The following is a 72,089-nucleotide window of genomic DNA, read 5'->3' on the forward strand; positions in this document are numbered from 1 at the left end:
GAACTATTTCCTCGTTATGCTTTTGTCCCGTTGACCCGAAAAAGAACACGTGGCTTTTAGTTAATTTTCTGGTGACAATCATATATCGAACATAGTTTGTTAGCGCAGTGTCCGTCAATAGCTTAAACTCGCCCCACAAATATCTACAAGTACTGAACTGCAACACTTTAACAAGAAAAGGACGCATGCAAGGCGCTGCTGATGTGCCAAATGGAGCATCAAATGATCAAATCAGCTCGTTAATACACCATGCCATGCATGTGCTCAGTGGCTGAGCCAGAATTTTAGTAAGCCCCAGGCCAAAAATCGAGCGCAAGGAAAACTACTCTGTCCGATCCATAATAAGTGTCGAAAACTTAGTTCGATAGAGGGAGTACTCATTTTGAAAAAGTATGAAAGAAGATAACAGTTGTAATAGCACAATTTTTTTTTGGTACGGTTGCAAAAAGAAACATATAGATTCAACTCTATTGTTAACGATAGAATTAGTATCGTGGGGATACATAGTATGATTTGCATTTGATTTGTTTGATGTTGAAATTGGCAGCTAACACATCACGGTCAGTATCTATTGATCTCCAATATTTCATGAAACTGAGACTACATAAATGGATCGAGTTAAAAGCCAGATTTAGCGTCGTGACGGACGACAACTGACGGAAGCAACAAGATCTCCAACACAGGGAAGCTATACTAGCTAGCAGTGTGGCTAATTGGCGAACAAGGTTGGTGCCATTAGATGTTGCTTTCGATCCCATAATGTCTTTGTCTAGGAACATCTACAACTACGAGCGGCACGGTAACCTGTATGGCCTATGGGCGACGGGCTGTGATAAATTTGCTGGCCTCTTTCGCATGATTTTCAAAATGTAGAAATAGGGGAAACACATGATTGAGAGATGTCATATATTCCAAATTGGAATTTAAAACATGGAAATTTTTATAATGGGCATTTTAAGATGATGCGCAGGAAATACACACATGAATTTTAAATGATTGATGAGAGAGAAGTAGAGAGAGAAAGAGTGTAAGCACATTGGACTTCTCGAATAAAAAGAAAACGAGATTTAAGGTCATATTGAGATTCATATAGAATGGAGAGGGTAGGATTAGATTCGATTGCATATCAATTAGATGGACTCAATTCTTGATCCAGGCATTACGTAGGAAAAAATTCTGTGGGTAGGAATATTCCAAAATTCCTATGAAATTCCTCCAATCCATATAGTTGTTCGTTTCGGTTTTTTATCAAGCCAGCCTAGTTGACCAGCGGCCCCGAATGCTCTATGCTACATTGTTATTTTGGAAGAGGTTTCAGGTACTTGTAGAATTGGTATGCAAGTGTTTTCGGGGATCTTTAGATTGAAGGATTTGCATAGCAATTTTGCATAGGCAATTTTTTTTTTCAAACGAAGCCCTTTGGATTAAAGGTATGACACTTCCATAATTCTATGGATCCTACACTTCAATCCCATCGGAAATTTACATCAATTTAACCTCTTTTTTACACTCATTTGAGTAAGATCAAGACACTTTTCTGTAGTTTCCCTATATTTTATACTGATGACTATTTATGTAGTTTCCATCTGCTTTGTAATTCTCTATTTGTATTGTCAAATTCCTATTTTTTGCATTGTTATGATCCAAACAAGCGACTTCTAAGAAAGATGTCGAGAAGACTTTTGAGATTTTGCAAGCCCTATTTTGTATCCGCGGTCCGACTCACACGAAAGCAGATTATCACTTTTAATGACTGATGAAATGCATCGGACAGATCAAGATAACTTAACACTACAAAGTATGTTTTTCGCGAGAGATATAGTCTGATTTATTTTGTGGGCGTTTTTCCATGCACTGCTGGTATGGAGAAGAGAGATGGGGGTAGGAAGCAACGAGAAAGGAGAGATGGATCTGGGAAACCGACACTTCCCTAGTCCCCAAAAAGGCACTGCTTTCGGCCACTCAGAAAGGTGATAGATAGAACAGCTGGCAACCTCGCCTCGATCAGATGTGCTGCGCAATGTACGTACTCCGTAGTCCGTACTTACCCATGCAGCGACCGTATCCTCCTTAGACTAGTCACAATGCATAGTATCATATAGAAGTATCATGCATATGATACTACTACATGTTACTATCTCCACAATGTATGGTATCATATACTAGTATCATAGTCTTCATATATTAATTATTTTGTAGAATCTCAATGCAAATAGATGTACAAGATTTACTTGACATTAATTTTTCTAGTAGTATGTGCTATGATACCGTATCTACCTATGATACTAGTATCCTCTCTCTCCTCCTTAATAAAGATCGCCACATCAAGATTTTGTTTACTTAACGATGCATGATACTACCTATGATACCCCCATTGTGGGTAGTCTTAGGTCACGCTATCTCTCTCCCTGTGTAAACAGCCTTTGGCCCGATCAGGCAGCCAGACGCTCCCAGGGTGCTCTCTGGGCGGCCGCGTCATTGCCGGTCGAAAACAAGCACAAACAAGGAAGCATGCATGGATATGTTGGCCGACCCAAGCAGCACCCATGCATGCATGCAACTATAGTACTTCCACCGACTGCATCCTAACATACATAAACGTATGATTCAGGTAATACACATGCATGAAAGCTAGACCGACGCAAGTACAATCAATCGCCAACACACATCAGTTAACAAGAGATGAGGACCTTAAAGACCTACAGTGCTCGCTGCTCACCACTCACCGAAGAAAGAAGAGGTAAGGACTTGTACTAGTATATGAAAACATGACAATTCACAACACAATCACTATGTAACATATGTGGGGACAATATATATAGTCATGGAAGTGTGATTTGCATGTGCGTGCGAGCAAACTCTAACCCCGTTACATCAAGTACAAAATTGGTAGCCAGACACCTTTTGGGACCAGAAGACCCGCAAAGCCTGTGCCGGCTACCTAGTTCCGTAACAGGGGAGAGTTGCAAGCAAGCAAAGCTAATTCTCTATCTCCTCTCAAGTCTCTTCAAAGCACCTGCGCTAAGATAGCCCTAGGAGCAACGGCCATCTCTCTCCTCTGATCACCAACCAAGAACACCCTTCTCACTCTCTCTCTACACGGCTAATCATAGGATTAAGGTACTCTACAGTAGCACTAGTAATTAACAACATACTAGACATAGACTGATAGACACATATATAGGGGGGCAGTTCGATCTGTACTGAACGGTCCGTGACGCCAGATCAGGCGAACGGTGATCGATGGGGCGCGCCCTTCCTCCTGTTGTTGAGGGAGAGCACGATCTGCGGGAAGAACCCGCCGGACTTCTTCTTCCTCGGGACGTCGCTGGCAGCACCGGCTGCTTGGTCGGTTCCCACGCTAGCGCGCCGAGCATGGCGGCCGCCGTTGCTGGAGCCGCCACTGACGCCGCTGCTCTCGTGATAGCGACGCGTGGGGTCCTCGAGGATGGAGTTTGGGGTGACCTGTGCGGCGTCGTAGTCGAGGAGGTCCGCGGAGGAGCTGCCGACGTGGAGGTTCTCGAAGCGCGGGAAGCAGGCCAGGTCGGGCTCGCCGGACATGTAGAGGATGTTGGACAGGTCGCCGCCCTGCATCATCACATGATCCACCTGCATGCACGCAGTCGCGGATGTGTTACTCATCAGATTGCTCTAGCATGTAGACATGAAGTGGTTGTAGTGGAGGAGAGTGTTGCACCTTGCAGGAGAGGCAGCAGAAGTGGAATGGCTCCTGGAGGATCCTGTCGCAGGTGAGGCAGATGTTGCCGGAGCCCTTGAAGGGCCTGGACTGCGGCCGCGGCTTGAGGAAGATCACCTTGGCGCTGTTGATCGTGTAGGGCTGCATGCATGCAAGATTAGGCGACGGACAACTCCCAAACATGCGGGGCTCATGATCTAGATGAATTTGTGAATGATTCACCTGAACGAAGGAGCAGTCGATGAGCTTGTCAAGGTCGCCCAGGCGCACCACGTCGTTGTAGACGTACCTCCGTACCTACACAAAATGATGTATTAGCTTTTTTACATACGTACATACTGACATATAATATATTCCCTCTGATGCTAAATTGCTAATAGTATATGTTTAGAGGCATCTGTATCTAGATGAATTTGTGCAGATTTTCAGGGATGGACGGAGTAAGTAAAAAAAAATTAAGCGGTACAGATTACGTAGTTAGTTCAAGGTGACTGTTGGGTAAAAGGTACTACCTCCGTTTCAAGGAATAAGGCGTCCTCGTTATACGTGCTTTTTGTTTGACCAAGAATTACTTTAAATAGATAAAGATTATTTGTATGAAATTAGTATCATTAAAAAGTGCTTTTTAATACGAATCCAACGATACTAATTACATATAATATAATTTAGATTTTATTGCTCAATTTTTATGGTCAAAGTTCGTCTTGAAATACGCGTGCGCCTTATTTCTTGAAACGGAGGTGATAAAAGGTAGATTCAGCCGCTCTCTCCTCCGTCGAATAGGATACGCTAGGTAAAGGCTGCTGAGTCAGCAGTAATAACTGCTGAACGTTTGACCGTCGGCTCGTCGTGATCCTAATCGTGGGAGACCGACGGCGTTACGTGCGTGCGCCCCCATCGTGCACGCAGCTATGAGCTATCTTCCTGCATGCAAATGGCAAAGGCCAAATGACCAAGGTGCCCCTGACCAGAACCCCAAGGTCGACGCAAGAACCAGAGGCAGGAAGGTGAAAGCATACGTAATTCCAAGGCCACTGTGGGCTGAACCGAGTGAACAGCGACGTCGTGAAGGGCTGAACCATGCGGTTGGACGGTAGCGCAGGATCGGCGTGTGTACAAGAGCGCAAGGACACAAAGGCGGGGAACAGTATCGAGGCCTTGTTTGGCAACAGGGCAGGCGCTTTTACCATGCACACATATGGTATGGTAAAACTGTTGTTGGCCGCGGCTACTGCTAGCTTCCTTCTACTACACCGTCCTGTCACTGCGCCGAGCTGCGATGCATGCCACCACAACACATCCACACAGATGGTTGAGTGGATGGCTCATGGCCATTGATCCATTTATTCACCAACCGGGCAGGGCTGGATCAGTGGCGGAAGCTGTGCTTTGCTTCGCTATGCATGGCAACACAATCCGGATAACACACCCCATTTGTAGCTAGGGCGATCTGGACTAACCCAAGTGACGCGACCGGAGCCACTATTACCACCGTTAAAATGCAGGACACGCACTCTGCATAGTGCGCGCGCTATACAGGGAAATTTAGGGGAACGGCCAGGCGGAGGCAGCCTTGCCTACTGACTACTGAGAAGAGATAGGGAGAGGTGGGATTGCAGTAACTTTTGCAGGTGGCTGGCGAGAGGGAAGAGGGCAGCCACAGGACAGGAATGGGTGGCGCGGCTCCTCATGCAATGCATTGCAGTGCCCGTGGTTGGTTGGAATTTACAGCCTTAAATTATGTAAGACTATGCTTCTTTCGGGGATGCTGCCAAGCCGCGCGCGATGAAAAGAAAACACCTCAGATTACCTTTCTACATTGCCTTTTCTTTTCCTTTGTCACCACTGTTGTTAATTTTTTGTCCTTCTACAATAATCTGGTGGAGCAAGAGTTACAAACCTGCTCTCTCTATTTTAATGAATAAGGCGTTGCGTTTTCATGTTTTTTCTTTGATCAGGATTTATTATACATATATAAACATTGTAGGCATAAAATTACCATCATTTTAAAGTGTTTTTCAACACAAATATAATTATATTAAATACATACAATATAATCAAGATCTGCTTGCTAATTTTTTTTATGTCAAAGTTCGTCTTATAACATGTGTCCATCTTATTCATCGAAACAAAGGTATTAAATGGGGTTTAGCAGAGGGCAATTGGGTTAGGGTTTACAGTAAACAAAACCATGCAGGGAGACATGGCACAAAGCACAACGAACCAGGGCCTGCAGAAACGACAAGATGAAGCCAGCCGAAAGAGGCGCACAAGGTTCGAACACCACACTTGGGAACTCGAACACGCCGCAACTCAGCCCAACCAAATCAGGTGATTAAGTAAAGATAATTACACATCACTACGGGTAAGCACGGCCGGTCTATCTCTCCCTCTCTCTAGCTGATAGCAGTGGTGATGCAGAAAAGGGTTACTACTCCGACAGATAGCTCTAAATTGATACGCTCGCTTGAGGAAACTAAACAGTCCAAAAGGCTAGTAGAGTAGGCATCATCTAATTAGACCAAATACGTACAAGCCTGCCCTCCCCTGTGTGGGGTGCCACTGAATTACCATATTCTAGCTAGCAACACACGGCCGCTTCAGATAGAACTTGTATCAGGCTAGCACTTAACAAGTTCACATGGAAAGAACACAAAACCGGCTAGAATTAACTGCGATTCTGAACCAAAGACGCGGACCAAGAACAGGAAAGAAAGCATGCAGGCGACAATTGATTGTCTACTCCATCAGAGAAGAACTGGTTACTGGTTCTTGGAAACGAACAAAAAGTTAGCCGGGGCCGGAGAAGTAAGAAAGGAAGAATCGCTGTCGCTCTTGCGCCAATTCAGGCTCCTGCATGTCGATTTGAGAGGAGGAGAAGGAAGAAGATGGCGAGAGGCTAACTGGTCGTTACCTGGAGCAGCGGGTGGTGTCGGTGCGCGGCGTTGGCGCAGTGCGGGCAGATGCTGGTGCAGCAGGCGAGGCAGAAGATGTTCTTCTCGTTCTTCTTCCTGCTCTCGTGCGCCTCGCACGCCACGAAGAAGCTCTCCTCCACCAGCCCGCCCAGCCACCCAGGTCTCATCCCCATCTCCCCTTCGCCAATTCTCCCTCACCACACTCTCCCTTCGCCACAGAACCACAATTCTCCTAGCTAGGCTCTCCTTTGATTAGCTCTAGTCAAGCCGTATGTACGTATGTAGATCAGGGAGAAGGATGTTTAATGGAGGAGTGAGCAGTCGACGGGCGTCTATATATAGAGCGGGAGTGAGGGGGCTCGCTCGATCGATCGATCTCGTGTGTGTGCCTGTGTGGCTAATGGCGTCAAGGGGACATACGGGTTCGGGGCGGTCAAAGGAACACCTGGGCGTCACGGTCCGAGTGTCGGGGACCTCAACTGCAATTCAGGCACCACTCCGGGGTGCTATCCGACATTTGGCGCCTCGTCGGCTTGCAGAGTGTACTACGAGTGGTGTGGATAGGGCTGTTCCTGCAAAGCGCTATAGCTACTGGGATTACCAGTAATTCGGTGCCTGACAGATTAGTGATGTACACTAGTAGTGCTGCACTAATATGGGATGGTAACGTGATGTCAAAATCAGATGATCAGAGCACGTGGTGCTGGTAAATCAGGCAGCGGTAGTTGCCTGATTTAGCTTGGTTTTGAGGTGACCAAGTGATGGCGCTCGTCTATAGCTCCGAGGAAAAAGGAGGGAGCGACCAACTACGCGCCGAGTGAGATTGAATGACAATTGCCCGCCTTATCCGAACTTTAAGTTTCCCCTTCCTGAAATTCGCCTATCCTAGTCCGTATAGCTGACGAGACTTTGCCTCGATTCAGAATTAAATCACTCGCTGTTGATCGATCGGGGAATTCAGCATGCGGTGTTTCCAACTCTGGCATCCTACATGCACAGAAATCACCAACTCGAGCGTAGAGATTATCAGTCTCGCCCCAGCCCCATGTGACCGGACTGCTAAGAATGATGAAACCGATGCAAGATTTTACTACCTCAAGGTACCAATCTCCATCGTTCTCTATGTGTTTTCAGCTTAATTTCACAGTTGATCACTGCCAGTAATTTTGAGCTTCATTACTGTACTTTGCAAGAATGCGATTGACCGATCCTTCGTCGTCTGGTGGTCGATCGCTCGCGTGAAGGTGGTAGTTGCAGTACTGCCGTATCTGCCTTTTCAGTTACTGCTTTTCCTGTTCTTGTTTTTATCTGACCGTTTTCTTGCTTCGTCCCGCCAAGTTTCGTGGACTGTAGCGGTGTACCCATCTCGCCTACACCCTAGGGACGTGCGTGCTACCCTCTAGATAGCCAAGCACGAACGACCATACCGTGGTGTAACTTTGTTTTACAGCTGTGCTCCATTCGGCCATGAAAGGGAGCATTGCAATGGACAAAATTCTCTGTAAACTTTGAAAAAAGTACAGTTTGAAGTTTTAGGACACCTTCAATTCATAGATAGGAAAATCATAGAAATAAGAAAAGTATAAAATGGTGTTGTCACTTTGCATGAAATAGTACATGAGATGCATTGGAAAAAATTGAATCGGGTTATTCTCAAGATCGACTTTGAGAAAGCTTATGATAAATTTATATGATTTTTTTCTTCAACAATCAATCAGGATGAAAGGTTTATCAGATGAGTGACACGCTCTTATAAATAACATTATTTTCCATGGAAATGTGGCTATTAAGGTCAATGACGATATTGGTCGATACTTCCAGACGAAAAAAAGTTTGAGGCAAGGGGATCCCCTTTCTTCAATGTTATTTAACATTGTGGTGGATATGCTTGCTATTATAATTGAGCGTGCGAAGGTTGATGGTCAGATTGAAGGGGTAGTGTCTCATCTTGTGGATGGGGATTATCTATTTTTCAGTATCCCGGTGATACAATTCTTTTTATGGAACACGACTTGAAAAAAGTTCGAAATCTGAAGTTAATACTAACGGCATTCGAGCAATTGTCTGGTCTCAAAATTAATTTTCATAAAAGTCTGTTATTTTTCGGCGAGGCCAATAACGATGTCAACCTATACGCCGACTTGTTCGGATGTGGTCTTGGCTCCTTTCCGATCAACTATCTAGGTATTCCAATTCATTATCGGAGATCGACGTTGGCGGAGTAGAAACTTGTCGAGGAAAGACTTCAGAAACGGTTAAGTAGTTGAAAAGGTAAACTGCTGTCCCTTGGGGGAGCTTAGTTCACATAAATGCAGTACTTACGAATATGGTATTGTATATGATATCTTGCTTCCATCTGCCTAAAGGAATCTTACATAGATTAGACTATCTACGTTCAAGATTCTTTTGGCAATGGAATACTGAGAAGAAAACATATCGGTTAACAAAATGGAGTGTTGTATGCCGTCCAAAAGATCAAGGTGGATTTGGTGTTCATGATCTTGAAGTTAAGAACAGGACTTTGCTAGAAAAATGGCTGGCCAGATTATTAACTGAGGATGGTATATGGCAACAACTATTAAGGAAAACGTATGTGGGTTCAAAAGCGTTATCTCGGGTCTTTTGGAAACCCGAAGATTCTCATTTTTGGGCCGCCATTATGGCAACTAAGTAGCACTTTATCCCATTTGGTTCGTTGTCCATAAGGAATGGAGGGAGATTAGGTTCTGGGAAGATAGATGGTTGGGAACAACTACTCTTCGAGAACAATATTCAACTTTGTACAATATTGTTCGTTAAAAGGGAGATACCTTGCAGAAGGTTATGGAAACTTCTCCTCCCTCCATGATGTTCAGGCTGAAGGAGATATGCCCTAGAGGCAATAATAAAGTGGTTATTATTTATATCTTTATGTTTATGATAAATGTTTATATATCATGCTATAATTGTATTAACCGAAACATTAGTACATGTGTGATATGTAGACAAACAAGAAGTCCCTAGTATGCCTCTTAAACTAGCTTGTTGATTAATGGATGATTAGTTTCATAATCATGAACATTGGATGTTATTAATAACAATGTTATATCATTATATGAATGATGTAATGGACACACCCAATTAAGCGTAGCATAAGATATCGTCATTAAGTTATTTGCTATAAGCTTTCGATACATAGTTACCTAGTCCTTATGACCATGAGATCATGTAAATCACTTATACCGGAAAGGTACTTTGATTACACCAAACGCCACTGCGTAAATGGGTGGTTATAAAGGTGGGATTAAGTATCCGGAAAGTATGAGTTGAGGCATATGGATCAACAGTGGGATTTGTCCATCCCGATGACGGATAGATATACTCTGGGCCCTCTCGGTGGAATGTCGTCTAATGTCTTGCAAGCATATGAATGAGTTCATAAGAGACCACATACCACGGTACGAGTAAAGAGTACTTGTCAGGAGACGAGGTTGAACAAGGTATAGAGTGATACCGAAGATCAAACCTCGGACAAGTAAAATATCGCGTGACAAAGGGAATTGGTATCGTATGTGAATGGTTCATTCGATCACTAAAGTCATCGTTGAATATGTGGGAGCATTATGGATCTCCAGATCCCGCTATTGGTTATTGGTCGGAGTGAGTACTCAACCATGTCCGCATAGTTCACGAACCGTAGGGTGACACACTTAAAGTTGGATGTTGAAATGGTAGAACTTGAATATGGAATGGAGTTCGAATATTTGTTCGGAGTCCCGGATGAGATCCCGGACATCACGAGGAGTTCCGGAATGGTCCGGAGAATAAGATTCATATATAGGATGTCATTTTATGTGAATTAAAATGACGCGGAAGGTTCTATGGAAGGTTCTAGAAGGTTCTAGAAAAGTCCGGAAGAAACCACCAAGGAAGGTGGAGTCCACATGGGACTCCACCTCCATGGCCGGCCAACCCTAGTGGGGGTGGAGGCCCAAGGGGACTCCCTTAGGGGGCCGGCCACCCCCCATATGGGAGGTGGAACTCCCACCTCTAGTGGGAGTCCTAGCTTGGGTAGGTTTCCCCACCATATGGAAGGTTTTTGGTTCGGGTCTTATTCGAAGACTTGGAGACCAACACTTGGGGTTCCACCTATATAATGAGGGGCCAAGGGGAGGGGGCCGGCCACCCAAGAACCACAAGGTGGCCGCACTCCTATAGTGGCCGGCGCCCCCTCTCCCCAAACCCTAGCGGCCTCTCTCCTCCACCACGTCCCGCACGCTTAGCGAAGCTCCGCCGGACTTCTCCACCACCACCGACACCACGCCATCGTGCTGTCGGATTCAAGAGGAGCTACTACTTCCGCTGCCCGCTGGAACGGGGAGGTGGACGTCGTCTTCATCAACAACCGAACGTGTGACCGAGTGCGGAGGTGCTGCCCGTTCGTGGCGCCGGAAGCGATCGTGATCAAGATCTTCTACGCGCTTTTGCAAGCGGCAAGTGAACGTCTACCGCAGCAACAAGAGCCTCATCTTGTAGGCTTTGGAATCTCTTCAAGGGTGAGACTCGATACCCCCTCGTTGCTACCGTCTTCTAGATTGCATCTTGGCTTGGATTGCGTGTTCGCGGTAGGAAATTTTTTGTTTTCTATGCAACGTTATCCTACAGTGGTATCAGAGCCGTGTCTATGCATAGATGGTTGCACGAGTAGAACACAATGGTTTGTGGGCGTTGATGCTCTTGTTATCTTTAGTTTGAGTACTTTGCATCTTCGTGGCATAGTGGGATGAAGCGGCTCGGACTAACTTTACATGACTGCGTTCATGAGACTTGTTCCTCATTCGACATGCAACTTGTATTGCATAAGAGGCTTTGCGGGTGTCTGTCTCTCCTACTATAGTGAAGATTCAATTTACTCTTCTATTGAAAACATTAGTATCAACGTTGTGGTTCATGTTCGTAGGTAGATTAGATCTCTCTCGAAAACCCTAAACCACGTAAAATATGCAAACCAAATTAGAGACGTCTAACTTGTTTTTGCAGGGTTTGGTGATGTGATATGGCCATAATGTGATGATGAATATGTATGAGATGATCATTATTGTATTGTGGCAACCGGCACGAGCCTTATGGTTGTCTTTAAATTTCATGTTGAGTAGTATTTCAAAATAGTTGTAATAGTTGCTACATGGAGGACAATCATGAAAACGGCGCCATTGACCTTGACGCTACGCCGACGATGATGGAGATCATGCCCGAAGATGATGGAGATCATGTCCGTGCTTTGGAGATGAAGATCAAAGGCGCAAAGACAAAAGGGCCATATCATATCACATATGAACTGCATGTGATGTTAATCCTTTTATGCATCTTATTTTGCTTAGATCGCGACGGTAGCATTATAAGATGATCCCTCACTAAAATCTCAAGATAATAAAGTGTTCATCCTTAGTAGCACCGTTACCAAGTCTTGTCGGTTCGAAGCATCTCGTGATGATCGGGTGTGATAGAATCAACAAGTACATACAACGGGTGCAAGACAGTTTTGCACATGCGGATACTAAGGTGGCCTTGACGAGCCTAGCATGTACAGACATGGTCTCGGAACACGTGATACCGAAAGGTAGAGCATGAATCATATGGTTGATATGATGAACACTTTGAGTGTTCGCCATTGAAATCACACCTTGTCTCGTGATGATCGGGCTTAGGTGCGGTGGATTTGGTTCGTGTGATCACTAAGACAATGCGAGGGATATTGTTTTGAGTGGGAGTTCACCTAGATTTTTAATTATGTTGAATTAAAATTTGAACTCAATTTGTCATAAACTTAGTCTAAACTTTTGAAAATATATGTTGTAGAGATGGCGTCCCCAATCAATTTTAACCAGTTCCTAGAGAAAGAGAAACTTAAGAGCAACGGTAGCAACTTCACCGACTGGTTCCGTCATGTGAGGATCTTCCTCTCTGGCGTAAATCTGCAATATGTGCTTGATGCACCGCTAGGTGACCCTCCTGCAGAAACTGAAACCGATGAAGTAAAAGCTGTTTACGAGACTCGGAAAATTCGGTACTCTCAAGTTCAGTGTGCCATCCTATGCAGTCTGGAATCCGATCTTCAAAAACGTTTTGAGCACCACGATCCTCATGAGTTGATGAAAGAGCTGAAAGCTATTTTTGAGACTCATGCGGCCGTGGAATGCTATGAAGCATCGAAACAATTCTTCAGCTGCATGATGGAAGAAGGCAGCTCCGTTAGTGAGCACATGCTCGCCATGACCGGGCATGCGAAGAAACTCAGTGACTTGGGAATAGTGATTCCTAACAGACTGGGGATTAATCGTGTCCTTCAATCACTGCCACCAAGTTACAAGAACTTTGTGATGAACTACAATATGCAGAACATGAACAAGGAGTTACCTGGACTCTTTGGCATGCTAAAAACTGCTGAGATTGAGATCAAGAAAGAGCACCAAGTGTTGATGGTCAACAAGACCACCAGTTTCAAGAAACAGGGCAAGTCTAAGGGAAAATTCAAGAAGGGTGGCAAGAAAGCTGCCACGCCTCCTGTGAAACCTAAAAACGGCCCTAAGCCTGATGCTGAGTGCTATTACTGCAAGGAGAAGGGACACTGGAAGCGTAATTGCTCCAAGTATCTGGCTGATCTGAAGAGCGGCCTTGTCAAGAAGAAGAAAGAAAGTATATCTGATATACATGTTATAGATGTTTATCTCACTGGTTCTCGTACTAGTACCTGGGTATTTGATACTGGTTCGGTTGCTCATATTTGTAACTCGAAACAGGAACTAATGAATAAACGACAACTGCTGAAAGATGAAGTGACGATGCACGTTGGAAACGGATCCAAGGTCAATGTGATCGCAGTCGGCACACTTCCTCTACATCTACCTTCGGGATTAGTTTTAAGCCTAAATAATTGTTATTATGTACCTGCGTTGAGCATGAACATTATATCTGGATCTTGTTTAATGCAAGACGGTTATTCATTTAAGTCTGAGAATAATGGTTGTTCTATTTTTATGAATAATATCTTTTATGGTCGAGCACCACAAAAGAATGGCTTATTTCTGTTAGATCTCGATAGTAGTGATACGCATATACATAACGTTGATGCTAAGCGAATTAAATTGAATGATAATTCTACTTATATGTGGCTCTATCGTCTTGGTCATATTGGAGTGAAATGCATGAAGAAACTCCATACTGATGGATTACTTGAATCACTTGACTTTGAGTCACTTGATAGATGCGAAGCATGTCTAATGGGTAAAATGACTAAGACTCCATTTTCTGGTATGATGGAGCGAGCTACTGACTTATTGGAAATCATACATACCGATGTGTGCGGACCAATGAGCGTAGCATCGCGTAGTGGTTATCGTTATGTTCTAACCTTCACAGATGATCTGAGTAGATATGGGTATATCTATTTCATGAAACATAAATCCGAAACTTTTGAGAAGTTTAAGGAATTTCAAAGTGAAGTAGAAAATCAACGTAACAAGAAGATTAAATTTCTACGATCTGATCGTGGAGGTGAATATCTGAGTTATGAGTTTGGCATGCATTTAAAGAAATGCGGAATACTTTCACAATTGACACCGCCGGGAACACCACAACGAAACGGTGTGTCCGAACGTCGTAATCGAACTCTCTTAGATATGGTTCGTTCTATGATGTCTCTTACTGATTTGCCGTTATCATTTTGGAGTTATGCATTAGAGACAGCCGCATTCACTTTAAATAGAGCACCATCAAAATCCGTAGAAACGACACCGTATGAATTATGGTTTAATAAGAAACCTAAGTCATTCGTTCTGAAAGTTTGGGGTTGCGAAGCCTATGTAAAGAAGTTACAACCGGACAAGCTAGAACCCAAAGCGGAGAAATGCGTCTTCATAGGATACCCTAAGGAAACTATAGGGTACACTTTCTATCACAGATCCGAAGGCAAAATCTTTGTTGCTAAGAACGGAACCTTTCTTGAGAAAGAATTTCTCACTAAAGAAGTGACTGGAAGAAAAGTAGAACTCGATGAGATTGATGAATCTATACTCGTTGATCGAGTAGCGCAGATCGGAAGTTGTACTGTACCGCCTACACCGGCAACAGAGGAAGCTAATGATAATGATCATGAAACTTCGAACGAGGAAACTACTGAACCTCGCAGATCGACAAGGGAACGTACCACTCCTGATTGGTATGATCCTTGTCTAAATGTCATGATTGTGGATAACAATGATGAGGACCTGCGACATATGAAGAAGCGATGATGAGCCCAGATTCCAACAAATGGCAAGAAGCCATGAAATCCGAAATGGGATCCATGTATGATACCAAAGTATGGACTTTGGTAGACTTACCTGATAGCCGAAAGGCTGTCGAGAATAAATGGATCTTCAAGAGAAAAACAGATGCTGATGGTAATATTATCGTATATAAAGCTCGACTTGTCGCAAAGGGTTTCCGACAAATTCAAGGAGTTGATTACGATGAGACTTTCTCACTGTAGCGAAGCTAAAATCTGTGAGGATTTTGTTAGCAATACCTGCATTTTTCGATTATGAGATTTGGCGAGATGGATGTCAAAACGGCGTTCCTTAATGGAGACATTGAGGAAGAGTTGTATATGGTACAACCCAAAGGTTTTGTCGATCCTAAAAATGTTGACAAAGTATGCACACTTCAGCGTTCAATCTATGGACCGAAGCAAGCATCAAGAAGTTGGAACCGACGCTTTGATAAGGTGATCAAAGACTTCGGGTTTATACAAAGTGTCATGGAGAGGCTGTATTTACAAGAAAGTGAGTGGGAGTTTGTAGCATTCCTGATATTATATGTAGATGACATATTATTGATCGGGAATGATATAGAACTATTAAGCAAAGTAAAAGGTTATTTGAATAATAGTTTTTCAATGAAAGACCTTGGTGAAGCATCGTATATATTAGGCATCAAGATTTATAGAGATAGATCAAGACGCCTAATAGGGCTATCACAGAGTACATATCTGGACAAGATTCTAAAGAAGTTTAGAATGGACGAAAGTAAGAAAGGGTTCTTACCTATGTTACCAGGCAAAGTCTTGAGGAAGACTCAAGGACCGGCTACGCAGAAGAAAGAGAAAGGATGAGTAAAATCCCCTATGCCTCGGCGATGGGATCTATCATGTATGCCATGCTATGTACTAGACCGGATATAGCACATGCCGTTAGTTTGACTAGCAGATATCAAAGTGATCCAGAATGGAACATCGGACAATGGTCAAGAATATCCTGAAGTACTTGAAAAGAACTAAGGATATGTTTCTTTGTTATGGAGGTGACCAAGAGCTCGTTGTAAGTGGTTACACCGATGCAAGTTGGAACACCGATCCCGATGACTCTAAGTCACAATGGGGTACATGTTTATATTGAATGGTGCTGCAAAGAATGGTGGGCAAGCTCGAAGCGATTGCACGGTGGCGAAGTCTTCAACAGAATCGTAGTACATAGCAGCTTCAGAGGCTTCATCAGAAGCGGTATGGATGAAGAGGTTCATTGTAGAGCTCGGTGTGGTTCCTAGTGCATTGGACCCATTAATCATTTACTGTGATAACATGGGTGCCATCGCCAATGCACAAGAGCCAAGGTCACACAAGAGGCTGAAGCATATCAAGTTGCGTTACCACTCGATTCGCGAGTACATCGAAGATGGAGAAGTAAAGATTTGCAAAGTACACACTAATCTGAATGTAGCAGATCCGTTGACTAAAGCTCTCCCTAGGGCAAAGCATGACCAACACCAGAATGCCATGGGTGTTAGGTATATTACAATGTAATCTAGATTATTGACTCTAGTGCAAGTGGGAGACTGAAGGAGATATGCCCTAGAGGCAATAATAAAGTGGTTATTATTTATATCTTTATGTTTATGATAAATGTTTATATATCATGCTATAATTGTATTAACCGAAACATTAGTACATGTGTGATATGTAGACAAACAAGAAGTCCCTAGTATGCCTCTTAAACTAGCTTGTTGATTAATGGATGATTAGTTTCATAATCATGAACATTGGATGTTATTAATAACAAGGTTATATCATTATATGAATGATGTAATGGACACACCCAATTAAGCGTAGCATAAGATCTCGTCATTAAGTTATTTGCTATAAGCTTTCGATACATAGTTACGTAGTCCTTATGTCCATGAGATCATGTAAATCACTTATACCGGAAAGGTACTTTGATTACACCAAACGCCAATGCGTAAATGGGTGGTTATAAAGGTGGGATTAAGTATCCGGAAAGTATGAGTTGAGGCATATGGATCAACAGTGGGATTTGTCCATCCCGATGACGGATAGATATACTCTGGGCCCTCTCGGTGGAATGTCGTCTAATGTCTTGCAAGCATATGAATGAGTTCATAAGAGACCACATACCACGGCATTTAGTAAAGAGTACTTGTCAGGAGACGAGGTTGAACAAGGTATAGAGTGATACCGAAGATCAAACCTCGGACAAGTAAAATATCGCGTGACAAAGGGAATTGGTATCGTATGTGAATGGTTCATTCGATCACTAAAGTCATCGTTGAATATGTGGGAGCATTATGGATCTCCAGATCCCGCTATTGGTTATTGGTCGGAGTGAGTACTCAACCATGTCCGCATAGTTCACGAACCGTAGGGTGACACACTTAAAGTTGGATGTTGAAATGGTAGAACTTGAATATGGAATGGAGTTCGAATATTTGTTCGGAGTCCCGGATGAGATCCCGGACATCACGAGGAGTTCCGGAATGGTCCGGAGAATAAGATTCATATATAGGATGTCATTTTATGTGAATTAAAATGACGCGGAAGGTTCTATGGAAGGTTCTAGAAGGTTCTAGAAAAGTCCGGAATAAACCACCAAGGAAGGTGGAGTCCACATGGGACTCCACCTCCATGGCCGGCCAACCCTAGTGGGGGTGGAGTCCCAAGTGGACTCCCCCTTAGGGGGCCGGCCACCCCCCCATATGGGAGGTGGAACTCCCACCTCTAGTGGGAGTCCTAGCTTGGGTAGGTTTCCCCACCATATGGAAGGTTTTTGGTTCGGGTCTTATTCGAAGACTTGGAGACCAACACTTGGGGTTCCACCTATATAATGAGGGGCCAAGGGGAGGGGGCCGGCCACCCAAGAACCACAAGGTGGCCGCACCCCTATAGTGGCCGGCGCCCCCTCTCCCGAAACCCTAGCGGCCTCTCTCCTCCACCACGTCCCGCACGCTTAGCGAAGCTCCGCCGGACTTCTCCACCACCACCGACACCACGCCGTCGTGCTGTCGGATTCAAGAGGAGCTACTACTTTCGCTGCCCGCTGGAACGGGGAGGTGGACGTCGTCTTCATCAACAACCGAACGTGTGACCGAGTACGGAGGTGCTGCCCGTTCGTGGCGCCGGAAGCGATCGTGATCAAGATCTTCTACGCGCTTTTGCAAGCGGCAAGTGAACGTCTATCGCAGCAACAAGAGCCTCATCTTGTAGGCTTTGGAATCTCTTCAAGGGTGAGACTCGATACCCCCTCGTTTCTACCGTCTTCTAGATTGCATCTTGGCTTGGATTGCGTGTTCGCGGTAGGAAAATTTTTGTTTTCTATGCAACGTTATCCTACACAGGCGTGATCTAATTGGCCCCTGACCGACTAGTTGGAATGAATTGGTACAGAGGTTAGCTTCAATACAATTAGGTCAGGGGACTGACGAATTCCGATGGAACCTAACCAAGAATGTTGTTTTCTCGGTCAATTCGCTTACCATTTCCAGTCAAACGGTTCTCAATAATAAATACATTTGGAAGATGAAGACACCACTGAAAACAAAAGTGTTTGGCTGGTACCTTCATCATGGTGTGATTTTAACCAAAGACAACCTTGTTAAACGCAACTAACACAGTTGTAAGAAATGTGTTTTCTATCATCAAGATGAGATAATAAAACATATTTTTTTTCAATCGGTTTGCTAGATCTATATGGTCAATCATTAAGATGGATTCTATACCCGCCTCGTAGCATTGCAAATATATTGGGAATTGGCTAAATGGGGTAGATACTAGTTATAAAACGCTTAACAGAGTGGGTGCGATTGCAATTGTATGGACACTTTGGCTATGTAGAAATTACAAGGTTTTCAATGACAAGAATTCTTCTCTCATGCAGGTCATTTACCGATGTACGGCTTTGCTCCGTTCATGGTCACCACTTCAGTGCTTGGAGGACCGAGACCTCTTTATGGAGGTGTCTACACTGTTGGAGAACACGGCCAAGGAGTTTATTTCCTAACATAGGAGGCTCCATATTAGGCGGATTGAAGCCAACGAAGCGTAGTCTAGTTTGACTCTTTTTATCCACCTTTTATAATTTATTTGATTTCAAACTTGGTACTCGAACGGCTGTGTGCATCTTAGTTATGCAGAGGCTGGGTGTAATGCTTGAATATTTTGAGTAATGAAGCGCTCTTTATCGAAAAAGAGAAGTATCAAATTGAAATGTCATGGCTACATGAATTATATTGGAAAATGAAGTGTGTTTGATTGTAGCAAAGGAAATTGTCCTATATGATATGTTCCTATGAATTAAACAACATGTGTAGGAAATTCCCTATATGATTAAAATCCTACACTATTCCTATGCAATTCCTATAAATCAAAGGAGCCCTTAATTTCAAGTTTTCCACTCCGCTGTGATGCGGTACTGAACCCCATAGGACATCTCTAGCCGATAAACGCAAACACACGTACAGTAAAAGTATGTACCAGAAAATGTTTTCCGCTATGAAAAAGTGGCGTAGCACAACAATACACAGAATAATGAAAAATCATATGCAGGACCCCCAACCTTCACATCACCGCACGAAAGCAACCCCTCCAACGCTCCGGTCGTGTCAGTGGCCGTCCAGACCGCACAAAGTCACGGTTATTAGCCCGAGCACCGCCTCCACACGACAAGGAGGTGCATACGATCGCCAATCCCAGGCCCGTCTTCGATGCATGCTCGCCATGACCTCAAGTTTGGTGATGGTGGTGCTTCGTCGAGGACCTCGAAAGTGGACCGGATTTCACCATTATTTTTCCAAAGAATGGTTGGAGTTTGAGCGGCGATGGCTAGGACTCTCTCTTGGGTTGGGAGAACTTGGGAGGAGGGGGTGGTCAGACTCTGGCGAGTCCACTGGTGTTGCCTACTTGAAAATTCCCTCATGCTAAGGGTTTTCTCCTTTGTAGTAAACTGAAAAATATCCCTTCGAACTTGTATAAGGGGTCCACAGAGCTAGATATGGGGGAAACTGAAAAAGTTTTACGGGTGCAAGATCTGGTACAAGAACTTTTTTCAACCAAACCCTACAGTTCTTGCGCATTTACATCATCTGCTCTTATGCTGCAAGCACCATGTCTACATGCATCTTCTTTCTCTTCTGTGTTAGAGCATCTCCAGCGGCGTCTTCTAAAGCGTCACTCAGAGCGATTTGACGTGCGTTATACAATTAACCGTGTCGAGCCATGTCTATTTGGTCCATCGCGGTCCAATACATTGTCTAGCACCCCGAGCCCGTCCCACTACACAGGGGTTATTGCAGGCGCATCGGACGCAACTACAAGCGGCGTGGCGACTAGCGGGCCCGTCGTGTTAGTGATCTAGGGGTTTGGACGGGCGGGTATAAACCCATTACGTACATCTGGTCAAGGGGCATAATGACCATGTAACTTTCCCAGTGAGCCGTTGATGCACATAAAATGCGTACATGAACTTTGTTCTTTTTGTTGGAGATATGCCCAAGAGGCAATAATAAAAGTGGTTATTATATATCTTTGTGTTTATGATAAATGTTTATATACCATGCTATAATTGTATTAACCGAAACATTGATACATGTGTGATATGTAAACAATAATGAGTCCCTAGTATGCCTCTTAACTAGCTTGTTGATTAATGGATGATTAGTTTCATAATCATGAACATTGGATGTTATTAATAACAAGGTTATATCATTGTATGAATGATGTAATGGACACACCCAATTAAGCATAGCATAAGATCACGTCATTAAGTTATTTGCTATAAGCTTTCGATACATAGTTACCTAGTCCTTTCGACCATGAGATCATATAAATCACTTATACCGGAAAGGTACTTTGATTACATCAAATGCCACTGCGTAAATGGGTGGTTATAAAGGTGGGATTAAGTATCCGGAAAGTATGAGTTGAGGCATATGGATCAACAGTGGGATTTGTCCATCCCGATGACGGATAGATATACTCTGGACCCTATCGGTGGAATGTCGTCTAATGTCTTGCAAGCATATGAATAAGTTCATAAGAGACCACATACCACGGTACGAGTAAAGAGTACTTGTCAGGAGACGAGGTTGAACAAGGTATAGAGTGATACCGATGATCAAACCTCAGACAAGTAAAATATCGCGTGACAAAGGGAATTGGTATCGTATGTGAATGGTTCATTCGATCACTAAGTCATTGTTGAATATGTGGGAGCCATTATGGATCTCCAGATCCCTCTATTGGTTATTGGTCGGAGAGAGTTCTCACCCATGTCCACATAGTTCGCGAACCGTAGGGTGACACACTTAAGGTTTGATGTTGTAATAGTAGAACTTGAATATGGAATGGAGTTCGAAGTATTGTTAGAAGTCTCGGATGGGATCCCAGACATCACGAGGAGTTCCAGAATGGTCCGGAGAATAAGATTCATATATAGGAAGTCATTTTATAAGTTTGAAAATGATCCGGTGACTTTATGGAAGGTTCTAGAAGGTTCTAGAAAAGTCCGGAAGAATTCACTTTGGAAGGCGGAGTCCCGAAGGAACTCCACCTCCCATGGCCGGCCAACCCTAGTGGGGGGAGTCCAAGGTGGACTCCACCAAGGGGGCCGGCCACCCCCACATGGAAGGGTGGGAATCCCACTTGAGGTGGGAGTCCCACCTTGCGTAGGTTTCCCTACTACATGGAAGGTTTTGGGTTGGGGTCTTATTCGAAGACTTGTAGTCCAACACTTGGGGTTCCACCTATATAATGAGGGGCATAGGGGAGGGGGCCGGCCACCACAAGCCTTCAAGCTGGCCGCACCCCATAGTGGCCGGCCACCGCCTCTCCCAAACCCTAGCCGCCCCCTTTCTCCTCCACCTCTCCCGCACGCTTAGCGAAGCTCTGCCGGAGATCTCCATCGCCACCGCCACCACGCCGTCGTGCTGCTGGATTCAAGGAGGAGCTACTACTTCCGCTGCCCGCTGGAACGGGGAGAAGGACGTCGTCTTCATCAACACCGAACGTGTGACCGAGTACGGAGGTGCTGCCCGATTGTGGCACCGTGATCAAGATCTTCTACGCGCTTTTGCAAGCGGCAAGTGATCGTCTACCGCAGAAACAAGAGCCTCATCTTGTAGGCTTTGGAAATCTTCAAGGGTGAGTCACGATCATCCCCTCGTTGCTCCCGTCTTCTAGATTGCATCTTGGCTTGGATTGCGTTCTCGCGGTAGGAAATTTTTTGTTTTCTATGCAACGAATCCCTACAGTGGTATCAGAGCCGTGTCTATGCATAGATGGTTGCACGAGTAGAACAAAATGGTTTTGTGGGCGTTGATGCTTTTATTGTCTTTAGTTTGAGTACTTTGCATCTTTGTGGCATAGTGGGATGAAGCGGCTCGCACTAACTTTACATGACCGCGTTCATGAGACTTGTTCCTTATTCGACATGCAACTTGTATTGCATAAGAGGATTTGCGGGTGTCTGTCTCTCCTACTATATTGAAGATTCAATTTACTCTTCTATTGACAACACTAGTATCACCGTTGTGGTTCATGTTCGTAGGTAGATTAGATCTCTCTCAAAAACCCTAAACCACGTAAAATATGCAAACCAAATTAGAGACGTCTAACTTGTTTTTGCAGGGTTTGGTGATGTAATATGGCCATAATGTGATGATGAATATGTATGAGATGATCATTATTGTATTGTGGCAACCGGCAGGAGCCTTATGGTTGTCTTTAAATTTCATGTTGAGTAGTATTTCAAAGTAGTTGTAATAGTTGCTACATGAGGTGAACAACCATGAAGACGGCGCCGTGGACCTTGACGCTATGCCGACGATGATGGAGATCATGCCCGTTGATGATGGAGATCATGTCCGTGCTTTGAAGATGAAGATCAAAGGCGCAAAGACAAAAGGGCCATATCATATCACATATGAACTGCATGTGATGTTAATCCTTTTATGCATCTTATTTTGCTTAGATCGCGACGGTAGCATTATAAGATGATCCCTCTCACTAAAATATCAAGATAATAAAGTGTTCATCCTTAGTAGCACCGTTGCCAAGACTTGTCGTTTCGAAGCATCTCGTGATGATCGGGTGTGATAGAATCAACAAGTGCATACAACGGGTGCAAGCCAGTTTTGCACATGCGGATACTAAGGTGGCCTTGACGAGCCTAGCATGTACAGACATGGTCTCGGAACACGTGATACCAAAAGGTAGAGCATGAATCATATGATTGATATGATGAACACTTTGAGTGTTCGCCATTGAAATTACATCTTGTCTCGTGATGATCGGACTTAGGTGTGGTGGATTTGGTTCGTGTGATCACTAAGACAATTCGAGGGATATTGTTTTGAGTGGGAGTTCACCTAGATTTTTTAATTATATTGAATTAAAATTTGAACTCAATTTGTCATAAACTTAGTCTAAACTATTGCAAATATATGTTGTAGATATGGCGTCCCCAATCAATTTTAACCAGTTCCTAGAGAAAGAAAAGCTTAAGAGCAACGGTAGCAACTTCACCGACTGGTTCCGTCATGTGAGGATCTTCCTCGCTGGTGGAAACCTGCAATATGTGCTTGATGCACCGCTAGGTGACCCTCCTGCAGAAACTGAAACCGATGAAGTAAAGAATGTTTACGCGACTCGGAAAGCTCGGTACTCTCAAGTTCAGTGTGCCATCCTGTGTAGTCTGGAAGCCGATCTTCAAAAACGTTTTGAGCACCACGATCCTCATGAGTTGGTCAATGAGCTGAAAGCTATATTTGAAACTCATGCGGCCGTGGAATGCTATGAAGCATCGAAACACTTCTTCAGCTGCATGATGGAAGAAGGCAGCTCCGTTAGTGGGCACATGCTCGTTATGACCGGGCATGCGAAGAAACTCAGTGACTTGGGAATAGTGATTCCTAACAGACTGGGGATTAATCGTGTCCTTCAATCACTGCCACCTACTTACAAGAACTTTGTGATGAACTACAACATGCAGAACATGAACAAAGAGTTACCTGAACTCTTTGGCATGCTAAAAGCTGCTGAGATTGAGATCAACAAAGAGCACCAAGTGTTGATGGTCAACAAGACCACCAGTTTCAAGAAACAGGGCAAGTCTAAGGGAAAATTCAAGAAGGGTGGGAAGAAAGCTGCCACGCCTCCTATGAAACCTAAGAACGGCCCTAAGCCTGATGCTGAGTGCTATTACTGCAAGGAGAAGGGACACTGGAAGCGTAATTGCTCCAAGCATCTGGCTGATCTGAAGAGCGGCCTTGTCAAGAAGAAGAAAGAAGGTATATCTGATATACATGTTATAGATGTTTATCTCACTGGTTCTCGTACTTGAAGGAGATATGCCCTAGAGGCAATAATAAAGTGGTTATTATTTATATCTTTATGTTTATGATAAATGTTTATATATCATGCTATAATTGTATTAACCGAAACATTAGTACATGTGTGATATGTAGACAACAAGAAGTCCCTAGTATGCCTCTTAAACTAGCTTGTTGATTAATGGATGATTAGTTTCATAATCATGAACATTGGATGTTATTAATAACAAGGTTATATCATTATATGAATGATGTAATGGACACACCCAATTAAGCGTAGCATAAGATCTCGTCATTAAGTTATTTGCTATAAGCTTTCGATACATAGTTACCTAGTCCTTATGACCATGAGATCATGTAAATCACTTATACCGGAAAGGTACTTTGATTACACCAAACACCACTGCGTAAATGGGTGGCTATAAAGGTGGGATTAAGTATCCAGAAAGTATGAGTTGAGGCATATGGATCAACAGTGGGATTTGTCCATCCCGATGACGGATAGATATACTCTGGGCCCTCTCGGTGGAATGTCGTCTAATGTCTTGCAAGCATATGAATGAGTTCATAAGAGACCACATACCACGGTACGAGTAAAGAGTACTTGTCAGGAGACGAGGTTGAACAAGGTATAGAGTGATACCGAAGATCAAACCTCGGACAAGTAAAATATCGCGAGACAAAGGGAATTGGTAATATATGTAAATGGTTCATTCGATCACTAAAGTCATCGTTGAATATGTGGGAGCCATTATGGATCTCCAGATCCCGCTATTGGTTATTGGTCGGAGTGAGTACTCAACCATGTCCCGCATAGTTCACGAACCGTAGGGTGACACACTTAAAGTTGGATGTTGAAATGGTAGTACTTGAATATGGAATGGAGTTCGAATATTTGTTCGGAGTCCCGGATGAGATCCCGGACATCACGAGGAGTTCCTAATGGTCCGAGAATAAGATTCATATATAGGATGTCATTTTATGTGAAATAAAATGTCGCGGAAGGTTCTATGGAAGGTTCTAGAAGGTTCTAGAAAAGTCCGGAAGAAACCACCAAGGAAGGTGGAGTCCACATGGGACTCCACCTCCATGGCCGGCCAACCCTAGTGGGGGAGGAGTCCCAAGTGGACTCCCCCTTAGGGGGCCGGCCAACCCCCCATATGGGAGGTGGAAACCCCACTTTTGGTGGGAGTCCTAGATGGGCTAGGTTTCCCCCTCTTATGGAAGGTTTTTGGTTCGGGTCGGTTTCGACGACTTGGTCACCATCCCTTGGGGATCCACCTATATAATGAGGGGCCAAGGGAGGGGCCGGCCACCCCAAGACCACAAGCTGGCCGCCCCCTTGAGTGGCCGGCCACCCTCCCAAACCCTAGCCGCCCCCTTCTCCTCCATATCTCCCGCGTAGCTTAGCGAAGCTCCGCCGGACTTCTTCACCGCCACCGACACCACGCCGTCGTGCTGTCGGATTCAAGAGGAGCTACTACTTCCGCTGCCCGCTGGAACGGGGAGGTGGACGTCGTCTTCATCAACAACCGAACGTGTGACCGAGTACGGAGGTGCTGCCCGTTCGTGGCGCCGGAAGCGATCGTGATCAAGATCTTCTACGCGCTTTTGCAAGCGGCAAGTGATCGTCTACCGCAGCAATAAGAGCCTACTCTTATAGGCTTTGGAATCTCTTCAAGGGTTAGTCTTGATCATCCCCTCGTTGCTACCGTCTTCTAGATTGCATCTTGGCTTGGATTGCGTGTTCGCGATAGGAAAATTTTTGTTTTCTATGCAACGTTTTCCTACAGTGGTATCAGAGCCGTGTCTATGCATAGATGGTTGCACGAGTAGAACACAATGGTTTTGTGGGCGTTGATGCTCTTGTTATCTTTAGTTTGAGTACTTTGCATCTTTGTGGCATAGTGGGATGAAGCGGCCCGGACTAACTTTACATGACCGCGTTCATGAGACTTGTTCCTCGTTCGACATGCAACTTGTATTGCATAAGAGGCTTTGCGGGTGTCTGTCTCTCCTACTATAGTGAAGATTCAACTTACTCTTCTATTGACAACACTAGTATCACCGTTGTGGTTCATGATCGTAGGTAGATTAGATCTTACTCGAAAACCCTAAACCACGTAAAATATGCAAACCAAATTAGAGACGTCTAACTTGTTTTTGCAGGGTTTGGTGATGTGATATGGCCATAATGTGATGATGAATATGTATGAGATGATCATTATTGTATTGTGGCAACCGGCAGGAGCCTTATGGTTGTCTTTAAATTTCATGTTGAGTAGTATTTCAAAGTAGTTGTAATAGTTGCTACATGAGGTGAACAACCATGAAGACGGCACCATGAACCTTGACGCTACGCCGACGATGATGGAGATCATGCCCAAAGATGATGGAGATCATGTCCGTGCTTTGGAGATGAAGATCAAAGGCGCAAAGACAAAAGGGCCATATCATATCACATATGAACTGCATGTGATGTTAATCCTTTTATGCATCTTATTTTGCTTAGATCGCGACGGTAGCATTATAAGATGATCCCTCACATTAATATCAAGATAATAAAGTGTTCTCCCCTCGTATGCACCGTTGTAACAGTTCGTCGTTTCGAAGCATCTCGTGATGATCGGATGTGATAGATTCAACGTTCACATACAACGGGTGTAAGCCATGTTGCACACGCGGAATACTTGGGTTTGCTTGACGAGCCTAGCATGTACAGACATGGCCTCGGGACAACGGAAACCGAAAGGTTGAACACGAGTCATATGGATGATATGATCAACATGTTGATGTTCACCATTGAAGCTACATCATCTCACGTGATGATCGGTTTTGGTGTAGTGGATTTGGATCGTGTACCACTTAACAACTATGAGGGATGTTGTATTAAGTGGGAGTTCATTAGTAATTAGATTAAAACATGAACTATTTATCATGAACTTAGTCTGAGTAGTATTTTGAATTAATTTTGTAGTTTTGGCATCCGTTTTCTACTATGCGCTAGTCTTGTAATTGAGATAGAAATACTGTTAAAAATCTGATAAGAAACTTTACGGATTGGTACCGTATTGTTAAAGAATCAAGAAATGATTAAGTCCTATTGCAAACTTTTAGTAAACCTCACATTGTTGATTCAAAGAGTTGTGGTTTCAATTAGTACCTAAAGTTATCTTGTCTCCGTGAAACTTGAAGTTCAAATCTGTTTGAAAAGTAAGGAGCTGAAAATTTAGTTTTCAGAAATAATCAAGGTATGAGATATATGTGATATCTAAGACCTTATTGCAAGATGACAGAATATAATTTGGTGAGACTACATAAACTCATAAGTTTTATGGGAATGTATGAAGGTTGAAGACGCAAGGCGTCACAATCCTCCAACTATTGGGGCACTAACAATATTCGCATATCCATGAAGTTATCGTCCTTAGTATGCACCGTTGCTAAGACTCGTCGTTTCGAAGCATCACGTGATGATCGGGTGTGATAGATTCTACGTGTGGCATACACGGGTGCAAGCCAGATTTGCACAAGCGAATACTAAGGTTAAACTTTATGAGCCTAGCATGTACAGACATGGTCTCAAAAAGTTGTCATGAATTGATGGATAAAATTATGAGTGAAATTGTTCATCGTATTACAAAGTTACTAATAAGTGAAATCTAGAACACTTGTCATATGATGATCAACTTCAAAGTAAGAACCTCAAGGTTATTGGTATTAGACCAACAAACCTAGAAGTTATTGATGTTGAAGTGTTTTTCTGAATAATGAGGAAAGCTAAAAGAGAAACTGCAAAAGATATTTTGGCAAAAAGAAAAGAAAAGACTAGAAAGTCTAGCTCAGGTGTATATAAATGATATACATGTTATGGTTGTATTCCTAGTTAAGTCACACAATGAAAATTCTTGGGTATTAGTACCATATTGGTTGGTATGAAGTGTCATACAAAACAACGCAATACAAGAATATAATGGCCTAAGTGACTGACAAGGAATATGATAGGAATGCATGTCTGAAACAAAATAAAGTGTTATTGTGTTCGTCGTTGGCATTCTATCTAGCCCTTAGAATTTATAATAAAGAACTTAATAATTGTTATTTTGCTCTGGTCAAATGAAAAACAATGAGTTGTTCAAATTATGACATTACTCCATGTACGATGGATAAGTTATTATAAATCTTAATGGTGAAACACACATACATAAAACTGACGCTAAAATGCCATAAGGCAAATGATTTGAATTCCACTTATTTGTGGAACCGCCATTTAGGTCATGTTAGAAAGAAACGCATGAAGGAACTCCATGCAAATGGATTTTTGGAGTCACTTGATTTTTGAATCATTTGACGCTTGCAAATCTTTTCTAAAGAGAATGATTAAAATACCGTTCATAGGCCAAAAGTTGAACGGGCAACTAACTTAGTGGAAAAATACATGATGATGTATGTGGTTCATCAAGCATAGTTGTGTGCGGGAGATTCTTCTACTTCATGAAAACTTTCAACAATGAATTGAGTATATATATGTGGATATATTCAATAAGGAAGAAGTTTGAAACATTTGAATGGATTCAAATAAATTTCAACATGAAGTGGAAATCATCGTAATAGAAAAGTCAAATATCTATGATTGGATCATGGCAGAAATATTTGAATTACGAGTTTTAGCGAACATCTAAGAGAGTTATGAAATTGTTCTACAACTCACATTTCTTGGAGTATCATAATGATGATATAGTATCCGAGATATGTATCCAAACCTTGTTGGATTAATGATGAGATAAAATATTATGACGCCATTATATTTTTGTGGATTATGCTTTAGTGACTACCGCTTTTACACTAAATAGAGCATCGTCATGATCCGTTGAAATGACACCATACGAGTTATGGCATGGGTATAAACCTTAATAGTCCTTTCTTTAAATTTTGGTCTAAGAGTTTTCAACCAAAATCGGATGAATGTCTTTGTTGGTTATCCCAGAGTTTTAATTGGGAATTCTTCCCACGAGACAAAGACAAAAGTGTTTGTCAATGTTTCTAATTTCCAAGAAATTGTTTCTAGTGAAGTTTTTGAGTGGGAGGACAATATAATTAGATAAGGTTTATGAACCTGAGCATAATGATCAGAGTAGCGCAGCATCGGAATTGGTTTGAGCGGCCACGACGATCATAGCTCCCATGACTACAAAGTGTTTTAGCCATGGAGATCGAAGTACATATTGAACCTTGTAGGTATGGTTTACTTTGTGATCAAATAAATGATTTGTGAACAAAGGATTGATTTTGAACAATGATAAACCAACTACAAACAAAGAAGTTATGATGGGCCCTGACTCCGTTAAAATGGCTATACGCCATGAAATCCAAGATAGATGAATATTTTTTGAAAGTAAAAGAATCTATAAAATTGATGGACTTGGATGAAATATCCTTGAAGAAGTTCAACTTGTCGAAAAGTTGTTTACGACAAAGTTCAAAGAGTTGACTACGATAAGATTAGATCTCTCGTAGCAATGCTTATAGTCTATGTGGATTATTCTAGTAATCACTACATATGAGATATACTAATAGGATGGCAAAATACACTACTCAACAGAAGTATGTATTAAAGGTGTATACAAGATACAACCAATTGTTTTGCTAGTCCGTAGAATACTAGATAAGTATACGAACTTCAATTGGATGAAGTGAGTATCGCGGAGTTGGAATCTTCACCAAGATGAAATAGTCAAAGAGTTTTTGATTTCATCAGAGACGATGAAGAGGCTTGCATTTGCAAGAAATTAAGTGGGAGCGCTAAGACACATTTATAATACTTTATGTAGGTGACATATAGTTGGTTATAAATGATGTAATTATATAGTTGATTAAAAGGTTTCATTGAGAATTAACTTCAATGAAAGGATATGGACTGAAACAAATTTAGTGTCAAGATCTATGAAGATAGATTGAAACACATAAATAAGTTTAAGTCAAAGTACATAGAATAGATATTGAAATAGTTCAATATAGAAATATTAAGAAAATATTCTTGTCATGTTAAAGTTTTAACAAGACTTGAGTGTATCTAACACTCAATGAGTAAAAACACATGAGTGATTATAGATCACGAATAATATGTACACAATCAGATATCATGTGCTATAAAGTGTTATGAGCATATACCGGAATGATTCATGAGATGATCATTGGACGACAGTAAGAATATCCTTGAGTACTTTAGAAGAACCAAGGATATATATATAGTTTTGTATGGAGAAATGACAAACAAATCGCTGTAAGGTGATTACACCGATATTTGTTTTGTCACATATAAAAATAAAATTTCAATCTCAAATTAGACTAAGTGTTGTTTTAAAAGGTAGCACAATGAGCTAGAAGTTGTCTATGCTAAATTTAGAAGAGTTCTAAATATTGTGACGGAATCTACAAAAGAAGGCAGAGTATGTCATTGTTTTGAAAATGACAAAGGATGTTAAGTCAAAAGGTTCTTTGAGAACTTGGTGTATTTCCGACAAGAGTCAGAACTTTGAAGCTATATTGTGTGTGACAATATTAGTGACATATTTCAGACCGCGGAATTAAGGTTCCACCAGAAGACCAAACTTATTTAATGCCGACTCATTTGGAAATGAGTGATGCGTTGAGACGCAAATGAATTACAAAATACATACGATTCTGAGCTTGTCAGATCCGTTGACTAAAACCTCTCCCGTGAGCGAAACATGATAAAGCACCAGAAGGCCAAGGTGTTATATCTTTACAAATGTAAACTAGATTATTGACTCTAGTGCAAGTGGGAGACTGAAGGAGATATGCCCTAGAGGCAATAATAAAGTGGTTATTATTTATATCTTTATGTTTATGATAAATGTTTATATATCATGCTATAATTGTATTAACCGAAACATTAGTACATGTGTGATATGTAGACAACAAGAAGTCCCTAGTATGCCTCTTAAACTAGCTTGTTGATTAATGGATGATTAGTTTCATAATCATGAACATTGGATGTTATTAATAACAAGGTTATATCATTATATGAATGATGTAATGGACACACCCAATTAAGCGTAGCATAAGATCTCGTCATTAAGTTATTTGCTATAAGCTTTCGATACATAGTTACCTATTCCTTATGACCATGAGATCATGTAAATCACTTATACCGGAAAGGTACTTTGATTACACCAAACACCACTGCGTAAATGGGTGGCTATAAAGGTGGGATTAAGTATCCAGAAAGTATGAGTTGAGGCATATGGATCAACAGTGGGATTTGTCCATCCCGATGACGGATAGATATACTCTGGGCCCTCTCGGTGGAATGTCGTCTAATGTCTTGCAAGCATATGAATGAGTTCATAAGAGACCTCAGACCACAAGATTTGAGTAAAGAGTACTTGTCAGGAGACGAGGTTGAACAAGGTATAGAGTGATACCGAAGATCAAACCTCGGACAAGTAAAATATCGCGAGACAAAGGGAATTGGTAATATATGTAAATGGTTCATTCGATCACTAAAGTCATCGTTGAATATGTGGGAGCCATTATGGATCTCCAGATCCCGCTATTGGTTATTGGTCGGAGTGAGTACTCAACCATGTCCGCATAGTTCACGAACCGTAGGGTGACACACTTAAAGTTGGATGTTGAAATGGTAGTACTTGAATATGGAATGGAGTTCGAATATTTATTCGGAGTCCCGGATGAGATCCCGGACATCACGAGGAGTTCCGGAATGGTCCGGAGAATAAGATTCATATATAGGATGTCATTTTATGTGAAATAAAATGTCGCGGAAGGTTCTATGGAAGGTTCTAGAAGGTTCTAGAAAAGTCCGGAAGAAACCACCAAGGAAGGTGGAGTCCACATGGGACTCCACCTCCATGGCCGGCCAACCCTAGTGGGGGAGGAGTCCCAAGTGGACTCCCCCTTAGGGGGCCGGCCAACCCCCCATATGGGAGGTGGAAACCCCACTTTTGGTGGGAGTCCTAGATGGGCTAGGTTTCCCCCTCTTATGGAAGGTTTTTGGTTCGGGTCTTATTCTAAGACTTGGACACCAACCCTTGGGGATCCACCTATATAATGAGGGGCCAAGGGAGGGGGCCGGCCACCCCAAGACCACAAGCTGGCCGCCCCCCTTGAGTGGCCGGCCACCCCCTCCCAAACCCTAGCCGCCCCCTTCTCCTCCGTATCTCCCGCGTAGCTTAGCGAAGCTCCGCCGGACTTCTTCACCGCCACCGACACCACGCCGTCGTGCTGTCGGATTCAAGAGGAGCTACTACTTCCGCTGCCCGCTGGAACGGGGAGGTGGACGTCGTCTTCATCAACAACCGAACGTGTGACCGAGTACGGAGGTGCTGCCCGTTCGTGGCGCCGGAAGCGATCGTGATCAAGATCTTCTACGCGCTTTTGCAAGCGGCAAGTGATCGTCTACCGCAGCAATAAGAGCCTACTCTTATAAGCTTTGGAATCTCTTCAAGGGTTAGTCTTGATCATCCCCTCGTTGCTACCGTCTTCTAGATTGCATCTTGGCTTGGATTGCGTGTTCGCGATAGGAAAATTTTTGTTTTCTATGCAACGTTTTCCTACAGTACTAGTACCTGGGTATTTGATACTGGTTCGGTTGCTCATATTTGTAACTCAAAACAGGAACTAAAGAATAAACGAAGACTACTGAAGGATGAAGTGACGATGCGCGTTGGAAACGGATCCAAAGTCGATGTGATCGCTGTCGGCACACTTCCTCTACATCTACCTTCGGGATTAGTTTTAAGCCTAAATAATTGTTATTTTGTACCCGTGTTGAGCATGAACATTATATCTGGATCTTGTTTAATGCAAGACGGTTATTCATTTAAGTCTGAGAATAATGGTTGTTCTATTTTTATGAATAATATCTTTTATGGTCGAGCACCTGAAAAGAATGGCTTATTTCTGTTAGATCTCGATAGTAGTGATACACATATACATAACATTGATGCTAAGCGAATTAAATTGAATGATAATTCTACTTATATGTGGCACTGCCGTCTTGGTCATATTGGAGTGAAACGCATGAAGAAACTCCATACCGATGGATTACTTGAATCACTTGACTTTGAGTCACTTGATAGATGCGAAGCATGTCTGATGGAAAAAATGACTAAGACTCCATTCTCTGGTATGATGGAGCGAGCTACTGACTTATTGGAAATCATACATACCGATGTGTGCGGACCAATGAGTGTAGCATCGCGCGGTGGTTATCATTATGTTCTAACCTTCACAGATGATCTGAGTAGATATGGGTATATCTATTTCATGAAACATAAATCCGAAACTTTCAAGAAGTTTAAGGAATTCCAAAGTGAAGTAGAAAATCAACGTAACAAGAAGATTAAATTTCTACGATCTGATCGCGGAGGTGAATATCTGAGTTATGAGTTTGGCATGCATTTAAAGAAATGTGGAATACTTTCACAATTGACACCGCCGGGAACACCTCAACGAAACGGTGTGTCCGAACGTCGTAATCGAACTCTCTTAGATATGGTTCATTCTATGATGCCTCTTACTGATTTGCCGTTATCATTTTGGAGTTATGCATTAGAGACAGCCGCATTCACTTTAAATAGAGCACCATCAAAATCCGTAGAAATGACACCGTATGAATTATGGTTTAATAAGAAACCTAAGCTGTCGTTCCTTAAAGTTTGGGGTTGCGAAGCCTATGTAAAGAAGTTACAACCGGACAAGCTAGAACCCAAAGCGGAGAAATGCGTCTTCATAGGATACCCTAAGGAAACTATAGGGTACACTTTATATCACAGATCCGAAGGCAAAATCTTTGTTGCTAAGAACGGAACCTTTCTTGAGAAAGAATTTCTCACTAAAGAAGTGACTGGAAGAAAAGTAGAACTCGATGAGATTGATGAATCTTTACTCGTTGATCAGAGTAGCGCAGTACCGGAAGTTGTTCCTGTGCCGCCTACACCGGCAACAGAGGAAGCTAATGATAATGATCATGAAACTTCGAACGAGGAAACTACTGAACCTCGCAGATCGACAAGGGAACGTGCCACTCCTGATTGGTATGATCCTTGTCTAAAGGTCATGATTATGGACAACAATGATGAAGACCCTGCGACGTATGAAGAAGCAATGATGAGCCCAGATTCCAACAAATGGCAAGAAGCCATGAAATCCGAAATGGGATCCATGTATGATAACAAAGTGTGGACTTTGGTAGACTTACCTGATAGCCGCAAGGCTGTTGAGAATAAATGGATCTTCAAGAGAAAAACAGATGCTGATGGTAATATTACTGTCTATAAAGCTCGACTTGTCGCAAAGGGTTTCCGACAAATTCAAGGAGTTGACTACGATGAGACTTTCTCACCTGTAGCGAAGCTAAAATTTGTGAGGATTTTGTTAGCAATAGCTGCATTTTTCGATTATGAGATTTGGCAGATGGATGTCAAAACGGCGTTCCTTAATGGAGACATTGAGAAAGAGTTGTATATGTGTTGCGGTCAGAAACCCACCGGCGAGCAGCGACGGGCAACACAGTAGAGCCGGGAGGCTCCCAGGACTGCGGCTGGCCCTGGTCCCTCCGAGCGACGGCCCGCAAAGACTCGGCACGCACGTCCGATCTTTGGTGCAGGCGTGCCACCTGACCTATACCTGGTCAGGAAGGTGATGGAGATGCCTCGCTTAGTTTCCTGCATGGCATACACGTAAACATTAAATACGAGCCTCGATCGGCTCTCAGGTTGTCCTGTGAATCGGCTCAAAGAGCCGATCCACCCATGATTCGCACGAGGTGTACGAATATATGGTGGTCCTGCTTGGTCAATATAAAGCTAAAGCGATCTACTATGATTTAGGGTTTTCACCACATAATCGGAACGTCCTACTCGTGATTGAGCCTGGCGGCCACGCACGGTGATCGTAAACCGTCCCTAGACAAGGCCTAAAAACCAACACGAGGTTGATCTCCGGAACATCCTGTCTAGGGCTAGCAAACTACACCCTACGCGCCACTGGATCCTTCAATCCGTTTGTAAGGCCTAACTATGCAGATATTAAACTAATCCTTGAAGAACAAGGAGCAATCATGACGGATCGGATCTACTAAATAATGATCAAGCGGGGTGCCGCCCTTACACCTAAGATAGGCGTAAGGGCGGCTAGATGTCTAAGGGTTGCACGACGATAGCATATGATACGATGAACAATGCTAACCCTAACACATCTAAGATAACTACGTTGCTCACCATCAAAAAGGCTTCAGTACGAGCAACGCATGAACAGCGAATAAACTTGTACTGCCTAGATCGCAAGATGCGATCTAGGCAGCATGATGCTTACCCGGAAGAAACCCTCGAGACAAGGGAGTTGGCGATGCGCCTAGATTGGTTTGTGGTGAACGTGATTGTTGTTTATTTCATAAACCCTAGATACATATTTATAGTCCGTCATGATAATTTTTTTTTACTGGCCGATTTTTCTATCGGCCCCCAATATTTCACTGCACACATGTTCATCTGCACATGTTCATCTGTGTAGGTGCCCCCCGAGCCGAATCTGTCAGGTAACTGCAGATATCGGCTCTATAGTTAGCCAAGGCACTGTATTTGAGCGTCGGCTCCAGTAGGACCAATGCTGATTTTTTAGCTCATCAGCCGACGTAAAACCGCTGCCCATTAGATCGACGTTGAACACAGGCAGAATGTGTAGTGAGGATAATTTTGGCCGATTGCTGAAATCGGCTTCCACGTTGATCGAATCGCTCAATGAAGGTTTTGCAATGTTCCTCCATAGATCTTTGGGGCCGATCCCAAGGATCGGCCTCGCCACGTTTGCCCATCGGTTCGTTCTTGCTACACGGTCAGGCCGGTGGATAAGACCAGCCTAACCCCATCCTTTGTCACGTCGATGCGCTCGCAGTCGTCCAAATTGATGCCTGAGAGTGGCTCTTGGCCTGCTGTTTCCCAAGCGTTCATGCCAGCCGTTGAAATCTCGGCTGAGTCATCTGCATGGACGACCTCTACCTCATCTCCATCCCACTGTATTATGCATTGGTGCATCGTGGATGGAATGCAACAGTTGGCGTGGATCCAATCTCTTCCTAGCAGGACAACATAGGTGCTCTTGCTGTCGACGATAAAGAACGTCGTAGGGATGGTTTTCCTTCCTACGGTCAGATCCACGTTCAGAACACCTTGTGCGTCAGACGCTTGGCCGTTGAAATCGCTCAGTGTCACGTTGGTCTTGATCAGATCCGAGCTAGAGCGTCCCAACCGACGTAGCATGGAGTATGGCATAATGTTGACTGCCGCTCCGGTGTCCACCAGCATCTTGTTGACAGGCTGCCCATTGATATAACCTCGCAAGTACAGGGCCTTCAGATGTCTGTAGCTTCTTTCTCGTGGCTTCTTAAAGATAACTGGCCGTGGGCCGCAGTCAAGTTGTGCCACGGGTGCCTCGTCTAATCCTGGAGCACTAAACTCCGTCGGAAGGATGAACACCATGTTTGTGCCAGCCGATGTTTCATCATTGGCTTTCCTTTGTTTGGGGCGCCACTCCATTTTTTGTGGTCGACCCTCTTCGTCCAGGGTTCGCTGAATTTTCGCGGCCAGATCAGGCCGCGCCTTCCTTAGCGTGTGCAGGTATAACCTTTCGGCTTCCTCCAAGCCACGCAGTCGCTGAACCCTATGCTTTTGGGAACGGCTGAGTCCATCAGGGCACCACCTTGGCCGGTGGTACATGTCTTCTTCTTCTTCATCATCGTCTTCCAAATCCTCGAGATCTTCCACCCGAGGGGACTCAGCGTGCTTGTTCCGAGGTGGGAGAGGCCCTAGACGTTTGAACACGGACACGTTAGCTGCATCCTTCCTCTTCTGTCTACATTCTGGGCAGTTGTCGATTGTAGGCAATCGGCTCATTCCTGAATCCCAGCAGTGTCTGAAGAAGGGGCAGTCCCAGTGCCTATCCTCGTCGTCTTGCTCTCTTAACCTTTCCTTGGCGTGGCGCTCATATCTCTCCTCGTCGCGATCATGCCGACGACGTCTCCTGGCGTCCCTAGCCAGACGATCTCTTTCATCATCGTCGTTGGGTCGTCGGCGTTGGTCATATTGACTCACATACTTGTTGAGGAGGTGATCAGAGAGAGGTCGCTGATATCTCACGTTCCTCACTTCTCCCTCTGTGATGTAGCGCATGCCATCGTGACGGAGCCGATCGCGTGGAACGGCTTCCTCTGTGTCCTTGCTACGAGAGCAGCTGCCCTCGTCTCCGTCCTTACCAGAGTGGTGTCCAGGTCCTACCGTGTTGATGTTGAACGAGAATCTTGGCTGGCACCCTCCAGGGTAAGTGTACTCCACCATGTTAACGGCGGGGAAGGGGTGAGTGTCGACTTTCATGGCGTACTGGTTGAAAATTAGACGTCCTTGTTCTATCACCATTTGGATCTGTTGACGCCACACCCTGCAGTCGTTGGTGGTATGGGAGAACGAGTTATGCCATTTGCAGTATGGCTTTCCGTTCAGCTCCTGTACCGTGGGGATTTTGAGGCCTTCGGGTATCTTCAGCTGCTTCTCCTTGAGTAAGAGGTCGAAGATTTGTTCAGTTTTAGTCACGTCAAAATCAAACCCTCTGGGCGGACCTGGTGGCTTAACCCATTTGCAGGACACGGGGTTGCCCCCCGAGTCCATTCAACATCGCTACCTCTTGATCTCCCGCAGAGCCTTCGTCTTCATCTGCCTCAACCAAGACTACCGCACGCTGAATTTGTCCTGGTACAAGTCCGTGGCGCTGTTCATATATCGACAGCTTCGAACCATGTGCGCCATGAAGGGTAGTCCGTTTGGGAGGCCATATCCTTGATTGGTGATGCAAGGCTCACCACCGCCAACTCGATCGCTTCTTTTTCGCAACACGAGCCGAATAACATCGGTTCCTAACAAGTCTGAAGCGCTGGACGTATTCTGCCACGCTTCTCCACGCTCGACGTACTTGTGCTAGATCGGCAATGCCGGCCTCGGAAGCCTCTCGAGTGATACCGCATGTGGAACTGCTCTTCCAACCGCTTCCACGTCCGGATTGAGTCTCGGTGGCAGCGATGTGTACCACCCGAAAGCCGATCCTGTGAGGGATCGTGCGAAGAACCTCACACGCAGCTTCATCTGCCGAGATCGTGCTCACTGTGCCAAATATCGGCTCACGTGCTCGATGGAGCTGGAACCATCTGATCCATTAAACTTGGAGAAATCAGGGAGCCGATATTTGGGTGGTAGCGGGATCAACTCGTACTCGTTGGGGTACGGCTTGGAATAGCCGATTGTCCTCCTCTTCGGCACCATGCCGAACTGGTCTCTCAGGATGGTACTGATTTGATCCGCGGTCGGGCTGCAGAGTCGAACTCGAAGATTCGCCGGAGTAGCATACTTAGCCAGCCATGCTTGCTTTTCCAGCTCTGAGCCAACCTGCAGGAGCTGAGCTCGAGGTTTGTCGGAGTGGCTTACTTAGCTAGCCACGTCTCGCTTCTCAAGATCTGTTCCCGGTTCCTCCCGTTTTTCCGTGTCCCTCACAGTTGCGATCTGGTTTGTGAGTGCCCGATTCGCAGCCTCGGCACGTATGTGCACGTGTATCCATGAGGGATCTCCTTAGGCGCCTCATGCAAGAACTGGTAGTCGCTAGGGTCACCACCGATCTTGTAGACGACGTATGCCGGTGAATTCGGCACTTCTGGTGCTGCCAACGCGAATGGCAGCGGTGGACGGGACTGGAGTGGCATCTCTCCTTGGTAAGTCCCGAGAGCTGGTCCCGACGGAGAGTATCGATGCCTCATGATTTCCTGGATCACCCGAAGAGCGACACGCTCCAAAGTGTTCACCAGGCTCTCAGAATGGCGGTGCAGCGAGTGAGCTACCATGTAGTTAATCTCCTGACGCAGGGACCTGGTGCGTTCTTTTGACGGGGCGGACAGGTCCACTCCATCGAGCGCGCCTTCAGGTGAGAACCCTTTCCACCTGATGCCATGTGAGCGGGTTCGTGAAAAGAGCCGATGAGGTCGGCTTCGAGGATCGCTGACCTCGTCATACTTCTTCTTGAGCTCCTCGGTCCGATCCTCGTACGTGATCGGGTGCCGTCCGCCATCTCGTATGTAGATGGCGATGCGGTTGATGTCGAAGACGGTCCCACCGGCGTGCTGAAATGTGTTGCGGTCGAAACCCACCGGCGAGCAGCGACGGGCAACACGGTAGAGCCGGGAGGCTCCCAGACTGCGGCTGGCCCTGGTCCCTCCGAGCGACGGCCCGCAAAGACTCGGCACGCACGTCCGATGCTGGTGCAAGGGCGTGCCACCTGACCTATACCTGGTCAGGAAGGTGATGGAGATGCCTCGCTTAGTTTCCTGCATGGCATACACGTAAACATTAAATACGAGCCTCGATCGGCTCTCAGGTTGTCCTGTGAATCGGGTCAAAGAGCCGATCCACCCATGATTCGCACGAGGTGTACGAATATATGGTGGTCCTGCTTGGTCAATATAAAGCTAAAGCGATCTACTACGATTTAGGGTTTTCACCACATAATCGGAACGTCCTACTCGTGATTGAGCCTGACGGCCACGCACGGTGATCGTAAACCATCCCTAGACAAGGCCTAAAAACCAACACGAGGTTGATCCCCGGAACATCCTGTCTAGGGCTAGCAAACTACACCCTACGCGCCACTGGATCCTTCAATCCGTTTGTAAGGCCTAACTATGCAGATATTAAACTAATCCTTGAAGAACAAGGAGCAATCATGACGCATCGAATCTACTAAATAATGATCAAGCGGGGTGCCGCCCTTACACCTAAGATAGGCGTAAGGGCGGCTAGATGTCTAAGGGTTTGTTGACTGCCAAAACCCTCCGGCGGGCAGCGATGGTCAACACTGTAGAGCCGGGAACAACCTAGAGCTGCGGCTGGCTGAGGTCCCTCCGAGCGACGGCCCGCAAAGCACTTCTGGTCACACGTCCGATGCTGAGTGCAAGGGCGTGCCACCTGACCTATACCTGGTCAGGAAGGTGATGGAGATGCCTCGCTTAGTTTCCTGCATGGCATACACGTAAACATTAAATAAGAGCCTCGATCGGCTCTCAGGTCATCCTGTGAATCGGCTCAAGGAGCCGATCCACCCATGATTCGTTCGGGGTGAACGAATATATGTTGGTCCTGCTTGATCAAGATAAAGCTAATTAGATCTACGACGATTTAGGGTTTTCACCGCATAATCGGATCATCCTACTCACGATTGGGCCTCGCGGCCACGCACGGTGATCGTAAGCCGATCCTAGATAGGGCCTAAAAACCAACACGAGGTTGATCCCCGGAACATCCTGTCTAGGACTAGCGAACGACACCCTACGTGCCGCTGGATCCTCCAACCCTTTGTAAGGCCTAACTATTGCAGATATTAAACTAATCCTTGTAGAACAAGGAGCAATCGTAATGGATCGGATCTACCAAATAATGATCAAGCGGGGTGCCGCCCCCACACCTGAGATAGGTGTGAGGGCGGCTAGATATGCAAGGGTTGCACTACGATAGCATATGATACGAAGAACAATGCTAACCCTAACACATCTATGATAACTACGTTGCTCGCCATCAACAAGGCTTCAAAGACGAGCAACGCATGAACAACGTGGAGCTTGTCTGCCTAGATCGCAAGATGCGATCTAGGCAGCATGTCGCTTACCGGATAGAAACCCTCGAGACGAAGGAGTTGGCGATGCGCCGAGATTGGTTTGTTTGGTTGAACGTGTGTTGTTGTTTATTCCATAAACCCTAGATACATATTTATAGTCCAGGGGACTTTCTAATCGTGGGAATAATCCCCACCGTACACGATACAAACTCTAACTTCCAATCTAAGATGAAATCTACCATAATTAAAGATACACGGGCAATCTAGCCCAAATTCTTCGCACAAGGCCGCTTCAGAGATAATCCACGTGTAATCTTCCAAGCCCATCTCTCTTACGGCCCACCTCCTGATTTGGCCAAAATCTGGTGATAACACATGCCCCCTGGTTTTGGCAATGATAATTCCAAAACCACTCTGCTTTTCCTCCGAAGGGTCATGTCGTGGCAGAGCAGAGCCATTTGCAGCATCTATCATCATTATGCCCTGTCTTCTCAGCTTCTCTGCAAAATTCGATAGCTCGGCATCACCTCTTCTAAACCGTAATGGCATTAATTCCCACCAGGCTTCTCATTATTTAACCGTGCCGATCGATTAACTCTCTTTATCCCCTTCCTCTCTTCCAGCCATCGGCACCCAAAAACCCTCTCCTCCTCGTAGCCATGTCTTTCTCTTCCTCCTCCCTCTCGTGCCTCCCCCTCCAATCCTCGCCGAAGAGGAAGAACGAGGACAACCTTCACTCCGAGATGAACCCCCTCTCCTCCGACAATGAGAAGAAAGAAGGAGAAGTAGCGAAGGCCAAGGCCTCCCCCTCCGCCAAACTCCCGCCGAAGAAGCGCTCCCGCATGTGGGCGGACAGCGAGGACGAAGATGATGACGAGGAAGAAGAAGAGGAGGATGAATCCTCCTCCTCCATCGGGTATCCACCGACCAAGCGCTTCCGCTATTGGGCGGACAGCGAGGATGATGATGATGACGAGGAGGACGAGGCTCCGGCCAAGGGCTGGGGCAGCAGCGACGAGGAGCTTCTGGGAGCAGCGCCGACGACATCGACGGCGGTGATGACGAGGACAGCGACGACTAGTAGAATATGACTAGTAGTAGCAAGGCACTAGGCACCAGATCCCTCTTTTGAGAGCCACTCGGCTCTTTCTTGTAAAGCCGCTCCTTTGAATTAATGAAATTGTTCTTTCAATTCATCCTTCAATTACTCCAATTTCATTCCTTCCGCCTGTTATGCAAAGACCGATAGCAACGTATCAGATTTCTTTTCTTTTGGACGCCTGTGAAGCCGGACTCACATGCCGATTAGCCCGTCAGTCAAGCACTTCTCAATTTCAGACCGCGATTTTAATATCTGACCATAATTTTTCGCGATCCCTTAGCCGATGACTACTCATCGGCTATTTTGAGAATCCAGTCCCTTTCCTTCTCTTGCGTTGGATCGGACGGTCCAAAACCCGTAAAAGCCGACGGCCTCCTCTCCGATTCCTCTCCATAGCCTCGCAATCTTCTTTCGCAACTCCGAATCGCTTTCGAGAGAGGATCATGATGCAGGGTCAGCCGATGCAACTCCAATCGGTTTCTTAAGAACCAAATATCCATGTAGTCCGTTGCCCCCCGAGCCTTCATCAAGGCGAGAACAGTAGTGAGCCAACCACATGCGCCACTATCGGCTTCCGAATCGTAATGCAGAACCAGCCGATTTCAACAAAATCGGCTCTCTAAAGATATTTTAGGGCGAGCTGCCCCCCGAGCCTTAATCAAGGCAAGAATACTGGCGAGGATGCACAGGTCGCTGATCAGCTTTCTTCTACTGAACGTCGATGTTGATGTGAACTTTGAGCATATAGCCAGTAGGCCTTGGTCTTGTGTAAGTGTACTAGAGTCGATGGCTGCGCATCGGCTTCGCCTCTTGCGCAAAATTTTTTTTTTATCTGGCCAATTTTTCTTAATCGGCCCCCCCAATGTTTCACTGTACGCATGTTTACACATGTTTATCTGCACATGTTCTTTATCTCATCAGATGCCCCCGAGCCGAATCTGCCAGATGACTGCAGATATCGGCTTTTATGGTTAGCCAGGGTACTGCACTTGCACGTCGGTTCCGCGAGGATTCGTGCAGACTTTCATCTGCCGACGTGGCCGCTGCCCAGTGGATCGACGCTGAACACAGGCAGAACACGTAGTGAAGATAATTTTGGCCGATTGCTGGAATCGGCCTCCATATCCATTGACTGAAGGTTCTGTAATGTTCCTTCATAAACTTTTTGGAGCCGATCACAAGGATCAGCCTCGCCCCATTTGCTCATTGATTTAATCTTGCTATTCGGTCAGGCCGGTGGATAAAACCAGCCCAACCTCTGACTTGATACGCCTGCTGTCGTCCACCTTGAGTGCATCGTAGAATCGTGGAGCACTAAGCTCTGTCGGAAGGACGAGCACCATGTTCGTGCCAGCCGATGTTTCATCATCGGCTTTCTTTTGCCTGGGACGCCACTCCATTTTCCGTGGACGACCCTCTTCATCCAGGGTTCGCTGAACTTTCGCAGCCAGATCAGGCCGTGCCTTCCTTAGCGTATGCAGGTATAACCTTTCGGCTTCCTCCAGGCCGCGCAATCGCTGAACCCTGCGCTTTTGTGAACGGCTGAGTCCGTCAGGGCACCACCTCGGACGGTGGTACCTGTCTTCTTCCTCTTCTTGTCCCTCGTCTTCGGAATCCTCGAGATCTGCCCACCGAGGGGACTCAGCACGTTTGCTTTGTGGCGGGAGAGGCCCTAAGCGCTTGAACACAGACACGTTGGCTGCCTCCTTCTTCTTCTGGTTGCATTCTGGGCAATTGCCGATTGTGGGCAGTCGGCTCTGTAACACCCCAACTTTTTGCAAGCTTGTTTAATTATCCAAAGTGCAAAAATTAGGGGGAACAAAAACTTTTTCTATAGACTAATTAACATGAATTGCCTTGATCTGTTTGTTATGATGAATTGCCTTGATCTGTTGGTAGATAAATTGTCTTGATTTGCTTGTTGAGTTTTGTTTTGAGCTACCCTTAATAACAACACCTCTAGTGGTTAAACAAGCAACTCACTAAATAAAACACATGGTGTCTTAGGAAGAATTGTTTTTCTTTTTACTACATCAAACCTCCCTCCTGATGGCAACATGAGTGTGCCTACTTATAAGATTCCAACTTTGGCAGTTGATCTCTTAGCACCCACAACTGTTTTTGGTGACCTCAGTGCATGGATCTCTTCTATACAACACCCTCTACAACTTCCACATCTTACATGTCACATCCTCCACTTGCAACTCTTATAATCACTTGATCTGGTATCCTATCCAATGTTTCAGCACCAGATCACTTCTTCCTCTTTTACCTCTTGTGTTTATTTAATCCAATTTTAATATCCACAAAACCAAGAGTAGGTATGATGGGTACATTTTGTAGCCACCATCTACCCTTGAGAACACTCCTTCCTAAATTAGTTTTCTTTCTCAAAAACCCTATTGTTTTTCTTCCCTGGTTTTAGCCACAAAAAAATCACTCCTTGTTATTAAAACCCCTTAAATGTTTTCTTCAAATAACAAGAGAGATTGTGGATGGTATTTTGTATCATCCCATTCCCTTCAACCCAAAAAGACTTTCTATAAAGGCATTTGATTTTCTTCCTTCTTTTAAGTGCATGGTTTTGGTACATGTGCCATCCTTGCACCTTTTGATAACACGAGGGAAAAATCTATTTGGCATTATTATGCAAGTAGACCCATTTTGTTTTAAAAATCATTGGATCTCTTTCAAAATGTTTTCAAAGGAAAGTTCAATATAAACCCTATCCAACATTTTGATCAACTCTCATAGTGGTGGAGACCCACCTCTGTAAAGTTCCGCATCTAATTAACAACTTCCATTCATTCATCACATCTCACTCTTGTATGGTTTACCATCATCATCTTGACCTCATGTTGATGGCTTATGTCACCATATTCATCCTTGTGAGTATGGTTATTTCACTCACCATCTCTCTTAGCCTTGCTCTACAATTGTCTAAACCACCATCACCACCATCATTTTTTGGCCAAGTTGATCACTTGATCAAAGTGCTTCATTCCTCAACATTGGCACCAATGTTTATTAACACCTCTCTCTTTTCATTCTTACTTCATCAAATCAACATTACCCATCTACCTTGGCATGCTCATGCATTGTTGCATGTGGTCAATGCCAATCTTTTCAATTTTGAATTCAAATAAAAAGTTTTATTCTTCAACTATACCTTTGGATCTATTTTCATCTTATGTTTGTCACAACCAAAGTGGTGGGAATTATCCTTAGAGTACATATCACCTCACACTTCTTTTTATCTATATGAATCCACTCATATTCTTATCATCATTAAAGTCACTCATTGACGTCATCTCCTCAACATCATGCCTTGGCCTACACACATGGATGTTGTGCATCTCTTTGTTTGTTCACTTATGTTTGGCAAGGATGGAGCTGCCATTGTCTATGCATGGCAATTTCGGCCAGCCATTCCTCTCTATTTTTCTTCCTCTACAAGACTTCCCTCCCAACTACCCCAATCAATAAATGAGCAGCCTCCCAACCCACCCAATCAATGAGGAGGCAGCCACCATCCTCCCTCTTTATAAGGAGCTTGGCCGGCCACACCTCCTCTCCTTTGCCTCATTTCTTTTCACTCCCTACTATTTCCTCCACTCCCTCACACTCTCCTCCTCCACTTCCCCACGAAAATGGTGCTCCCTTGCTCCCATGGCCGGCCATGGCCATGGCAAGCCACCAAGATGAAGCTCTCCTTCTCCCTCAAGCTCCTCCTCACCATGAGAGCCTCCCTCTCCTTCTTCTCCCCAACCCTAGATGGTTTTCTCTCCTCTTCTTCTTCCTCCCTTGCTAAGATTGGATCTTGATGCAGGTGCATGTTGGTCCAAGCATGGAGAAGCTTGAGCTATCCTCAGATCTGAAGTTCTTGAGCATAGTTCGTCCAAAACCTTGCAGTAATTTCTGTATCTTGCTGTTTTAGATTCTGGTACGAACTTGTAAAATCCGCCAAATCTTGTGTGCAGATCCAAATCGAGTGATTCAAAGTTCCGCAGATAGATATTGAAAAGATCTACAACTTGGCGTTGGTCTCATCCTCAAATTCGTTACGGATTTTGCATGGTAAATAAAGTTCTGCAAACATGCAGAATCACTGTTTGTGAGATTTCTTCCGTTTTACAAAACATTTTTGAGCAAACTCAACTGCGGTTGAAAGCCCTCTCCCGTACCTTCATTTTGGCGGTAGTTTCACTTCGATTGACCTCCTGAAACTGAAATGGTTTGCAGATCAAGATCTGGTCAGATCTGACTTTGTCGAATTAAACCAGGAGCTTGGAAACTAATTTTTGAATGAAACCAACTGGGTAAGAACCACCTATTCAATACCTTTCAGATGCAGCAGACCTCATATTTTTGTGATTTGTGTATGATTTTTGGTGAATTAAACTTGTTCTGTGTGTTCTGCAGACATGGCTGTTAGCTTTTAAATCACCAAAAATCCATTTTTGAACCTAATTGATTGATTCCAATTTTGTAGGACTGCTGAATGTTTTCTTAATCATCTCAAACAAGTTTCAAACATTTATCTGTTGTGTAAATCCAGAGAGGAAGCAAATGGTACAGACATGCAGTAAACTTGTAAATCCATTTGTGAGAGTTTCAGAAACAATTTGAACCCAAATCCAATTGTGTATGCATCTCTGTTTAATTACCTTTCAAATGCAAGTGGCCTCATATTTTTAGGATGTTTCTACGATTTATGGCTTACAGATCTTCTTTTCTGTACAGTCAGATTCAAAGAAATTCCTAAAATAGTAGGATTAACCTTTTTGGGTGATTCCAATTGGGTTAGTCTTGTATTATTACTGGCCATCTAGGAAAAATATTTTTATTCTCTGTTCATACATATTTGTTGCTGTTAGTAATGTTTATGTGTGACATGCGTTGTTGAAGCAAAACTTTTTGGTTTATTTAAAACCCTTGACCAACTCTTTTGAGTAGAGATGGGCAACCATTGTTTTATGCTTGCAAAACAAAACCTCTGCAATTTAACTTTAGCTCTTTGTTTTGCTTAAGTTTTCAAATGGTGGGGCATATCATTTGCTTCCTATTCTTGTGTAGTGTTATGTAAGCTTTATAAAATAGGGAGAATGATTGCCGCTTTTGCAAAAATGTTTCAAATTATAATGTGAATGTTTTTGATGCCAAACTAATGCACTTGTCATCTTTATGATGTTATCTACCAGGGGATACTTAGTTGTGCCATGGTGATACCGAGAGAGGCAATTGCTAAGTTATGATACTCTCCTACCTTTACTAGGTAAATAAAATGGGTTCTCTTTTAGTTGCTTTGTAGTATCTATAAGTTCTTTGTATGTTAGCCCGTAGTAAGGTGGTTAGCTATTGCTTGTTGATTGTTGAATGTTGCATGCTTGTTATGATTGGTGCAATGTGATTGATTGTGTTCCTTTTATATTTTCCGACGATAGATGCGAACGATTCCGGAGAAGAAGAAGAAGTGGTTCGGACAAGGATTTTATTTATATTGACGGATTCTTATATTGATGAAGTTGAAGAAGTCCAGGGACAAATAAGCCAAGGCAAGCCATCTTTTGATCTCTGATATGATGTCTCTTTGGATGTCATCTTGTGCTATCAATAGCATCTTGGTTCTATGTGTGATGATCTCCATATTGTTGTCATCTATGCTTGGATGCAAGCATGGTACCTCTAGTAGTTTTATCTTGTCAAGGTCTTGGTAATTGGTTGGGTGTATGGTATCATGGCCATTGCTATCCAACTTGCTTTCTATATTTAGCTTGAATATGTTCCACCTCGGGACAAGATTCATACTACACCCCCTTCTAGTGTAGATGTATCAATACCATGTTTTTGGTGTATTCTCAAATTGTGATGAGTATGCCTGTTTTCCCTTAATGGTGTTGGTGTTGGTCAATTCTCATCCCTATCTATCTATTGATTGGGTTAGATAGCACCACAAATCTGAAAGTATATTTCCTCTTGTGTTGTCATAATACATGCTTAGCTCAAGCAAGTATGATCCACTCCAATACCTCTTTTTCATACCCTCAATGGCGTGATGACCCTCATCTCGGCCATAGTGTTGTATTAGTTCAACTCTTGAAACTTTAGATTGGGAACCCCTCAAGGTTTACCTTGTTGTAAATGTTTATGAAAACCTTGGGTGAGGCAATCTTACCCAAGCGTATGGTTTATGAAAGGAAAGGATCTTGACAAAGATGGTTGGAAAGAGGAAGGTGTGTGTGACTTGGGTTTTTGAGAAAAACGACACATGGTTCTTTGTATTCGCCCGGAACAACTAAACAGCGCAACCATAGCTACTCCAACGTGGGCACGGGGCTTAACTTGACGTTTGTTCTTCTTAGCATGAGGCACCGCACAACTATACAAGGGTACGGTTACCCCCGAGTCCGGGTTGTCATGGTTGGGACAATAGTATAACGGGAGGCCTTCGGGGCTGACCCGTCCGGAAGACACTATGGGTCTCCTGGCTTGGCGGTGGAGCCACGCTCTAGAGGAGGTGAGCTGCCACGGTGCCGGGGAGGTACATACTCCATAGGGTAGGACCTCGTGTTAAGTCGAATGGGCGAAAGGTTATGTCCGGGTATCCGTCGTGGCATATGTCGTTATGCGGGGATGATGCCCACACGATAGGTATCCGGATAGTTGTGGTGAAAGTGTGCAAACTCTGCAGAGTCAAAACTATTCGAATAGCCGCGTCCGCGGTCATGGACGGTTGGGATGGCCGTTACAGAGCTATGTCGAGTTTTGGTTTTGAAAATGATTTCCAAAGGAAATGTGTGTTGGAAGTACCGGAAGGGTACGGGAAAGATGGTGTGCCGACCATGTGGAGATGGTCGAGGAAAATGAAACAAAAGAGGGTGACCCTTCCTAGTGTTTCATGTAGAGGAACTCTTCTTCAACAAAGATATAGAGATGTCATAGGATCTTCTTAGTGTCCCCTTCAACTGTGATGTTGGGATGCTACATCCACAAGAGAAACTATTTCTCTTTCTCATGCTACATCCACAAGAGAAACTATTTCTCTTTCTCATGCTACATCCACAAGAGAAACTAATTCTCTTCTACATGCTATTTCCACAAGAGAAATTAGCTCTTCCCTCTTGTCATCTTAGATTAGCATTTGTTATCTTGCACTCTTGCAAAGTACCTTCTTGATGGTTTGCGAGTACAATTCCAAATGTACTCACGGCTTTGTCCCTGGCTATTTACTTGGCCAGACTTGGAGGAACACGATGGATGAAGAAGGAGTTGACGACGTCTATGCGAGCTAGGAACGTCTTCCCGCCGCTGCCTGTAGGGTTATGGCGAGATGACTTGGGTGCTTCTTATTCTTGAAGTGATGATGCTACTCTGATGTTTAGTTAGGCCCTTCGAGGCTATTATGTAAGTATCGGTCATGTGACCATGTTGTAATTTCCTTATTCCGCTTTGTAATGGATGGTGTAATTTGATATCAGTTCGGTTATGTGTTCACGGCACACTGATCATGGGATCGTGAACTGTATACATAACAGGGAATTTCGGACAGCTAGTCCGGGGTCCCCACAGAGCTGGTATCAGAGCTATCCTGACTGTAGGAGACCTTAGTTAGCATGGACGTTAGCTAGGAAACAAGTACTTGGGGAAAAAACTATTTACGAAATAAATTAATTCTTTAGTCGGAAGCATAGCTTCTACTCCTCTTATTTATTCAAAGCTTCTAAATTCTTATCTCTCCGCTTTATAAAAAGGTTTGAAAATTCTTGCTCTACTGTCTCAACCACTTCAAACCTACATGTTGGACGATGTCCCCAACTCAGATCGGAGACTCGACGTCGAAGATGGATCAACCTTTTATGAAGTCTCACATATTCCCAACGACAACTATTGAAGATCGGACGCCGACTTACTCCTGCACAAAAAGGGATAATAAGATCATGCCTTTGGTTGTCACCAAAGTCTGTCAAGGAGCTGACCTTCTTCCTCCGTGGACTTGCACTTTTTGCATTCGTCAGGGATCAAGTCCTCAGTCTCTTGACTAGTAATTTTTAGGCCAGCCACGAGAAGATATTGACTTCTGGAGCACCTCAACAGCTACCTCTTTGAAGACCTCATGTTTCCGGGATGTCGAGACTAGAAGTTCTACACAGTTTTCTCCTCCGCCTCAACATCAATGACTCAACACCCGGCCCCTTCACCACCAACTGCGACAAGAATCCAAGTTGAAGCTGATGCCGACAATGTGAAGACATCAACATATGTGACCAGCCCCCAAACCTATAGGATGGATAGGACAAACTCAATCGCTTTGATTGAGCTACCCCGCGCATTAGGACTTTCTGGGTACTTAGAGTACCATGTCTGGTTTGATGATTGCTTGTAGTTCCCTAGTGTGCTGCCTAGAGTGTTTGTATCTGTTTGCTGTGTGCATGTATGTCTTGTTATTTAGACGTTCCCGTCCTTTTTAATTGTTTGAAATTTGTAAAACAGAAATTAAAAATGGAAATCTGCCAGTGTACTGTTTTGCTAATAAAAATAGTTTGGTAGCTCCGATTGATGTGATTCCAATTGCACTAGAACCAGTATGAAATTATCTTTCAGATGCCACTGACCTTGTATTTTTAAGATTTTTGTACGATTTTTAATAAATAAAACTTGATCACCGTTTCTGGTTAGTATTTTGAGTCTCAAAAATTGAAAAATAAATATTTTTGAATGATTCCAATTGTGTTGATCTTGTTTTGTTACTGTGCATCTAGGAAAAATACCAGTAGCCTCTGTTAGTGGTATTGTGTCTCTGGTTATGGTTGTATGGGTGTCACATGCAATGATAGGATTAAAGTTTGCCTCGCCGATGTTTTGCTAACTATTAGTTAAATTGGGTAGACTAACGAAAGACTCTAACTCTAAACCCGTTGGAAGTTGTTTTTCAACCGTCGAGAAAACTAACCCGACCCCTATCTACGCTGACTTCCTTCAAGATCAGCTGGAGCATCTCCACTACGCCAAGAAAGAAGAAGCCCTACCTTCAAGAGTGACTGCACCTCTACGAGAAGACATGCTAACTTAGTCTAACATTGGAGTATACTCGCGCTAACCGCGAGGATATCTTTTTGAAACTACCCTCGAACACACCGTCTAACAAGCTGAGAGAACAATAGCGTCAAAGCCGAGCTACACCACATGGTTCATCTGGTCCTCATCAAATGAAGCTTCTGAAGAACTCCAAGACTCAAGACTTTAGGCGTAGTTTACCCGCTAACTTCTTAGTTGTTACTGAAATCAGCACGACCCTCAAGCTGAAGATTGTCTTCGACGACCCCTGTTGCTGCTTCATATGGATACCAACCAGGCGTTTCTTCAACTTTCTAACTCGCCGCGCGTCCCATATGGTTCAGTTAACAGCGTGAGTGCCTCTTGAAGTGGTGGTCTGCACGTCGCCCCCGAAGATTCTTCAGCTGAACAAGGAAGACCGATGACTTCTTCCGAAGCCCCAGACAGAACTACAAGGCAGAAGCTCTGAGTTTTTCCGAGAACCCGATGAAAAATCTTAAGGGTGGAAGACTTCATCTTCCACTAAAATCAAGCTAACTCTAAAAAGGTTTTCAGCCCTGCTCAAGCACCGTTGGGTGCACTAACCCTCCCACAGTCTTGAACCTCCGCCAGGATCGTGAAGAAGCTACAGATCCAACACCTGCATGGAGTAGTCAACCTCTTCATGAAGCTCGCCATCGGCCGAAATCCAACATGTCTCCCCGAAGATGAAGCAAACGACTTTCTCTACAAAAACACGTCTACAGAAGAATGGAGTCTGACTTTGGTTAAACTTTATAACCCCTCTAGTTCTACACTCAGTAATCTCGGGACGAGATTATTTTAAGGGTGGAAGATCTGTAACACCCCAACTTTTTGCAAGCTTGTTTAATTATCCAAAGTGCAAAAATTAGGGGGAACAAAAACTTTTTCTATAGACTAATTAACATGAATTGCCTTGATCTATTTGTTATGATGAATTGCCTTGATCTGTTGGTAGATAAATTGTCTTGATTTGCTTGTTGAGTTTTGTTTTGAGCTACCCTTAATAACAACACCTCTAGTGGTTAAACAAGCAACTCACTAAATAAAACACATGGTGGCTTAGGAAGAATTGTTTTTCTTTTTACTACATCAAACCTCCCTCCTGATGGCAACATGAGTGTGCCTACTTATAAGATTCCAACTTTGGCAGTTGATCTCTTAGCACCCACAACTGTTTTTGGTGACCTCAGTGCATGGATCTCTTCTATACAACACCCTCTACAACTTCCACATCTTACATGTCACATCCTCCACTTGCAACTCTTATAATCACTTGATCTGGTATCCTATCCAATGTTTCAGCACCAGATCACTTCTTCCTCTTTTACCTCTTGTGTTTATTTAATCCAATTTTAATATCCACAAAACCAAGAGTAGGTATGATGGGTACATTTTGTAGCCACCATCTACCCTTGAGAACACTCCTTCCTAAATTAGTTTTCTTTCTCAAAAACCCTATTGTTTTTCTTCCCTGGTTTTAGCCACAAAAAAATCACTCCTTGTTATTAAAACCCCTTAAATGTTTTCTTCAAATAACAAGAGAGATTGTGGATGGTATTTTGTATCATCCCATTCCCTTCAACCCAAAAAGACTTTCTATAAAGGCATTTGATTTTCTTCCTTCTTTTAAGTGCATGGTTTTGGTACATGTGCCATCCTTGCACCTTTTGATAACACGAGGGAAAAATCTATTTGGCATTATTATGCAAGTAGACCCATTTTGTTTTAAAAATCATTGGATCTCTTTCAAAATGTTTTCAAAGGAAAGTTCAATATAAACCCTATCCAACATTTTGATCAACTCTCATAGTGGTGGAGACCCACCTCTGTAAAGTTCCAGATCTAATTAACAACTTCCATTCATTCATCACATCTCACTCTTGTATGGTTTACCATCATCATCTTGACCTCATGTTGATGGCTTATGTCACCATATTCATCCTTGTGAGTATGGTTATTTCACTCACCATCTCTCTTAGCCTTGCTCTACAATTGTCTAAACCACCATCACCACCATCATTTTTTGGCCAAGTTGATCACTTGATCAAAGTGCTTCATTCCTCAACATTGGCACCAATGTTTATTAACACCTCTCTCTTTTCATTCTTACTTCATCAAATCAACATTACCCATCTACCTTGGCATGCTCATGCATTGTTGCATGTGGTCAATGCCAATCTTTTCAATTTTGAATTCAAATAAAAAGTTTTATTCTTCAACTATACCTTTGGATCTATTTTCATCTTATGTTTGTCACAACCAAAGTGGTGGGAATTATCCTTAGAGTACATATCACCTCACACTTCTTTTTATCTATATGAATCCACTCATATTCTTATCATCATTAAAGTCACTCATTGACGTCATCTCCTCAACATCATGCCTTGGCCTACACACATGGATGTTGTGCATCTCTTTGTTTGTTCACTTATGTTTGGCAAGGATGGAGCCGGCCATTGTCTATGCATGGCAATTTCGGCCAGCCATTCCTCTCTATTTTTCTTCCTCTACAAGACTTCCCTCCCAACTACCCCAATCAATAAATGAGCAGCCTCCCAACCCACCCAATCAATGAGGAGGCAGCCACCATCCTCCCTCTTTATAAGGAGCTTGGCCGGCCACACCTCCTCTCCTTTGCCTCATTTCTTTTCACTCCCTACTATTTCCTCCACTCCCTCACACTCTCCTCCTCCACTTCCCCACGAAAATGGTGCTCCCCTTGCTCCCATGGCCGGCCATGGCCATGGCAAGCCACCAAGATGAAGCTCTCCTTCTCCCTCAAGCTCCTCCTCACCATGAGAGCCTCCCTCTCCTTCTTCTCCCCAACCCTAGATGGTTTTCTCTCCTCTTCTTCTTCCTCCCTTGCTAAGATTGGATCTTGATGCAGGTGCATGTTGGTCCAAGCATGGAGAAGCTTGAGCTATCCTCAGATCTGAAGTTCTTGAGCATAGTTCGTCCAAAACCTTGCAGTAATTTCTGTATCTTGCTGTTTTAGATTCTGGTACGAACTTGTAAAATCCGCCAAATCTTGTGTGCAGATCCAAATCGAGTGATTCAAAGTTCCGCAGATAGATATTGAAAAGATCTACAACTTGGCGTTGGTCTGATCCTCAAATTCGTTACGGATTTTGCATGGTAAATAAAGTTCTGCAAACATGCAGAATCACTGTTTGTGAGATTTCTTCCGTTTTACAAAACATTTTTGAGCAAACTCAACTGCGGTTGAAAGCCCTCTCCCGTACCTTCATTTTGGCGGTAGTTTCACTTCGATTGACCTCCTGAAACTGAAATGGTTTGCAGATCAAGATCTGGTCAGATCTGACTTTGTCGAATTAAACCAGGAGCTTGGAAACTAATTTTTGAATGAAACCAACTGGGTAAGAACCACCTATTCAATACCTTTCAGATGCAGCAGACCTCATATTTTTGTGATTTGTGTATGATTTTTGGTGAATTAAACTTGTTCTGTGTGTTCTGCAGACATGGCTGTTAGCTTTTAAATCACCAAAAATCCATTTTTGAACCTAATTGAGTGATTCCAATTTTGTAGGACTGCTGAATGTTTTCTTAATCATCTCAAACAAGTTTCAAACATTTATCTGTTGTGTAAATCCAGAGAGGAAGCAAATGGTACAGACATGCAGTAAACTTGTAAATCCATTTGTGAGAGTTTCAGAAACAATTTGAACCCAAATCTAATTGTGTATGCATCTCTGTTTAATTACCTTTCAAATGCAAGTGGCCTCATATTTTTAGGATGTTTCTACGATTTATGGCTTACAGATCTTCTTTTCTGTACAGTCAGATTCAAAGAAATTCCTAAAATAGTAGGATTAACCTTTTTGGGTGATTCCAATTGGGTTAGTCTTGTATTATTACTGGCCATCTAGGAAAAATATTTTTATTCTCTGTTCATACATATTTGTTGCTGTTAGTAATGTTTATGTGTGACATGCATTGTTGAAGCAAAACTTTTTGGTTTATTTAAAACCCTTGACCAACTCTTTTGAGTAGAGATGGGCAACCATTGTTTTATGCTTGCAAAACAAAACCTCTGCAATTTAACTTTAGCTCTTTGTTTTGCTTAAGTTTTCAAATGGTGGGGCATATCATTTGCTTCCTATTCTTGTGTAGTGTTATGTAAGCTTTATAAAATAGGGAGAATGATTGCCGCTTTTGCAAAAATGTTTCAAATTATAATGTGAATGTTTTTGATGCCAAACTAATGCACTTGTCATCTTTATGATGTTATCTACCAGGGGATACTTAGTTGTGCCATGGTGATACCGAGAGAGGCAATTGCTAAGTTATGATACTCTCCTACCTTTACTAGGTAAATAAAATGGGTTCTCTTTTAGTTGCTTTGTAGTATCTATAAGTTCTTTGTATGTTAGCCCGTAGTAAGGTGGTTAGCTATTGCTTGTTGATTGTTGAATGTTGCATGCTTGTTATGATTGGTGCAATGTGATTGATTGTGTTCCTTTTATATTTTCCGACGATAGATGCGAACGATTCCGGAGAAGAAGAAGAAGTGGTTCGGACAAGGATTTTATTTATATTGACGGGATTCTTATATTGATGAAGTTGAAGAAGTCCAGGGACAAATAAGCCAAGGCAAGCCATCTTTTGATCTCTGATATGATGTCTCTTTGGATGTCATCTTGTGCTATCAATAGCATCTTGGTTCTATGTGTGATGATCTCCATATTGTTGTCATCTATGCTTGGATGCAAGCATGGTACCTCTAGTAGTTTTATCTTGTCAAGGTCTTGGTAATTGGTTGGGTGTATGGTATCATGGCCATTGCTATCCAACTTGCTTTCTATATTTAGCTTGAATATGTTCCACCTCGGGACAAGATTCATACTACACCCCCTTCTAGTGTAGATGTATCAATACCATGTTTTTGGTGTATTCTCAAATTGTGATGAGTATGCCTGTTTTCCCTTAATGGTGTTGGTGTTGGTCAATTCTCATCCCTATCTATCTATTGATTGGGTTAGATAGCACCACAAATCTGAAAGTATATTTCCTCTTGTGTTGTCATAATACATGCTTAGCTCAAGCAAGTATGATCCACTCCAATACCTCTTTTTCATACCCTCAATGGCGTGATGACCCTCATCTCAGCCATAGTGTTGTATTAGTTCAACTCTTGAAACTTTAGATTGGGAACCCCTCAAGGTTTACCTTGTTGTAAATGTTTATGAAAACCTTGGGTGAGGCAATCTTACCCAAGCGTATGGTTTATGAAAGGAAAGGATCTTGACAAAGATGGTTGGAAAGAGGAAGGTGTGTGTGACTTGGGTTTTTGAGAAAAACGACACATGGTTCTTTGTATTCGCCCGGAACAACTAAACAGCGCAACCATAGCTACTCCAACGTGGGCACGGGGCTTAACTTGACGTTTGTTCTTCTTAGCATGAGGCACCGCACAACTATACAAGGGTACGGTTACCCCCGAGTCCGGGTTGTCATGGTTGGGACAATAGTATAACGGGAGGCCTTCGGGGCTGACCCGTCCGGAAGACACTATGGGTCTCCTGGCTTGGCGGTGGAGCCACGCTCTAGAGGAGGTGAGCTACCACGGTGCCGGGGAGGTACATACTCCATAGGGTAGGACCTCGTGTTAAGTCGAATGGGCGAAAGGTTATGTCCGGGTATCCGTCGTGGCATATGTCGTTATGCGGGGATGATGCCCACACGATAGGTATCCGGATAGTTGTGGTGAAAGTGTGCAAACTCTGCAGAGTCAAAACTATTCGAATAGCCGCGTCCGCGGTCATGGACGGTTGGGATGGCCGTTACAGAGCTGTGTCGAGTTTTGGTTTTGAAAATGATTTCCAAAGGAAATGTGTGTTGGAAGTACCGGAAGGGTACGGGAAAGATGGTGTGCCGACCATGTGGAGATGGTCGAGGAAAATGAAACAAAAGAGGGTGACCCTTCCTAGTGTTTCATGTAGAGGAACTCTTCTTCAACAAAGATATAGAGATGTCATAGGATCTTCTTAGTGTCCCCTTCAACTGTGATGTTGGGATGCTACATCCACAAGAGAAACTATTTCTCTTTCTCATGCTACATCCACAAGAGAAACTATTTCTCTTTCTCATGCTACATCCACAAGAGAAACTAATTCTCTTCTACATGCTATTTCCACAAGAGAAATTAGCTCTTCCCTCTTGTCATCTTAGATTAGCATTTGTTATCTTGCACTCTTGCAAAGTACCTTCTTGATGGTTTGCGAGTACAATTCCAAATGTACTCACGGCTTTGTCCCTGGCTATTTACTTGGCCAGACTTGGAGGAACACGATGGATGAAGAAGGAGTTGACGACGTCTATGCGAGCTAGGAACGTCTTCCCGCCGATTGCCCGTAGGGTTATGGCAGATGACTTGGGTACTGCCTTGAAGTGATGATGCTACTCTGATGTTTAGTTAGGCCCTTCGAGGCTATTATGTAAGTATCGGTCATGTGACCATGTTGTAATTTTCTTATTCCGCTTTGTAATGGATGGTGTAATTTGATATCAGTTCGGTTATGTGTTCACGGCACACTGATCATGGGATCGTGAACTGTATACATAACAGGGAATTTCGGACAGCTAGTCCGGGGTCCCCACAGGCTCATTCCTGAATCCCAGCAGTGTCTGAAGAAGGGGCAGTCCCAGTGCCTGGCGTTGTCATCTTGCTCCCTTGATTGTTCCGTGGCACGGTGCTCGTGCTCCTCCTCATCGTGATCGTGCCGACGATGTCTTCTGGCTTCTCTAGCCAGACGATCTCTTTCATCATCATCGCTGGATCGTCGGCGTCGGTCGTACTGACTCACATACTTGTTGAGGAGGTGATCAGAGAGGGGTCGCTGATATCTTATGTTTTTCACCTCTCCCTCTGTGACGTAGCGCTTGCCATCATGACGGAGCCGATCGCGTGGAGCGGCCTCCTCTGTGTCCTTGCTACGAGAGCAGCTGCCCTCGTCTCCGTCTTTGCCAGAGTGGTTCCCAGGTCCTACCATGTTGATGCTGAACGAGGATCCTGGCTGGCAACCTTCAGGGTAAGTGCACTCCACCATATTAACGGCGGGAAAGGGCTGGGTGTCGACCTTCATGGCGTACTGGTTGAAAATTAGACGCCCTTTTCTATCGCCGCTTGGATGTGCCGACGCCATACCCCGATGCGTTGGTGGCATGGGAGAGCGAGTTGTGCCATTTGGCGTATGGCTTTCCGTTCAGCTCTTGCACCGTGGGGAATTTGAGACCTTCAGGAATCGTCAATCGTTTCTCCTTGAGCAGGAGGTCGAAGATTTGCTCAGTCTTGGTCACGTCAAAATCAAATCCCCGGGTGGGCCCGGTGGCTTTACCCATTTGCAGGCACGGGGTTCCTCCCCGAGTCCATTCAGCCATCGCTACCTCTTGGTCTCCCGCAGGAACTTCGTCTTCCTCTGCATCGACCAGGACTACCGCACGCTTGAACTTATCTTGGTACAGTCCGGGTGGCGCTGTTCATATCTTGACAGCTTTCAACCATGTGCGCCAATGAGGGATAATCTTCTTGGGAGGCCATGTCCTTGAGCTGTGTTGCAAGGCCTGCTACTGCCAACTCGACTGCTTCCTTTTCAGTTATACGAACCGAATAACATCGGTTCCTAAGATTCCTGAAACGTTGGATGTACTCTGTCACAGTTTCTCCGCGCTTCTGACGTAGTTGTGCTAGATCGGCAATGCCGCACTGGAAGCCTCGAATGGTACTGCATATGGAACTGCTCTTCCAATCGCTTCCAAGTTCGTATGGAGTCTGGTGGCAAAGAGGTATACCATCCGAAAGCCGATCCCGTGAGGGACTGTGAGAAGAGCCTCACGCGTAGCTGATCCGACACTGACGCCGGTCCGAGTTGCGCCAAATATCGGCCGACGTGCTCGATGGAGCTGGAGCCATCTGATCCACTGAATTTGGAGAAATCAGGGAGCCGATATTTAGGTGGCAGCGGGATCATCTCGTAGTCGTCGGGGTACGGCTTGGAATAGCCGATTGCCCTCCTTTTCGGCACCATGCCGAACTGGTCTCTCAGTATGGTACTGATCTGATCCATTGTCCGGCTGCAGGAGTTAAACTCAAGATTCACCGGTGGCGTACTTAGCCAGCCATGCTTGCTTTTCCAGCTCTGAGCCAGCTGCAGGAGCTGAGCTCTGGAGGTTCGTCGGGGTGGCGTACTTAGTTAGCCACGTCTGCTTCTCAGGCTCTGTCGCTGACGTTCCTCCTGTTTTCCCAGAAGTCCCTGACGTTGTGGCCTGGTTTGTGAGTGCCCAGTTGCCACGATCGCACATACGTGCACGCGCGTACCCTTGAGGGATCTCCTTGGGCGCCTCGGGCAAGAACGTAGTCACTAGGGTCACCACCAATCTTGTAGACAACGAATGCCGGTGTAGCCGGCACTTCTGTGCTGCCAACGCATATGGCAGCGGTGGACCAGGACCGGAGTGGCAACTCCCCTTGATGCGTCCCGAGGGCTGGTCCCGACGGCGAGTACCGGTGCCTCATGATCTCCGGATCACGCGAAGAGCGACACGCTCCAACGTGTTGACCAGGTTCTCGAGTGACGGTGTAGCGAGTGAGCCACCAAGTAGTTGATCTCTGCCGGCAGGACCTGGTGCGTTCCTCCGACGGGCGAGAGAGGTCTATCCCATCGAGTGCACCTTGCGGTGAGAACCCCTTCCATCTGATGCCATGGGAACGGGTTCTCTGAAAAGAGCCGATGAGGTCGGCTTCGAGGGTGACTTTGATCTCGTCATACCTCTTCTTGAGCTCGTCGGGCAGCTCCTCGTAGGTGACTGGCGTGCCGTCCGCCATCTCAGATGTAGATGGCGATGTGGTTGATGTAGAAGCTTGTCCCACCGGGCGTGCCAGAATGTGTTGACTGCCAAAACCCTCCGGCGGGCAGCGATGGTCAACACTGTAGAGCCGGGAACAACCTAGAGCTGCGGCTGGCTGAGGTCCCTCCGAGCGACGGCCCGCAAAGCACTTCTGGTCACACGTCCGATGCTGAGTGCAAGGGCGTGCCACCTGACCTATACCTGGTCAGGAAGGTGATGGAGATGCCTCGCTTAGTTTCCTGCATGGCATACACGTAAACATTAAATAAGAGCCTCGATCGGCTCTCAGGTCATCCTGTGAATCGGCTCAAGGAGCCGATCCACCCATGATTCGTTCGGGGTGAACGAATATATGGTGGTCCTGCTTGATCAAGATAAAGCTAATTAGATCTACGACGATTTAGGGTTTTCACCGCATAATCGGATCATCCTACTCACGATTGGGCCTCGCGGCCACGCACGGTGATCGTAAGCCGATCCTAGATAGGGCCTAAAAACCAACACGAGGTTGATCCCCGGAACATCCTGTCTAGGACTAGCGAACGACACCCTACGTGCCGCTGGATCCTCCAACCCTTTGTAAGGCCTAACTATTGCAGATATTAAACTAATCCTTGTAGAACAAGGAGCAATCGTAACGGATCAGATCTACCAAATAATGATCAAGCGGGGTGCCGCCCCCACACCTGAGATAGGTGTGAGGGCGGCTAGATATGCAAGGGTTGCACTACGATAGCATATGATACGAAGAACAATGCTAACCCTAACACATCTATGATAACTACGTTGCTCGCCATCAACAAGGCTTCAGTACGAGCAACGCATGAACAACGTGGAGCTTGTGCTGCCTAGATCGCAAGATGCGATCTAGGCAGCATGTCGCTTACCAGATAGAAACCCTCGAGACGAAGGAGTTGGCGATGCGCCGAGATTGGTTTGTTTGGTTGAACGTGTGTTGTTGTTTATTCCATAAACCCTAGATACATATTTATAGTCCAGGGGACTTTCTAATCGTGGGAATAATCCCCACCGTACACGATACAAACTCTAACTTCCAATCTAAGATGAAATCTACCATAATTAAAGATACACGGGCAATCTAGCCCAAATTCTCCGCACAAGGCCGCTTCAGAGATAATCCACGTGTAATCTTCCAAGCCCATCACTCTTACGGCCCACCTCCTGATTTGGCCAAAATCTGGTGATAACAGGGTTGCACGACGATAGCATATGATACGATGAACAATGCTAACCCTAACACATCTAAGATAACTACGTTGCTCGCCATCAAAAAGGCTTCAGTACGAGCAACGCATGAACAGCGAATAAACTTGTACTGCCTAGATCGCAAGATGCGATCTAGGCAGCATGATGCTTACCCGGAAGAAACCCTCGAGACAAGGGAGTTGGCGATGCGCCTTGATTGGTTTGTGGTGAACGTGATTGTTGTTTATTTCATAAACCCTAGATACATATTTATAGTCCGTAGACTTTCTAACGTGGGAATAATCCCAACCGTGCACGAGACAAACTCTAACTAACCGACACGTATCCTACTATATTACAGATACACAGGCAAACTAGCCCAAACTTTGCATATAAGGCCGATTCACGTATATTCTTCCATGTATATTCTTCAAGCCCATCTTGATCGCGGCCCACCTCTGACTCGGTCAAATTCTGGTGATAACAATATGGTAGAACCCAAAGATTTTTTCGATCCTAAAAATGCTGACAAAGTATGCAAACTCCAGCGTTCAATTTATGGACTGAAGCAAGCATCGAGAAGTTGGAACCGACGCTTTGATAAGGTGATCAAAGACTTCGGGTTTATACAGTGTCATGGAGAGGCCTGTATTTACAAGAAAGTGAGTGGGAGCTCTGTAGCATTCCTGATATTATATGTAGATGACATATTATTGATTGGGAATGATATAGAACTATTAAGCAGTGTAAAAGGTTATTTGAATAATAGTTTTTCAATGAAAGACCTTGGTGAAGCATCGTATATATTAGGCATCAAGATTTATAGAGATAGATCAAGACACCTAATAGGGCTATCACAGAGTACATACCTGGACAAGATTCTAAAGAAGTCTAGAATGGACGAAAGTAAGAAAGGGTTCTTACCTATGTTACCAGGCAAGGTCTTGAGTAAGACTCAAGGACCGGCGACGGCAGAAGAAAGAGAAAGGATGAGTAATATCCCCTATGCCTCGGCAGTAGGATCTATCATGTATGTCATGCTATGTACTAGACCGGATATAGCACATGCTGTTAGTTTGACTAGCAGATATCAAAGTGATCCAGGGATGGAACACTGGACAGCGGTCAAGAATATCCTGAAGTATTTGAAAAGAACTAAGGATATGTTTCTTTGTTATGGAGGTGACCAAGAGCTTGTTGTAAATGGTTACACCGATGCAAGTTGGAACACTGATCCTGATGACTCTAAGTCACAATCTGGGTACGTGTTTATATTGAATGGTGCTGCGATGGTGGGCAAGCTCGGCAGCTGCACGGTGGCGAAGTCTTCAACAGAATCAGAGTACATAGCGGCTTCAGAGGCTTCATCAGAAGCGGTATGGATGAAGAGGTTCATTGTAGAGCTCGGTGTGGTTCCTAGTGCATTGGACCCACTAGTCATCTACTGTGACAACATGGGTGCCATCGCCAATGCACAAGAATCAAGGTCACAGAAGAGGCTGAAGCATATCAAGCTGCGTTACCACTCGATTCGCGAGTACATCGAAGATGGAGAAGTAAAGATTTGCAAAGTACACACTGATATGAATATAGCAGATCCGTTGACTAAAGCTCTCCCTAGGGCAAAGCATGACCAACACCAGAATGCCATGGGTGTTAGGTACCTTACAATGTAATCTAGATTATTGACTCTAGTTCAAGTGGGAGACTGTTGGAGATATGCCCAAGAGGCAATAATAAAAGTGGTTATTATATATATTTGTGTTTATGATAAATGTTTATATACCATGCTATAATTGTATTAACCGAAACATTGATACATGTGTGATATGTAAACAACAATGAGTCCCTAGTATGCCTCTTAACTAGCTTGTTGATTAATGGATGATTAGTTTCATAATCATGAATATTGGATGTTATTAATAACAAGGTTATATGGTATGAATGATGTAATGGACACACCCAATTAAGCGTAGCATAAGATCACGTCATTAAGTTATTTGCTATAAGCTTTCGATACATAGTTACCTAGTCCTTTCGACCATGAGATCATATAAATCACTTATACCGGAAAGGTACTTTGATTACATCAAACGCCACTGCGTAAATGGGTGGTTATAAAGGTGGGATTAAGTATCCGGAAAATATGAGTTGAGGCATATGGATCAACAGTGGGATTTGTCCATCCCGATGACGGATAGATATACTCTGGGCCCTCTCGGTGGAATGTCGTCTAATGTCTTGCAAGCATATGAATAAGTTCATAAGAGACCACATACCACGGTACGAGTAAAGAGTACTTGTCAGGAGACGAGGTTGAACAAGGTATAGAGTGATACCGATGATCAAACCTCGGACAAGTAAAATATCGCGTGATAAAGGGAATTGGTATCGTATGTGAATGGTTCATTCGATCACTAAGTCATTGTTGAATATGTGGGAGCCATTATGGATCTCCATATCCCGCTATTGGTTATTGGTCGGAGAGAGTTCTCACGCATGTCCACATAGTTCGCGAACCGTAGGGTGACACACTTAAGGTTTGATGTTGTAATAGTAGAGCTTGAATATGGAATGGAGTTCGAAGTATTGTTCGAAGTCTCGGATGGGATCCCGGACATCACGAGGAGTTCCGGAATGGTCCGGAGAATAAGATTTATATATAGGAAGTCATTTTATAAGTTTGAAAATGATCCGGTGAATTTATGGAAGGTTCTAGAAGGTTCTAGAAAAGTCCGGAAGAATTCACTTTGGAAGGCGGCCGGCCAACCCTAGTGGGGGGAGTCCAAGGTGGACTCCACCAAGGGGGCCGGCCACCCCCCCACATGGAAGGGTGGGAATCCCACTTGAGGTGGGAGTCCCACCTTGGGTAGGTTTCCCTACTACATGGAAGGTTTTGGGTTGGGGTCTTATTCGAAAACTTGTAGTCCAACACTTGGGGTTCCACCTATATAATGTGGGGCATAGGGGAGGGGGCCGGCCACCACAAGCCCTCAAGCTGGCCGCACCCCATAGTGGCCGGCCACCCCCTCTCCCAAACCCTAGCTGCCCCCTTTCTCCTCCACCTCTCCCGCACGCTTAGCGAAGCTCCGCCGGAGATCTCCATCGCCACCGCCACCACGCCGTCGTGCTGCCGGATTCAAGGAGGAGCTACTACTTCCGCTGCCCGCTGGAACGGGGAGAAGGACGTCGTCTTCATCAACACCGAACGTGTGACCGAGTACGGAGGTGCTGCCCGATTGTGGCACCGTGATCAAGATCTTATATGCGCTTTTGCAAGCGGCAAGTGATCGTCTACCGCAGCAACAAGAGCCTCATCTTGTAGGATTTGGAAATCTTCAAGGGTGAGTCACGATCATCCCCTCGTTGCTCCCGTCTTCTAGATTGCATCTTGGCTTGGATTGCGTTCTCGCGGTAGGAAAATTTTGTTTTCTATGCAACGAATCCCTACACTTTATTAGCATGATTCCCACATATTTGCGACATATACGATGATAATACCATGTTTTACATTGATTTATGAGGATTTACCAGTGATCCTCTTTATTTGGTTTATAACTCAACAGAACATGAATTTCATGTTTTGTGTATTTTCACTTTCTGAGACCTATATGAGTCAAACTGAGCTAGGATTTCTGGAGGGTTATTTTTCATCGGGAGAAGCAACATGGGCCTTTGAAGCACACCTGGAGGGGCCTGAGGCCCAAAAGATACCAGGTGGCGCGCCCACCTTGCTAGGGCACGCCGGTGGGCACGCCACCCCCCTCTTTTGGCCGTCGATCATCAAAATCACTTGATTCTGTCATGAACCAATGTTTTTTGACCTAAAAACCACTATATATATGACCCTCGAGGGTTCTCTGGAGGAAAGCGCCGCAAAAACACCGAAACATGAAAACAGAGGTTGCATCCGCGAAGATAGGAGGGAGAAACTCCGTCGGAGCCGCCGCCGGAGGGATCTCCACCTTCTCTAAAGTCTTCATCATCATCACCATGAGCAAGGGGGGTATTCCACCTCTAGACTACATGTTTGTGGCAGTAGCTTGATCTATTTCTCTCATGTTATTCATAGTTCTTAGTACCATATGAGCTGCTGATGTCTACTCACACTTCTTTTCCTGTAGACAGTGTTGGGCCTCCAAGAGCAGAGGTTTGTAGAACAGCAGCAAGTTTTCCCTTAAGTGGATCACCCAAGGTTTATCGAACTCAGGGAGGAAGAGGTCAAAGATATCCTTCTCAAGCAACCCTGCGATCACAATGCAAGAAGTCTCTTGTGTCCCCAACACACCTAATACACTTGTCAGATGTATAGGTGCACTAGTTCGGCGAAGAGATAGTGAGATGCAAGTAGTATGTATGTATATGTGTGGTAATAGCAATCTGAATAAAATATGGCAGCGAGTAAACATGCAGTGGAACAGTAAACAAACAGTGACCTCCCCCGACAATGGCACCAGAAAATACTTGCTGGCGTGCAGTTGACGTGGGAGATAGGAATCTTTGTGGTGTGACTTTTCTATTCGAAACAAGGCCTAGGGATCATACTTTCACTAGTGGACACTCTCAACATTGATCACATAATAAAACCACTCTACACTCTCTTGTTGGATGATGAACACCACTAATTGTGTAGGGCTACAAGAGCACCTCAATGCCGGAGTTAACAAGCTCCACAACATTCGATGTTCATATTTAAATAACCTTAGAGTGCATGATAGACCAACGCAATTATACCAAGTACTAACATAGCATGCACACTGTCACCGACAAACTATGAAAGGAGGAATAGATCACATCAATACCATCATAGTAATAATTAACTTCATAATCTACAAGAGATCACAATCATAAACTACGCCAAGTACTACATGATGCACACACTGTCACCATTACATCATGGAGGAGGAATAGAGTACTTTAATAACATCACTAGAGTAGCACATAGATGAATAGTGATACAAAACTCATATGAATCTCAATCATGTAAGGCAGCTCATGAGATCATTGTATTGAAGTACATGGGAGAGAGATTAACCACATAGCTACCGGTACAGCCCTTAGGCTCGAGGGAGAACTACTCCCTCCTCATGGGAGACAACAGCGGTGATGGAGATGGCGGTGGTGTCGATGGAGATGCCTTCCGGGGGCACTTCCCCGTCCCGGCGGCGTGCCGGAACAGAGACTCCTGTCCCCCAGATCTTGGCTTCGCGATGGCGGCGGCTCTGGAAGGTTTATGGTACCGTGGCTTATTCGTCTCGAAGATTTAGGTCAGGAGGCTTAAATAGGTGGAGAATCGGAGTCGGAGGGGGTCGGGGGCCACCAGACAACAGGGGGCGCGCCTGGCTCCTTGGCCGCACCACCCACACGTGTGGGGCCCACAGGGCTCCCCTCTGGTGCCTCTCGGGTGTTCTGGAAGCTTCGTGGAATTATAAGATGCTGGGCGTTGATTTCGTCCAATTTCGAGAATATTTCCTTACTAGGATTTCTGAAACCAAAAACAGCAGAAAACATGAACTGGCACTTCGGCATCATGTTAATAGGTTAGTTCCGGAAAACGCATAAAATCATCATAAAGTGTGAACAAAACATGTAGGTATTGTCATAAAACAAGCATGGAACATAAGAAATTATCGATACGTTGGAGACGTATCAGCATCCCCAAGCTTAGTTCCTACTCGTCCCGAGTAGGTAAACGATAACAAAGATAATTTCTGAAGTGACATGCTATCATAATCTTGATCAATACTATTTGTAAGCATTTGTAATGAATGCAGCGATCCGAAGCAATGGTAAAGACAATGAGTAAACAACTGAATCATATAGCAAAGACGTTTCATGAATAGTACTTTCAAGACAAGCATCAATAAGTCTTGCATAAGAGTTAACTCATAAAGCAATAAATTCAAAGTAAAGGCGTTGAAGCAACACAAAGGAAGATTAAGTTTCAGCGGTTGCTTTCAACTTGTAACATGTATATCTCATGGATAGTTGTCAACATAAAGTAATACGATGAATGCAAATATGCAAGTATGTAAGAATCAATGCACAGTTAACACAAGTGTTTGCTTCTTGAGATGGAAGGAAATGGGTAAACTGACTCAACATAAAAGTAAAAGAATGGCCCTTCACAGAGGGAAGCATTGATTGCTATATTTGTGCTAGAGCTTTTATTTTGAAAACAAGAAACAATTTTGTCAACGGTAGTAATAAAGCATATGTGTTATGTAAATTATATCCTACAAGTTGCAAGCCTCATGCATAGATTACCAATAGTGCCCGCACCTTGTCCTAATTAGCTCGGATTACCTGGATTATCACCGCAATACATATGTTTTAACCAAGTATCACAAAGGGGTACCTCTATGCCGCCTGTACAAAGGTCTAAGGAGAAAGCTCGCATTGGATTTCTCGCTTTTGATTATTCTCAACTTAGACATCCATACCGGGACAACATAGACAACATATAATGGACTCCTCTTTAATGCATAAGCATTCAGCAACAAATAATATTCTCATAAGAGATTGAGGATTGTTGTCTAAAACTGAAACTTCCACCATGGATCATGGCTTTAGTTAGCGGCCCAATGTTCTTCTCTAACAATATGCATGCTCAAACCATTCAACTCATGGTAAATCACCCTTACTTCAGACAAGACGAACATGCATAGCAACTCACATGATATTCAACAAAGGGTAGTTGATGGCGTCCCCAGGAACATGGTTATCGCACAACAAGCAACTTAATAAGAAATAAGATACATAAGTACATATTCAATACCATAATAGTTTTTATGCTATTTGTCCCATGAGCTATATATTGCAAAGACAAAGGATAGAAATTTAAAGGTAGCACTCAAGCAATTTACTTTGGAATGGCGGAGAAATACCATGTAGTAGGTAGGTATGATGGACACAAGTGGCATAGTTTTTGGCTCAAGGATTTGGATGCACGAGAAGTAATCCCTCTCAATACAAGGCTTAGGCCAGCAAGGTTATTTGAAGCAAACACAAGTATGAACCGGTACAGCAAAACTCACATAAAAACATATTGCAAGCATTATAAGACTCTACACTGTCATCCTTGTTGCTCAAACCCTTACTAGAAAATATCTAGACTTTAGAGAGACCAATCATGCAAACCAAATTTCAACAAGCTCTATGTATTTCTTCACTAATAGGTGCAAAGTATATGATGCAAGAGCTTAAACATGATCCTTATGAGCACAACAATTGCCAAGTATCAAATTATTCAAGACATTCTACCAATTACCACATGTAGCATTTCCCGTTTCCAACCATATAACAATTAAAGAAGCAGTTTCAACCTTCGCCATGAACATTATGAGTAAAGCCTAAGGACATATTTGTCCATATGCAACAGCGGAGCATGTCTCTCTCCCACACAAGCATTTATTCAGAGAATGAAAATAACAAAATGAAAATAAAAGCACACAGACGCTCCAAGTAAAGTACATAAGATGTGACGGAATAAAAATATAGTTTCACTAGAGGAACCTGATAATTTTGTCGACGAAGAAGGGGATGCCTTGGGCATCTCCAAGCTTAGATTCTTGAGTCTTCTTGAAATATGCAGGGATGAACCACGGGGGCATCCCCAAGCTTAGAGCTTTCACTCTCCTTGATCATATTGTATCATCCTCCTCTCTTGACCCTTGAAAACTTCCTCCACACCAAACTCGAAACAAACTCATTAGAGGGTTAGTGCATAGTCAAAAATTCACATGTTCAGAGGTGACACAGTCATTCTTAACACTTCTGGACATTGCACAAAGCTTCTGAAAGTTAATGGAACAAAGAAATCCATCAAACATAGCAAAAGAGGCAATGCAAAATAAAAGGCAGAATCTGTCAAAACAGAATAGTCCGTAAAGACGAATTTTTAAGGTGCACCAGACTTGCTCAGATGAAAATGCTCAAATTGAATGAAAGTTGCGTACATATCTGAGGACCACTCACGTAAATTGGCAGATTTTTCTGAGTTACCTACAAAGAATTCAACCCAAATTCGTGACAGCAAGAAATCTGTTTCTACGCAGTAATCCAAATCTAGTATGAACCTTACTATCAAAGACTTTACTTGGCACAACAATGCAATAAAATAAAGATAAGAAGAGGTTGCTACAGTATTAACAACTTCCAAGACACAAATATAAAACAAAATTTCTGTAGTAAAATAAACACTTAAGTTATCTCCCAAGAAGTGCTTTCTTTATAGCCATTAAGATGGGCTCAGTGATTTTAATGATGCACTCGCAAGAAATAAGAGTTGAAGCAAAAGAGAGCATCAAAAAGCAAATTCAAAACAAATTTAATCCTAACTCACTGCCTATGAAAAGGAATCTTGTAAATAAACAAATTCATGAATCATAATGCAACAAGCATAGAAAGATAAAACAAGTGCAGCTTCAAGATTTTCAGCAAAAAGAGAGGTGTTTTAGTAACATGAAAATTTCTACAACCATATTTTCCTCTCTCATAATAATATCCAGTAGCATCATGAGCAAACTCAACAATATAACTATCAAGTGAAACATTCTTATCATGAGTCTCATGCATAAAATAATTACTCTCCACATAAGCAATTTTATTAGTTGTAGTGGGAGCAAATTCAATAAAGTAGCTATCATTATTATTCTCATCAAGTGTAGGAGGCATAGTATGATCATAACAAAATTTACTCTCCATAGTAGGTGGCACCAAAAGACCACTATCATTATAATCATCATAAATAGGAGGCAAAGTATCATCAAAGTAATTTTTCTCCTCAATGCTTGGGGGACTAAAAATATCAAGCTCATCAAAACCAGCTTCCCCAAGCTTAGAATTTTCCATATCATTACCAACAATGGTGTTCAAAGCGTTCATACTAATATCATTGCTACTAGCATGCAAATAAGATTCCATAGGTTTTTTAATTTTCGCATCAAACAATCCATGTCTTAACTCAGGAAATAGATTAAAAAGCTTCATATTGCTTTCCATTATGCCTTACTAGTGTAAAACAAGAAACAAAAAGATGCAATTGCAGGATCTAAAGGAAATAGCTTCGAGCACTTACAACGGCAACAGAAAATAACTTAGTTACCTGGGACCGGAGTGTGAGTGCCTTTTACCTTTCCTCCCCGGCAACGGCGCCAGAAAATAGCTTGATGTCTACTCACACTTCTTTTCCTGTAGACAGTGTTGGGCCTCCAAGAGCAGAGGTTTGTAGAACAGCAGCAAGTTTTCCCTTAAGTGGATCACCCAAGGTTTATCGAACTCAGGGAGGAAGAGGTCAAAGATATCCCTCTCAAGCAACCCTGCGATCACAATGCAAGAAGTCTCTTGTGTCCCCAACACACCTAATACACTTGTCAGATGTATAGGTGCACTAGTTCGGCGAAGAGATAGTGAGATGCAAGTAATATGGATGTATATGAGTGGTAATAGCAATCTGAATAAAATATGGCAGCGAGTAAACATGCAGTGGAACAATAAACAAACAGTGACCTCCCCCGGCAATGGCACCAGAAAATACTTGCTGGCGTGCAGTTGACGTGGGAGATAGGAATCTTTGTGGTGTGACTTTTCTATTCGGAAACAAGGCCTAGGGATCATACTTTCACTAGTGGACACTCTCAACATTGATCACATAATAAAACCACTCTACACTCTCTTGTTGGATGATGAACACCACTAATTGTGTAGGGCTACAAGAGCACCTCAATGCCGGAGTTAACAAGCTCCACAACATTCGATGTTCATATTTAAATAACCTTAGAGTGCATGATAGACCAACGCAATTATACCAAGTACTAACATATCATGCACACTGTCACCGACAAACTATGAAAGGAGGAATAGATCACATCAATACCATCATAGTAATAATTAACTTCATAATCTACAAGAGATCACAATCATAAACTACGCCAAGTACTACATGATGCACACACTGTCACTATTACATCATGGAGGAGGAATAGAGTACTTTAATAACATCACTAGAGTAGCACATAGATGAATAGTGATACAAAACTCATATGAATCTCAATCATGTAAGGCAGCTCATGAGATCATTGTATTGAAGTACATGGGAGAGAGATTAACCACATAGCTACCGGTACAGCCCTTAGCCTCGAGGGAGAACTACTCCCTCCTCATGGGAGACAGCAGCGGTGATGGAGATGGCGGTGGTGTCGATGGAGATGCCTTCCGGGGGCACTTCCCCGTCCCAGCGGCGTGCCGGAACAGAGACTCCTGTCCCCCAGATCTTGGCTTCGCGATGGCGGCGGCTCTGGAAGGTTTCTGGTACCGTGGCTTATTCGTCTCAAAGATTTAGGTCAGGAGGCTCAAATAGGCGGAGAATCGGAGTCGGAGGGGGTCGGGGGCCACCAGACAACAGGGGGCGCGCCTGGCTCCTTGGCCGCGCCGCCCACACGTGTGGGGCCCACAAGGCTCCCCTCTGGTGCCTCTCGGGTGTTCTGGAAGCTTCGTGGAATTATAAGATGCTGGGCGTTGATTTCGTCCAATTCCGAGAATATTTCCTTACTAGGATTTCTGAAACCAAAAACAGCAGAAAACAGGAACAGGCACTTCGGCATCTTGTTAATAGGTTAGTTCCGGAAAACGCATAAAATCATCATAAAGTGTGAACAAAACATGTAGGTATTGTCATAAAACAAGCATGGAACATAAGAAATTATCGATACGTTGGAGACGTATCAGCTGCCCAACATGATTATGGTCATATATGTAATACCTATGTGGTGGAACCTTTCTATGATATAATGCTATGATATTTAGTATACTTTGTGTAAGATGTATTAATATATGCATATTATGTACCCCATTCTTAAGTATTGGTTTTGATCCAACTTGTTTTTAAGAACATGTGTGGGGT

The 72,089-nt window shown here is 44.0% G+C and overlaps 1 protein-coding gene and 2 long non-coding RNA genes across 3 annotated transcripts; 2 read left to right on the forward strand and 1 right to left on the reverse strand.

The window, feature by feature from the left end:
• Positions 1-2,775: 2,775 nt before the first annotated feature.
• LOC127311920 (protein RGF1 INDUCIBLE TRANSCRIPTION FACTOR 1) lies at positions 2,776-6,947 on the reverse strand. The gene is made up of 4 exons (XM_051342415.1): positions 6,612-6,947; positions 3,920-3,994; positions 3,698-3,838; positions 2,776-3,609 (listed from the first exon to the last, which is right to left on the reverse strand). Exons 1-4 carry the CDS (start codon positions 6,783-6,785, stop codon positions 3,226-3,228), a joined length of 774 nt encoding a protein of 257 aa, XP_051198375.1. The 5' UTR covers positions 6,786-6,947; the 3' UTR covers positions 2,776-3,225.
• A 38,584-nt stretch (positions 6,948-45,531) lies between these two features.
• Positions 45,532-49,328, forward strand: LOC127311918 (uncharacterized). The gene is made up of 5 exons (XR_007858008.2): positions 45,532-45,926; positions 46,015-46,111; positions 46,277-46,353; positions 47,236-47,309; positions 47,479-49,328. It is a non-coding gene; the product is annotated as an uncharacterized lncRNA (long non-coding RNA).
• Positions 49,329-53,666: 4,338 nt separating this feature from the next.
• Positions 53,667-56,663, forward strand: LOC127323628 (uncharacterized). Its single transcript, XR_007865840.2, has 5 exons — positions 53,667-54,062; positions 54,151-54,247; positions 54,413-54,489; positions 55,372-55,445; positions 55,615-56,663. It is a non-coding gene; the product is annotated as an uncharacterized lncRNA (long non-coding RNA).
• The last annotated feature ends 15,426 nt before the right edge of the window (positions 56,664-72,089 follow it).

This window comes from Lolium perenne, chromosome 7, assembly GCF_019359855.2.
Source record: "Lolium perenne isolate Kyuss_39 chromosome 7, Kyuss_2.0, whole genome shotgun sequence".
Lineage (NCBI taxonomy): Eukaryota > Viridiplantae > Streptophyta > Magnoliopsida > Poales > Poaceae > Lolium > Lolium perenne.

Excerpts from the sequence above, each read along its gene's own strand:
- LOC127311920 (XM_051342415.1), bottom strand. The coding sequence starts at position 6,785 with ATGGGGATGAGACCTGGGTGGCTGGGCGGGCTGGTGGAGGAGAGCTTC. Across the intron at positions 3,995-6,611 it reads GACACCACCCGCTGCTCCAG|GTACGGAGGTACGTCTACAA; the intron begins GTAACGACCAGT and ends CATTTTGTGTAG. Across the intron at positions 3,839-3,919 it reads TCGACTGCTCCTTCGTTCAG|CCCTACACGATCAACAGCGC; the intron begins GTGAATCATTCA and ends GCATGCATGCAG.